At 41.0% G+C, this 72,089-nt stretch overlaps 2 protein-coding genes and 1 long non-coding RNA gene across 3 annotated transcripts in view; all 3 read left to right on the plus strand.

The window, feature by feature from the left end:
• Positions 1-4,861: 4,861 nt before the first annotated feature.
• Positions 4,862-56,636, plus strand: plcb1 (phospholipase C beta 1). Its single transcript, XM_015945044.3, has 32 exons — positions 4,862-5,092; positions 7,576-7,653; positions 12,362-12,430; positions 13,332-13,472; positions 13,559-13,638; positions 15,382-15,435; positions 15,919-15,994; positions 18,167-18,267; positions 18,631-18,794; positions 22,811-22,957; positions 30,910-31,067; positions 31,379-31,461; positions 31,538-31,622; positions 31,704-31,869; positions 35,630-35,685; positions 41,140-41,236; positions 42,536-42,620; positions 46,673-46,797; positions 46,879-47,033; positions 47,216-47,383; positions 47,451-47,550; positions 47,907-48,011; positions 48,480-48,592; positions 48,675-48,825; positions 48,903-48,956; positions 49,032-49,209; positions 49,322-49,454; positions 49,532-49,608; positions 50,893-50,982; positions 51,115-51,172; positions 51,242-51,328; positions 56,316-56,636. The coding sequence occupies exons 1-32, from the start codon at positions 4,994-4,996 to the stop codon at positions 56,466-56,468; spliced, it is 3,486 nt and encodes a 1,161-aa protein (XP_015800530.1). The 5' UTR covers positions 4,862-4,993; the 3' UTR covers positions 56,469-56,636.
• On the plus strand, positions 38,163-38,902 carry LOC129166859 (uncharacterized). The gene is made up of 3 exons (XR_008565757.2): positions 38,163-38,297; positions 38,596-38,696; positions 38,812-38,902. It is a non-coding gene; the product is annotated as an uncharacterized lncRNA (long non-coding RNA).
• A 5,531-nt stretch (positions 56,637-62,167) lies between the features above and the next one.
• Positions 62,168-72,089, plus strand: part of napba (N-ethylmaleimide-sensitive factor attachment protein, beta a) — a 14,235-nt gene continuing 4,313 nt past the window's right edge. The window contains exons 1-7 of the mRNA XM_015945045.3: positions 62,168-62,393; positions 69,270-69,349; positions 69,728-69,844; positions 71,045-71,091; positions 71,287-71,364; positions 71,443-71,498; positions 71,820-71,904. Of these exons, the coding sequence (XP_015800531.1) occupies positions 62,296-62,393; positions 69,270-69,349; positions 69,728-69,844; positions 71,045-71,091; positions 71,287-71,364; positions 71,443-71,498; positions 71,820-71,904 (561 nt within the window). The 5' untranslated portion in view covers positions 62,168-62,295. The remainder of the gene's footprint in view (positions 62,394-69,269; positions 69,350-69,727; positions 69,845-71,044; positions 71,092-71,286; positions 71,365-71,442; positions 71,499-71,819; positions 71,905-72,089) is intronic.

A 72,089-nucleotide genomic window follows, 5' to 3' on the forward strand; every position in this document is an offset into this window, starting at 1 on the left:
TACAGGGACCTAACAGCACATATCAGAGGGCCTGGTACCCCATACTCCTGGAGTACCCCCCACACGAGGCCCCCCGAGGGACACGGTCAAACGCCTTCTCTAAATCCACGAAACACATGTAGACTGGTTGGGTAAATTCCCACGCACCCTCCAGGATCCCCCTAAGGGTATAGAGCTGGTCCAGTGTTCCACGGCCAGGACGAAAACCACATTGCTCCTCCTGAATCTGAGGTTCAACAATCCGACGGACCCTCCTCTCCAGAACCCCTGAATAGACCTTACCAGGAAGGCTCAGGAGTGTGATCCCCTGCAGTTGCAACACACCCTCCCTTAATTACGTGATGTTAATTTTGTTTTGGCCAAAATCTGTTCATTATTATAATTTTAGCAAAGCGACTGCTTCCTCAGCAAAACGTGTTGCAGAATCTTTTAATCTGAAAGTTTAATGACTTTAATGTTGAAGGCTGTGAAAAACTGCAATCACAGATCTGCTGCTCCACCTGTGGATCGTCTGTGCAGAAAAAAACTGGTAAAATCTGGAGCTTGTTCGTGTTTCTGCTCCGAGTGAAACTGTTGAATTCACTAAAAATGCAGATTCTGAATGAAGCTGCAGCAACATAATTAACTGTTTCAACTGTTAGCTTGTGCAATCCCATGAGAGCCTTGCAGGCACACACTGTGTGGAGAGCATCACTCCACTCTCAGATATTTTAAATGGACTTTTAAATGTTGCAGGTTGGAAACTGGATGTCATTTAACCACTTTTTAAATATATTTATTTCTTTTGAACAGCTCATTTCTCCTAAAAAAGAGCTAATATAAGATGGCAGCAATATGTTTTTTCTTAGCTGCACTTAGTTCATCAGCCCTAAAGAATGTAAACACTATTTCTCCAAACTGATGCCCGTCAGAAAGCTCGCTGGAGCAAATAAATAGGAATTATTTATTATGTTTATACTGAGGCACACTTTAAATTGTTTTGGGGGGATTATTGTGCATGGGTCAATGGTTCTAGCTCCATATTCGGGTCATGTATGTTTATATTTTATACTCTTTTCATTGTTCCTTTTGCACCTTTAAATAATAAGTGATCTCAGCTCCTCGCTTGAAGGTAAGTGTTTTTGCTCATGTCTGCTTATTGGCCTGACTTTAATGTTAAAGATTTGGTCATGTTCTAATTTTACCAAAACTATGCTAATTCTGGATATTTTCTAATAAATCTGTTTCTGGCAGAAAGTATTGGCTCTCAGTGTCATGGCAACACGCGTTTCTGCACGTGTCTTTTTGTGCAGTAAAGTGAGTGTGTAGGAGGCGGCAGGCTGGTAAAGTGCCTTTCTGGATCAGTTTATCACGCAGGATCCGTAGTTTTGAGATCAATAAATATCATTTCAGGATTATTAAGTTTAAATTTGGCATGTTTTTTTTCTCCACATACTGAATCCTTATCTAGCTGTTTAACCACACAGACTATAATGATTATTATTATTATTATTATTATTATTATTATTATTATTATTATTATTATTATTATTATTATTATCATAATCATTAAGTAATTCTTTACCTATGACTTGAAATTTCTGTCGTTTAATTCAACAAATAAGTCTATTTTACATGAAATAGATTATTTCTCCTGCTGCTCTGGGATTAAGTAATTCCTGTTCATGTTAGTCTGGATGGTTTATTATTCTCATTAGGAGCAGTTAGCCTCTGAATCCTTCTGTTTTAGAGCTGGACTCCACACACGCACGCAGACAAGGCTGTGTCCTTAAACGTCCTGTTGCAGCTCTCCTTCCTGTCAATCATCGCTCACACTCCAGCAGAAGCCACTTGTTTCACATCCAGAGGAACAAGCATGTTGTTTTTCTCTGACTTTACATCATTTCCTCTCTCGATTACTTAAAGTTGACCACCTCGCCCACTCTACTGCATCCTCGGCTAGAGTTACTTTGTTTGTAAATATGAACATATGACGCCATTCTGGCTATCAGCAGCATGTCAGCTTTCCTGTGAGGCTGCTTTAGTGAAAAGTAAATAATTTGTAATACGCCATTTTTAGATGTTGTTGCTTTAAGCAGCATTTTCTCCTTTAGAATACAAGTTTTATCTATTTAATTAGGAAAATGTAAACATCATCAATAAAAACTTACATTTTTACTGTTTTTTTCAGTGTATATTTTTGGCTTGTTCTTGGTGGAAACATTCATTTTTCTCAATTTGTTTTTGTATCTTGATATTGTTGAATAAGTGGCGTTTTATCAAATGTTCATGTGTTTTTTATGGTTTCAGAAATGTTATTTTTGTCTTTTAACATATGCATTATTTATTTATTTATTTGAATGAAAGAGAGCCACTGAAAAGAGAAGAAAAAGAGTTCTGACTTTTTTTTCTTTCTTTTTTTTCTTTCTGACTTTAATCTCAGAATTTTGACTTTTTTTCCTCAGGATTATTAAAGTCAGAATTCTGGGGGGGAAAAAAGTCAGAATTCTAAGATTATAGTCAGAATTATATGGAAGAGGATTAGGGCCACTGAAAAGAAAAAAAAGAAATGAAAGATAATTCAGACTATTTTCTCAGAATTCTGACTTTAATCTTAGAACTCTAACTTTAATAATCCTGAGAAAAAAAGTCAGAATTCTGAGAAAAATCTGAATGAGATCAAAGTCAGAATTCTGATATTAAAGTCAGATATATCTTTTTTTTTCAGTGACCCTATTTTTTCCATAATAATCTGACTATAATCTCAGAATTTTAACAAGAGTTTTATTAGTTTATTCTTGTATCTTCTGAAATTATTATTTTGTGTGTGTGTGTGTGTGTGTGGGGGGGGGGGGGGGGTTGACAAAAGTAATTTTAAAGATAAAGGAAAGATTAAATCTTTTAGTGTTTTCTGTTTCTTAGTTATGTTGTTGACATTAATCACGTTTCCATGAATAACTTGTTTGCTCTAAATCCGAGACCATGGTCTTGAGTCAGGAAATAGAATGTCTTCTTCAGGTCAGGGACGAGGCCTTGCCCCAAGTGGAGGAGTTTAAGCATCTTGGGGTCTTGTTCACAAGTGAGGGAAAGATGATGGATAGATGGATTGATGCTGCGTCTGCAGTGATGCGGGCGTTGTACTGATCTGTCGTGGTGAAGAAAGAGCTGAGCCAGAAGGCGAAGCTCTCAATTTATCAATCGATCTACGTTCCTACCCTACTCTATGGCCATGAGCTTTCGGTAGTAACCATAATTATTGGATCAAGGATACAAGCGGCCAAAAATATTTTTTCAGCAGGGTGTCTGGGCTCTCCCTCAGAGATAGGTGAGAAGCTAGGTCATCTGGGAGGGGCTTGGAGTAGACCTGCTGCTCCTTCACATCAAGAGGAGCTAGTTGAGGTGGCTCGGGTATTTGGTTAAGATGCCTCCTGGATGCCTGGTGAAAATTTCTGAGCACATCCAACCAAGAGAAGACCTAAAAGTAGACCCAGGGCACGCTGGAGGAACTACGTCTCTCGGCTGGCCAGGGAACACCTGGGGATTCCCCCACTGCAGCTGGCCCAAGTAGCTGGGGAGAGGGAAGTCTGGGCTTCCCTGGTTAGGCTGCTGTCCCTGCAACCCGACCCCGGATAAGTGGAAGATAATGGATGGATGGATATGTTTGCATCCTCTAACGTGTTTTGTATCGTCCCTTTGGTTGCTTTGATGTTTGTGTTTTATTTTACTGGTTAAGGATTTTTGATTTTCACATCATTTTTTTCCTGTGGTTTCTGAAGCATTGCCTTTACAACTGTGTTATAGGCTGCATGGTGGTGCAGTATCCGCAAGAAGGTTGCCGGTTCCATCCCCAGCTGCAGCCTTTCTGCTAGACTTAGCAAGTTTAGATGTTTGTCTGGGTGTCCGGTTTCTGTTTAGTGTGTGATTGTGACCCTGTGTTGGACCAGAGACCTGTCCAGTATGCCCCCCGCCTCACTCCTGATGACTGTCCCTGTGACCCTAAAGGAGATGAAGTGGTGAACATGAGTGAGTTAGTAGATCATGATGATTTTATTTTATTTCTGTTTTCTGACCTTTTTCACAACCTTTGAAATGTTTTTGTTTTTCTTTAATATTTAAAGTTTGCGTTGATGAAACCGGTTTAACTGCACAGACCTACAGAGACAGAAACAGCACCGCTGTTTTAAAGATGCTTCACTTTCTGCTTTTGTGTCACACATCATTTTAAAATCAATCACCTACACTCAAAGTAAGTCTTAGTCTGAATCTTCAGCAACACAGTGTGACATTCAGCCCATGTTTTGTAACATCAGTGACACAGCTCATTAATGTTTCCCAGGAATAAAATCCCTGCAGCCTGGTTTTAAAACATGATGGACAGCTTTCCCGAAGGAGCGAAGGCAGTCACAGCACCAGATTAAAGCCCAGAGTAAGCACATATGTCTGCAGACTTCAGAACACTGACTGTAGGGTGAATTCAAAAGTAGATCCTGCCTTTTCCCTTCCCCTCTTTTCTCCTCTGCTTCCGCTCCTCCTTTCTATCCTCCAAACGTCTTCTTTTCTTCTATCTTCCTGTCGCTCTTGCTCTTTTTCTCTTATCCCTCCCCCATCTGTGGGAAGCTGCCATTGTGCGCATGTCGCAGATGAGTCAATTTGTGGAGGCAGGGCATGCACGCGCGCACACACACACACACACACACACACATCCTGTCTCCCACGAAGGCATCTGTTTCAGTCTGTCTCTCTGTGAGATGCAGCCCCAACAGAGGAGAGAAGGGGAGACAAGTGGTGGGAGGGAGGGACAAGAAAAGGGGAGAGGTATGAGGCAGGAGAGCAGAAAGACAGGAGCTTTTTTGAAAGTCATCAGACAGATTCAGAGGAGGAGAGGGTGCTGCTGCAGCCAAGCTTCTGACTTCTGAGGAGTTTGAGCTCAGACATGACTGAGATGCAGCATCCTGGTTTCTGAGCATCTCCAGTTTGTGTGTGCGTGTGTGTGTTTTAATGCGAGCGTGGAACCATGGCGAGTGCTCAGCCGGGGGTCCATGCTTTGAAACTCCAGCCTCCCTCCGTCTCACACACCCTGAGGAACGGAAGCAACTTCATTAAATGGGACGAGGTAAGGTTGTTTCTGGGAAGCCTTTCCCTTTCCTTTTACTGGTTTGTTTAGAAATGAGAAAGCAGCACAGTAAAGTGGTGGTCAGTTTCACTGTGAGGAAGTGTGAGATGGTGATGAGGATGATGATGATGAAGAGGAGGAAACATGCCATGTGGTCAGATGTGTTTACTGTTAATTTGTTGATTGAGCTTTGGCAACAAGTACCTGTGGAGCTGGCGCCAGGAACACTGTATGTGTGTGTGTGTGTATGTGTGTGTTTGTGTGTGTGTTGCCAGTTTCTGCTTTGCCACCTGTTGGTGCAGAATCCATCAACATGTCTTTGCTGTGTGTGTTTGAGTGTGAATAAAAAACATAAACTCTTTTTACAGCTTTCATGGGCACATTCAAACACACATTTTCAGAGCATTGCATCCGTGTGTGTGTGTTTGTGTGTGTGTGTGTGTGTGTGTGCGTGAGCATGCGAGTGCGCGTGTATTGGTATTCTGAAATATATAGCCTTGACAATGAGAAACGTGCAGTCCGGTCGCTATGGTAACTGGCATGGTTACCAGCACCTAAACAGATCGGATGCGTGCATGACAAACATCAGATGTTTGTGTGTAAATGTGTGTATTAAGATGCTTAATGTCACATTAGATCTAGAAAAGTGAGTGTGTGAAGCCAAAAGTCAAAAGCTTAGAAATGTTAATATAAAAAGAATCAGTTTGTTTCCACAGCAACGGGCGACCACCAGGTTTTCAGTCTGCTCCTGGATGTTTATCTTTCTGGATCCACATTGTGATGTTATGAAGGACAAGCTGTCTCAAACATTTACATGGCACCAAAACGGTTTCATTTATAACTTTACTATGATAATAATTTTAAAGCTCCTAATGACTCAGTGTCATTCTTAAAGCTCGACTTACATCTGGTCATTTCTGCCTCCCCCCCCCCCCCCCGATACATTTAATTTCTCCAAAGTTGCAAACTAAACAGTTTAAGAATCATGCTGCTGCCAGGTTCTTGACGGGTACACACCGACGTAGCCACATTACCCCTGTCCTGGCACATCTTCACTGGCTCCCTGTCATTTTCAGAGTGCAGTTTAAGTTACTGACTTTTGTTTTTAAAGCGCTCAGTGACCTGGCACCTTCCTACCTCTCTGCCCTTCTCACTCCATATGTGCCCACCCGCTCGTTGAGGTCGGCTGACCTATTGCTGCTGCACACGCCGCGGATGAGGCTCAAATCGCGGGGTGAACGAGCATTTGTCCATGCTGCCCCAAAGCTATGGAACTCATTGCCCATTGGAGTTCGGCAGGCTCCATCTCTGGCGGTTTTTAAATCTCGTTTAAAGACCCACTTTTACACTTTGGCTTTTAGACAGTGACTCGTTTTAGTGTTTTATTGTGTCATTGTTTTAATGTGTTCTTATTATTCATGTTTTCTCTGCTTTTAATTGAGATTTTATCCTTAGTTTTAGCTCCTTGTAATGGGTGTGTTTTGTTTTAGCCTGTGCAGCACTTTGGGCAGCTCCCATGCTGCATTTTAAATGTGCTATATAAATAAACTATGCTATGCTATGCTATGCTATGCTATGCAAAAACTACATTGATAAACATCTTAGGAAAGAAACAAACTATAATGATTGTTGATATATCCATTTTCATATTTTATTTTATTTTTTTAAACACAGGAAACAGGTTTTGGTTTTATTATAAATGTAAAATCAAATTAGAAAAAGGGAACATGGACAGAAAACTGAAACCAGTATTTTAATGGAATTACCGTATTGACCCGAATATAGGACCACCCTAATTATAAGACGACCTCACATTTTAAAATTATTTTCTATGAAACAAAACCTCATCCTATATTTGGGTCAATACGGTAAATCAAACAGATTTATATGGTGTAACTGGTGGATGGTACAAAGACCACCATGTGGTCCCAGAGCCACAGGTTGTAGATCTCATGTTAAGGATAAAAGAAGAACATTTGTCTTTTTTCATCATTTCTATAAAAACTTAGATTTTTTTTGTTAGTTCATTGTCATAACTTCAATCGTCATTGCATCTCTCTTAGATATGGCAGCATCTAACAATGACCCCCTTAAAGTTTGCTCCATTTGAAATGTACATACATATCTAAACTAACATTAAGGTATCATTCCAAATGTAGATAAACACACATTTTTCCTAATATTTGTGTAAAATATTTTGTTTAATTCTGCTGGCAGTACTGGTTTGTTTCTGACTAATTGCCTTTAATTTTCACTGTGTGTGTGTGTGTGCACGCGCGTGTGTGTGCGCGCGCATGTGTGTCTGAAACTAGGAACAACTGAGCATTTATTTTGCCTCAAAATGTAGTGAAATGTTTAATCACAAGTGTATTGTAGTTTCAATGTCGTTACAGTTATGATTCATCTTCAGCTGAGACACATTAAGTTCATTTACTGTTGTTTTCTGTGTATTTGTACACATGGAACTACCTGCTTTCCCCTAGGATTTGTCAACTGTCAGTCCAGTCACTCTGTTTGTGGACCCACATGGATTTTATCTCTACTGGACCGACCAAAACAAGGTAATCACACAAAAACAGACTAAATGTTCTCAGTCATCAACTTCATGCATCATTCATTTAATTTCTCAACATTGGAGTCATAAAAAACATCAAAATAGAAATGTTATCCTAGAAAGTAATAAAGAATACTGTATATTACTTTGTAACCCCAATAGGTAAAGTTTATGCACAAAAGTTTTTTTATCACCAATTCTGAGCTCAATATCTGACAAACTAACTGAATTACAGCTGTTTGGAGGTCTCCTAAGTATCTTGTTGTGGCGGCCATCTTTAATTGAGTTGGCTTCAAAAGTTAATCATTTGTTGATGAACATCCTCTTATTCATTTCTGAGAGTTTTATTAAAATCTGTCCAAATGAGAAATTTTACTAACATGTAAAAACTTAAAGATCAGACACTGAGAAACCATTTTTTACTTGTTATTTTTCAAATATGATCGGTCACTCCGAGTTTCACAAGCGGGCTGAATGTGAAAATAGTCTTCACTCCTATTTCCCGCATCTTCCGCTCTACGTAGCACCGTCACTTAACGTCCATGGAATCACCAGTCTTGACCCATGGCTGTTGATGCTTTAGTATCCAGGAAACAGAGAACATCACTGCTAGTAGAAGCTAACCGTTAGCATTAGCAACCTCTTCAGGCTTGTGTTGTTTGTGGAGCTACGACATTAACATTGCAGAGCAAATGGAGTCAGTGGTAGTCGTGTTGCTGTTAGCCAATCAGAGGGGAGTTGTCCCAAAATCAGGTAGTAAGACTAAATCCTGCTGTTTTCTGCCCGCCTGCGGCTAACTTCTACTTCCTGAAACAGGAGCATCAGAACTTTTTTCCCTGGACAGACAACTCACAAGAAATTTATTACTAGACCTCTAAAAGTGTATTGAAATAATGAGTGAATGAGAGCTTTGACAATCCGTGCATACCTGAACGGTCTAAAGGCCAGTGTTGGTTTTAAAATGGGAAATCAAGATTTTTACGAAGAACTGGGCCTGCAAGTAGATTCTGGATTAGTAGGAGGTCTGGTGGGTTGAAGGTGGACAAGTGGAGGTCTTACTGTGCTGCTGGGGAGATGGTAGATGGGGAGGTTGGTTAGGTCTGAGGTGGCGGGATCCAAGTGTCCAGTGGGGTTGAGATAAGGGTTCCAGAGAGGGATTGATGAGCGGTTGAACGGGACTGTGGGAAGGAAGATGCAGGCTGAAGTGAGGTCCAGGAGTATGGCTGAAGGTGTGAAGTTAACAGGATCTGAGTAAAAACAAGGAGCAAATGTCAGGTAGAGTAATCAATGATATAACTAGACTAGAGTTTCCTGCGTGGCAGGAGAATATCCAACTGGATACCCATGTGGAGTAATCAACCAGCGTTGAGCAGTGGTCTCCCTCCTGCTTTTAAGCCAGCAGTGGCTGATGGTGAATCTGCAGCAGCTGGTTCCGTTCAGACACCGCTCACCTGGAATGAATGCTAGAGGCTGATTAGAAGATGAGCTCACCTCAGACCATGACATCGCAAGTTTTTTGTGAGATCTGGAGCCACAAATAACCATTTTTATCCACGTGAAAAACATTTATCCTGTTTATGTTTCTTCACCGCTAATAAAACCTGTAATGTTTCATCATGATGCGTCTTCAACATTTGTCTTCTCCACACATGAGCGCTGGAAATGCTTCAGGAAAACCACGGTGTGACGTTTCGGCAGTTGTTCTCACAACAAGAACACTGGCAGCTTTTCTGTGTTTTGTTTACAGAACACGAGAAAAGGGAGAAAAATGAAGCAACTTGATAATCATTTTCATCTTAGAAAATAAAACCACTTATGATTGAATGAACAAATGGAAACCAACATACCGGTGAGCAGGAAATCTACAGAATCGATCAGTTGGTTGATTGATCAATTAACTGTTCATCTGCATGTTCGGCTCTCTTTATGTCGATTGTTGAATTCACTCCTTCAATCAATCATTTTTCCTGCAGCAACAATTACTCAAAATATTTTTGGAAAGGTGCAAAAAAGGCAGAGCATGATTTAGAATTAGAAATAAAGGAGTGCAAAAATGATTTAAACAGCAAAATAAACAAATGAAGATACAGAAACAATATTTTCTGGAATTTCAAATCTTTCAACTGAATGATCAAATCCTTGTGTTTGCATTTATGCATGTATTTATATTTAGATGTGTGTATTTCCCTGTTTTTGTAAATCCAACATTTTGAATAGGAATGGGTTATTTGCTGGGATGCTTGGTTTGGTTTCTAGCTAGCCTGATGCTTTTGGTGATTTTAAATGGAAGCTAAAGACTAAACAAGCTGACCCAAGTTACACAATGCAACAGATTTGAACACTTTCTTTCTTTACAAGGGTGACAAACACTTAAAAATACACTTTGAAACATTTTGATAAATAAAACAAGCTCTACATTGTCCTCCCTGCAGGCTCTGATCCCTAACCTCAAAGGTTAAGGATGTCAATTCCTTAAACTAGATTAGATTCGAAACACAAATGATGTGGTGAAAGGCTGAAAAAATAACTGAATGCACGCGCGTGTGTGCGCGCGCACACACACACACACACACACACACACACATTTATACTTGTGTGGACCTCCATTGACTTCATTTTAGTGACTCCACTAACCCTAACCATTGTCCACTGGATTTCTTTTCCTAACCTAGAATAGAGTAGACTTTATTTATCCCACAGTGGGGAAATTCACTTGTTACAGCAGCACAAACACTTGAGAGAATAATTTAAAGAAAAATTATAACAAAGGTACACACATATATACAAATAGGCAGTAAGCTAGTATTGTAACCTACGACCGCTAAAACCACAAATAAAAATGAAAAACTTGGATTCCAGCATTATGAAGCTTACTGTAAAACAACACAGACATGCTAGATGAAAGACCTATGGTAGCGTTCTGTTTTAAATCTAGGATGTCTCAGTCTGCCTCTGAAGGAGCTGTCCATGGTCTCCACAGTGGAATGCAGCAGGCAGGGAGGGGGGAGTTGTAAGATGGAGGTCATCTTCCCCAGCATCCTCCTTTCACACGTCTCCTCAACTGAATCCAGTGGGCAGCTCAGAATCGAGCTAGCTTTGTGAACTAGCTTGTTCAGCCTCTTCCTGTCTCGGTCAGAGCTGCCTGCACCCAACAGACCACAGCAGAGTGGATAACAGAGCCAACAACAGAGTGATAAAAGGATTTTAGCAGCTGGGAATTAACTCCAAAGGACCTCAGCCTCCTCAGGAGGTGGCTTTGGCCTTCTTATACAGAGCATCTGTTTTGTTGGACCAGTTCAGTTTACTGTTGAGGTGAACACCCAGGTACTTAAAGGATATCCATCACCTCAGTGTCTGCTCCCTGGATGTTTACTGGTGAGAGAGGAGGAGTGTTTCTCTGGAAGTCAGTCACCATTTCCTTCATCTTACTGGTTTTCAAGCGAAGGTGGTTACGCTCACACCAGTCCACAGAGTCTGTGATGACTGACCTGTACTCCTGGTCATTCCCCTCAGACACACAGTAGACAACCTAACCTAAACTAATCTAAATCAAAAGTTCATTCACGCCATTAATTCTCTTAAACATAGTTTTAGCATAGCATTTTAAGTAAGTACATTTTATTTATATAGCCCTCATCACAGACGGAAAATCACAAAGTGCTTCACATAAATGTTGTAAAATCATAACGATAAAAAAAAAATCATAAAATGATAAATTATCATAAAACAAATGAAAGATGATTACAAATTTTTGTTAGAAATAAGAAAATAAAAGATTTAGGTCAAAGCAACTTTAAATAAAGGGTCTTCAGCTGGATGAGAATCAGCTCCTCTAAATCTGAAACCATGGTCTTGATTCGGAAAAGGGTAGAATGCCTACTCCAGGTCAGGGATGAGGTCCCGCCCCAAGTGGAGGAGTTTAAGTGTGTCGGAGTTTGGTTCATGAGTGAGGGAAAGATGATCGACAGTCGGATTGGTGCTGCATCTGCAGTGATGCGGGCGTTGTACCGGTCTGCTGTGGTGAAGAGAGAGCTGAGCCCGAAGGCAAAGCCCTCAATTTATTGATCGTTCTACGTTCCTACCCTCACCTATGGTCATGAGCTTTGGGTGGTGACCGCAAGAGCGAGATCAACGATAAGAGGCTGAAATGAGTTTTCTCCGCAGAGTGGCTGAGCTCTCCCTTAGAGATAGGGTGAGAAGCTCGGTCATCCGGGAGGGGCTCGGAGTAGATCTGCTGCTCCTCCGCACCAAGAGGAGCCAGTTGAGGTGGCTCGGGCATCTGGTCTGGATGCCTCCTGGACGCCTTCCTGGTGAGGTTTTCTGGGCACGTCCAACTGGGAGGAGACCCAAGGGAAGACCCAGGACATGCTGGAGGGACTATGTCTCTCGGCTGGCCAGGGAACATCTTGGGATTCCCTCAGAGGAGCTGGCCCAAGTAGCTGAGGAGAGGGAAGTCTGGGCCTCTCAGCTTAGGCTGCTGCCCCCACAACCCGACTCAGAATAAGCAGCTGAAAATGGATGGATGGGTCTTCAGCTGTTTTTTTTAAAGTGGACCAGCAGAATGTCACCACAATGTGGAAATGGCCACACTACAGGTTAAAGTTAAGATGTGTCTACTTAAGCATTTAAAAGTACGTACACACACACACACACACACACACACACATACAGCCGTTTACTGAAATCCCCTGACCTCTTGTGTGTTTTATCAACAGGACACAGAACTGTTGGACCTAACGTATGTAAAAGATGTCAGAACCGGCAGAAGCACCAAAACAGCCAAGGTACCACCACAAAGCAGCTCATGTTTAAACTGTCTTATTTTATATTCACATAGCTCTCCGTGCCCCAGTGGTGACCCTCCCTCAGTTGATTCTCATCTAATGTAGATAAAAATGAGATTTTATTCAGCAGTTTTCTTGTTTGTTGTTTTCGGTGGAAGTTCATGAGAAACTGCGTTATTCTTACCAACTACAGTGTATCATTTGTTTTGTTGTAGATTTTTATGTTTACATTCCTTTAAAATACTTTTTTCATTCATTTAATAAAATGTCTAGATTCTTTCAATAATTCAATTAATAAATCGGATGTAGAATTTTTAAACCAATCCAGATGAATTAACAAAATTATTTGGGTAACACTTTACAATAAGTGTCTCTTTATTAACAATGATTGGTGCATTATTAAGTGTTCATAAACAAAGCATCCCTTTATTAACAATCCAGATCTTGTTAACTATTAGATGTACTTAAGGAACCCAAAAAGGACAAGGGGGGGGGGGGGGGGGTGAGAGGGCTGCTTAGTAATGCATTCCCTAATATTAGCATTAATATTAAACAGTTGTTAATAGTTCATTGATGCTTATTGTTGCACTAAGTAGCATTGATAAATGAATCCTTATTGTAACGTGTTGCTCTTATTTGGAGTATTTTACTGAATTTGTGAATTTGCAAGAGAACAAAGGGTAACTAAAAATAACTAATTAAAAGAAGGATGTTTAGTCCACATTATTACATTTTGTCTGGAATTTAATGTCACACATTTTCATTAAATAATGCTTTACTGGTCAGATGTTGAGGCTGATGATTTTTAATAATTTTCCTGGTAAACTCATCAAGATCACCTCCACCTTCATGCATCAAAGTCTAAAATCTGCCTCAGCCTTCCTTTTGTGGGTTCCAACAGGAGGCCAAGCTTCGGGAGCTGCTCGACGTCGGAAACCTTGTGGGTCGCTTGGAGAACCGCATGGTTACCGTGATTACAGCATCAGACCTCGTAAATGTCACCCAACTCATTTTTATTGCCTCTCAAGAGGACGAGGCCAAGGTAAGGAGCTTGTTGGTGCCGCAAGTGGCGAGGAGACCATCGCTCTGTTGATGAAGTTGAGGATGTAGAAGAGTGTGTTTTTGCAGCTGTGGTGTGAGGAGCTGTTTTCTGTGTCTTCCAACCTGCTGGGCCACAATCTCAACAGAGACCATAGTTTGCAGAAAGCGTGAGTCTGCACACACACACACACACACACACACACACACACACACACACACACACACACACACACACACACACACACACACACAATTAGACATAGTTATTTAGTCAATAGGACTACCCAAATTGTCTTTAAAAATGCTGTATAGCAGGTTAAATTTAAGAGTAAAATAGAAAACTGTACACTTTCAGTACAAAGATGCCTCATTTGTTGAACTGATCTACCATTTTTCATCCTTTACAAAAGCCTGTTGAAATCTCAATTACACTCATCTCCACTACAAATAGGAAAAAGAGGCTACAATTTGCACAAGCTCACCAAAATTGGACGTTGAAGACTGGAAAAATGTTGCCTGGTCTGATGAGTCTCGATTTCTGTTGAGACATTCAAATGGTAGAGTCAGAATTTGGTGTAAACAGAATGAGAACATGGATCCATCATGCCTTGTTACCACTGAGCAGGCTGCTGGTGGTGGTGGTGTAATGGCGTGGGGATGTTTACTTGGCACACTTTAGGCCCCTTAGTCCCAACTGGGCATGGTTTAAATGCCACCGGCTACCTGAGCATTGTTTCTGACCATGTCCATCCCTTCATGACCTCCATGTACCCATCCTCTGGTGGATACTTCCAGCAGGATAATGCACCATGTCATGAAGCTCCAATCATTTCAAATTGGTTTCTTGAACATGACGATGAGTTCACTGTACTATACTGGCCCCCACAGTCACCAGATCTCAACCCGATAGAGCATCTTTGGGATGTGGTGGAACAGGAGCTTCGTGCCCTGGATGTGCATCCCACAAATCTCCATCAACTGCAAGATGCTATCCTATCAATATGGGCCAACATTTCTAAAGAACGCTTTCAACACCTTGTTGAATCAATGCCACGTAGAATTAAGGCAGCTCTGAAGGAAAAAGGGGGTCACACACTGTATTAGTATGGTGTTCCTAATAATCCTTTAGGTGAGTGTATAGGCTTCAGCTGTTTATTGGGTGGTGGACTCTTATTGTGAAGGACTGTAGTTGTGGGAGTACGGATGGTAAGAAAATACTTTCTTTTTTATTTCTCAGCTTTACTCTGGGAATATTTTCATTTATCTTGTTTTAATGTTTAATCTGTTTCCTTTATCTTTTTTCTAAATTTTGCTGTTTTCCGTCACATTTTGTCTTTAATGTAAAAAGAAAACAAAAAACTATTTCTTTACTGTTGTAGTGTGTTTTAGTGTGGGAGTGTGTTGTCCCAATAAGGCAACTTTTGAATATTTGGTTCAGACTGTTTTGAAACCTCTAAATTCTTATCAGATCCAAAACGCTGGCATTTAAAAAACTGTTCTTCATTAGAGAAAAAAAAAACATTTCTTTTTTAACATTCTGTTATAATTTCTCACATTTGAGTTTTGGGATTGATTTAATTCCATTTTCAGATGGTGAGAAAGTTCAGTTCACCTTTGAACCTTAGTAATAAATTTAAAAACATTCTTATGACATCAACCGAAGGTTCTTCCTGTCTAAAATACTTTATCAAACACAGATTTCTAATGTTCACTCAGTATTTTATTTACTTCTTTTATTTCCCAGAAAGGCAAAAAGATGTGAAAAATAATATTTTCACTTATTTTGTTTTGTTAAATAAATTAAATTCACAAAAAATACATTGACTGTATTAGTTTTTCATTTATTTGTGGAGCTTTTATTGAAAATATTAAAAGTTATGTAAAGTTCACAGATTCTCCTTCTGTTTCAGGTACGTCAGGCTGACTCTTCAACCAAATGCAGAGGGAAGAATCCCAGTCAAAAAGTGAGCTCCTGATGACGATTCCCCCCGTGGTCCTCAGGCAGGGCTTCTGTCTGAGCTCAGTGTTTGAGGAGCGTTAAAGCAGATGTGTTCAAACTGCAAAAATAGCTCGACAAAGTCTGCAGAGACGTTTACAAACTTAAACTTTGCACTTTCCTGTCCCTTGCTTCCAAAAATAAAGTTAATTCCATGTGCACTTGGGGGAGCAAAAACAGGGACATGATTCATGAAGGTGCCTAATTCAGCTCTGACCTGGTAATCAACCAGCACCAGAGCATGAGGTGGATTATACATTTATGAAGCAAAGCTGTGTTTTAGAAGCAGACTGGAAGCAGAATTAAGGTCAGGAGATATCTTGGAATTTGAGGGAGGAGGCATGAAGTTTGCAGCATCAAAAGAAAACACCTCAGAAATATGCATGTTGTTATAGAACCTGTCCGTTTTAGACAGTAGGATGAGCTGATGTGATGTCTTGGCTTGTTGCAGCATTGTTCGACAGTTTTCGTCCGACAGAAAGAAAGTGGAGAATGCCCTGGAGAGCTGCAAACTGCCGTATGGACGGGTAAACACAAGTTTCTATTAACGAGAGTGACAGTAAATACACAAATGTTTGTTTGTTTGTTTGTTTGTTTGTTTGTTTGTTTGTTTGGAAAAAAACATCCACTCTGTAGTACAACTCTGTCCAGATAAATGCAGTAAGTACGCACTAGTATCAGTAATAGTCAGACTTATGTGTCCTTTTATCATTAGCCAAGGCATGCTGGTGCAGCTTGGACACCTCATCAGTAACACATTCAGTCATGTGATGTTTCAGATTTGAAATCATCTACCTTAAATGACCTGAAGAGACAGGTCCTACATTTTGAGCAGGTTTTGTGAATTACCATGTCACTATTCTTGAGTCTGAGCCACCACAGAGCTACAGCTCCATCAATGCTTTTGTTGGACAGAGTAACTCAATGTACATACATCTAGTAGTGTCCCAGGAGCAGCATGATGTGCTTCCAGTTCCAACTTGACTGTTTCTACTGAGCTGAGACTGTTGGAGCCTATATTTAGACATAACTGCTGGAAAATGTGTGAATTTTCATCTGCAAACACACGAAAGTCTTACATGCAAACAACAACAATAAAGAGTTGCTATAGGCTTGTTGACACCTGACATCAGATGCCCAAGCTCCCGCTTCTGCAGCAGCTGGCCATAGGGCAAAAAGACAGGACACCCCTGCTGACCACCGTTGTAATTAGCTGTCAGTAAATTACGCAAAAGAGCGGCAAAATAGTAGCCTGGCAAGCCATCCTATATGTGAGTATATAGTCTGGGCACGATCCAGTCGTGGGGCGAGATCTACGGTTGTCTTTCAAACTGTCTCTGCATGCTATTGGACAACAAACAACGTGACGTACTCATAGCTTCGGTAGTCAGTCAACAGGAAGTCTGCCATTACATAGTGAAAGAAGATGAAAATAGTCCACTAATTAGTCCAAATTTGATGCCAAAGCTCTAGGTGATATAACACACAGAAGGCAGTTATTACGTCACTGTATCTAGATTCCTGCAAATACTCTTTAGCATTCATGAGACAAAATGAGAAGAAACATTTTGCAACCTTTTGGAAAATCTCGTCACAGCAAAGAGAGACTTGGGCTTTAAACATTTTCTAATTGCAATCTAGTCAATCATCCGTTTCAGCTAATTTTATTCTTTTGCATTTTATCCATGCACTTGATCACATTCATCATTCCCTCAATTGCAACCAGTCGTCCTGTCCCTGCAGCTGAAAAACACCCCCACAGCATGATGCTGCCACCGCCATGCTTCACTGTGGGCACTGTATTGAACAAGAGTTGAGCATTGCTTGGTTTTCTCCACACACACTACTTAGAATTAAGGCCAAGAATATTTAGGACCATGTAATATTTCAGTTTGTCTTTAATAACTGCAGAAATGTTTAAAATTCTGTGTTTTTCTGACACTGTGGGGTTCTGTGTGTACATTAATGAGGAAATAATGAGTGAAAACTTGACGGGGGTCTGAAAAGTTTCTGAACCCACTGTAAATCTATTGTAAATATTTTGAATACAGGCTGTGCAGTAGCGCAGTGGTTAGAGCTGTTGCCTTGCAGCGAGAGGGTCCTGGGTTCAATTCCCGGCCTGTGATCTTTCTGCATGGAGTTTGCATGTTCTCCCTGTGTATGTGTGGGTTCTCTCCGGGTACTCCGGCTTCCTTCCACCGTCCAAAAACATGACTGTTAGGTTAATTGGTCTCCGTGTTGCCCTGCGATGGACTGGCTCTCTGTCCTGGGTGTACCCCGCCTACCTGCCCGTTGACTGCCCCCCCACCCCCCCACCCCCGCGACCCTGCGTGGACAAAGCGGGTTCAGAAGATGGATGGATGAGATTTTGAATACATTCAGAATAAAGCTTTAATCTTGTATGTGTGTGTGTGTGTGTGTGTGTGTGTGTGTGTGTTATGACTAAGTGTATTTTATTTGTTTCTATCATGTTATTTTGCACTTTTTGTCCACAATGGTGCATAGAAGCGTAAAACAAACTCAAACATTTGAGTCATCAAACTTTTCAAGCAAACAAAAAGTAGCAGCAGAAAATCTGCTCACATAAATTTGTCACGCTTCAGAAAATTGTTGCTTTCCTTTGAATTTTACAAAAAAAGAACTGCTGTTCAGCCAAACATTTGACACATCTTATTCGTCTGGTTTCTTGATTTTCTCAGGGTGATGGCATCAAACTGGAGGACTTCACTCTTGACGTATACCGGAACTTCCTGGACAGTCTGTGTCCTCGTCCTGAGCTTAGCAGCATCTTCAAACTGCAGTAAGAAACTCCTAAAGCAAAAAGTAGAAATCTGAGCTGTTTACAAGTCTCTGTTTGCTTTAGGCAAATGACTTTGATATCAAAGCTATGAATAAGGATTCATCTGTTGCTTGCTCCTGATCAAAGAAGCTATTTCAATCAAGTTTATAACCCCGGTCAGTTTCCAAGTAATTATTGTTGGTGTTTTACTTTTTAAATCCTAATTAATGGGTCTGACTGTTTTGCCTAAATAACTGTTAAACTGGTCACTATTTGTAAACTTTGTCTCATTGTTTCGTAAAAAAAATCTATTTTAATCAAGAAATACTGTCAGGTTCCATATTTTTGTCATTTTTTCTGAGCTGTCCTATTTCACCTCTACAGGGGAGGCGACGGCGGGACAATGTCAGTGGATCAAATGACAGAGTTCATCAATAACAAGCAGAGAGACCCAAGACTTAATGAAATCCTCTACCCTCCCCTTCGCCCTGCGCAGACGCTCAGCGTGATGGAGAGGTACCAGCAGGACCCATCACAACTGAAGCAAGGTGCTCACAAACACACACACACATTAGTGCTGTCACACACACAATACTGATAAAACGATCATATTACCAATTATAGATTATTTAATGTAATTGTAATGCCACTGTCATTTTCTCTTTTACTTTAAAGGAGTTCAACAACTTTTCTTTCCATAGTAAATAGTTGTTTGAGCCTCTTCAAACAGGTAAAACTCGAAAACTATGGTGCAAAAGTTCACTTTTTACAGTACTTCTTAGACAGAGAGACCATCTAAAGGCTCAGAAACTCTGCAGGTGTACTGGATTCATTAGCTGATTAGAGTGTGACACTTTGAGTTTTGAAAACTGAACCTTTTCCCATTAATATAATTGTGAGATTTTTAATGTGGGGTTTTCATAAACTGTAAGCTATAATCATCATAATTATAACAAATGAAGGCTTAAAATATCTGGCTTTGCTTCTAATCAGTCCATTTCATATGTTAGTTTCACCTTTTAGTATAACTGACTTTTGCATCATATTCTAATTTTTTGAGTTTCACATGTAGATTATGAAACTTTGTTGAGGCACAAAATGGACCAGGAGCTCTGATAAATGATCAAATGCAACCCTATCATAAAGTCTTAAAATAAAAGACTGGTTGTCCCCACTCACTCGGCCAGGGCATGAATATTAAATGAGCTGTGTGCTTATTGGTCGGTTTACGCAGATAGTTCTATAACTGTCTGAAGCTAGTAAGTGTGTATACACACATACAATATCCAGATAATGCAATAGGTAAGCTATGGGTCAATCTGGCATTTACTCAAAGCTTGGATTTTCACAGTACATCCTGTAAGGTGATTGTTTCGACATTTTTGTTTTTTTTTTTTTCCTCTCACAATACACAAGAACCTGACCAGTAAGTTGGGCTGGCTTTTTTCTGTGCTTAGCATTAACACCACCAACATTTATATTGCCAACATTAAAGAGGGGTTGAGACATGCTAATTTAACTGATTCACTGCCAGCCGTTTCCTGATCAGTAAATCCCCTGGCTGCCAGCGTTTTTGAGAATTTCTACGGTTTTTGAAGTGTCACAGAACATGCTCTATGATGATGTAAACACCAAAACTACCAAATGAAAGAGTAGACTCACTTCTTACACCAGAAAGAATCAGCTAGTTTCTAGCAATACATGTTCTTTCATAATCCGTTGTCGAATTGTGAGCTTCAGAAGCTTTTCCGGTTCACGCCTCACTTTTTTCACAGCAGCGGCCCAAAACGATCTCCTAATACATGGATTTTCTGCTTCCTGATCACGTGACGTTTGACCATCGACATATATACTGGACAATTTATGTCCATAGGCTCGAATTACAAGATTTTGTTCCCAAATGGGAGGTTCCCACCACCGCCATTTTGACCGTGTCACAGGTCCCGTCATGCCCAGACAATCCAAATATGGGAAAAGAGGTGGAGCTAAGGGTGGGGCTGTTACATTTGGAACAGGGTTTGAATAAATTCACCAGTGTAGCTACTAGCTAACTTAGCTAACCCAAGAAACTAAGAAGGGCTCCTTGGACCGGGGTGTCCCGCCCGCATGGCAGACTGGCTCCCGTGTGAGGCTGTAGTCATGCTAGTTGCCTGTGGAGATCTAATATGGACTGGGACTGTTAAATTACAAGCAGAGCCTCAGACCGGTGCAATCATAGCCAGGCTCCGTAGCCTATTACATTAGCTCTTGCTCTACGGTCGGAGAGAAGCAGGACATTAGCTACATGCTAACCCAAAGCTAATGGAGTTTTCCGGCCGTTTTCGGCAAGAAACGCAGTAGAGCAACTCCAAAGTGAAGGCACCTCCAGCCTGCTTAGTAACGAAATCATAACTAGGTAAGCTGACCAAGGATATTGAGGTTTGTTGGTCCACCGCAGTGAAACATTTGTGTGTCCACCACTGTAGATTGTCCCTTCTCCGGAAGCCGGCGGTCATCGGGACATTAGCTACATACTAACCTGAAGCTAACAGAGTTTTTGCGGGTGTTTTCAGTGAGAAAAATGAGGTTGAGCGACTCAAAAGTAAAGCAGCTGCAGTGTTTCTGTGGTCTCCCGCAGAGGTCCACCATTGACCGCATGATGACAACCTCGCTTTGGAGCCGGCCCAGCTGCCCCGGGAAATGGGAGCAGCTAGCCACCTGCTATTCTCAAGCGGGAGACAGGAGAAGCTGAGTACCCGCTCAAGGTTCCAATGCAGCCCCAGTAACATGTTTGACCAAGCAGTTAAATGATACAGCATTTCCTCCCATTCAACCAGTAAAATAAAGTACAGACTTTAGTCATCAATGGCAGGAAATTAGTTAAGGGGTGTCTAAGCTTATTACATAATAAACCAGCTTTTCTCAGAACTAACTAGCTTACAAATCTAAACAAACCGTAGCAGTAGAAAAAAGACATTGCTCTGCATATTGTTCAAGCTACGCTGTATTGTAGGTTTGCCATTGGCCCAACCAATTTTAGGTCTGGCCAGTCACAGCTCTCTATTTGTACAGAGGCACATTGGACCGGCTTAGCATCAAAGCTGTGAATAAGAAAAACTACAACAATGGCGTGGACTCAGGAACGGTGCCGGTTTGAAACGGACTTGGTATCAAATTCATATGTTTAGACTTGAGCTTTTCTTTTAGACATGATCAGGCTGAAGTTCTTTATTTATAAAAAGGCATATTTGCTCCTTCTTCTTTAACGGCGTATGGCAGCCCCCTCGCCTACTGTTTTCTGTAGCTATGACTGAGTCACTTTGCTCATTGCTCCTAGCATTGTCCAATAGCATGCAGAGACAGTTTGAAAGACAACCGTGGATTTCATCCCACAACTGAGCTTTGTCAATGGGTCATGGCTAGACTATATATTTACATATAGAGAATTACTGAGAACGAACATTACAACATTACTAATTCACATAGGTAAGGTGTCTGGTATGGAACATTTGACACCCCAAGATACATTTAGTCAACAACAAGGTAAACATGGTTTTAAATTCTAGAAGAGCTAGAAGAGCTTTAATAAATAATATCCAATTTTATACAATTAAATGACGCTATTTAGTTGTCGTTTTCAGTTCCCACCACTGGGGCTCACTGTGTCCTGCTGTCACGATGAGAGCAGGAGGTTAGGACCCAAAATGCAGAACACCAGATCACTCGAGGCAGGAGAAGTTGTTGAAAGTAAAATCCTTTATTTAGGATGATGGGTGAATATCCCACGGGGCAGGAAGCCAAAACCGAAAGTCGGGGAAAAACAACTAAACTACAAAAGAAAGCTCATTCTTGAGCAAGACCCTGGAGTTCCTGGGGGGAACAGAACAATGCTGACAAAGACAATGGACCAACAAACACTGAGGGACAAGACAGGGTTTTTAAACAGAGGGAAGCAATCAGAGGAACAGGTGACAGGTGTGAGGAGTGAGGTCTAGAGGGGAGACAGGCACCATCAATAAACTAAATGGGGAAAGAAAAGCAGGGGGGAAAATAAACCATAACCTATAAAACACTAAATAACTAAACCTAAAGACTAAGGGCAAAGATAAACAACCAATGACTAGATGGATGAGGAGGACTAATACAAAACCAATAGGGAATACCAGGGAGTGACTAGGAGGAAACATGAGGAAAGTCTAGAGAGAGCTGGGGAACACAAGGAGACACATGAGGAGAACCTGGAGTGAGAACAGGAGGGGGCTGGGGACCAAAGAGGCACAGAACATGACACCTGCTCTTTAGATTTTAAGCCAATCAACAGTCAGTGAGCAGAATAGACTGGAGAAGAGTAATAATCATGTAGGATGTAATACTTTGTCTGTGCAACATGTTGTAACGGGACAAAGGTTATTTGGTGAATGACCTGAGTTACTGGTTTTTAGTTTTATAGGTAAATACATCTGAATGTCTTATGCAAAGATATGGAACTGGAAATCTTATTTTCTAAGAATGTGCATCAAACAGAGATGTGATTTTTATTTGTCAGATGTTGATTATATGATTGTTGTATCCATGTTCTCTCCAGGCTTCATTTCTTTCCAGGCTTTTTCCAGTTATCTGTCCAGTGACGAGAATGGAGTCATTCCACCTGAGAAACTGGATCAGTCTGAAGACATGAACTTCCCTCTGTCCCACTACTTTATTAACTCTTCACATAACACGTACCTCACAGGTACGCAGACGCAACCCAAGATTATAAACCTATATATATATATATATATATATATATATATATATATATATATATATATATATATATATATATATATATATATATATGTATATATATATATACATATACATATATATATGTATATATATATATATGTATATATATATGTATATATATACACATATGTATATATATATATATATATATATATATATATATATATATATATGTGTGTGTGTGTGTGTGTGTGTGTGTGTGTGTGTGCATATGTATATGTGTGTGTATATATATATATATATATATATATATATATATATATATATATATATATATATATATATATATATATACATATATATATATATATATATATATATATATGTATATACACTGACTTATTTTATTGAGTATAAAAAAATTTACTGTAGGGCTTGGAGATTAAATGACTTGGTTGATAGCTGCTACAATCATTGTGCATTGTAATTAAGAGTATTCTAGTTTGCATTTCAGTGTCTAGCTCATCCAAATCTATTGAACACACTGACTTTATAATTCAGTGAAAAATGTAGCCAGGGAAGCTTGCAGCTCTGCTCAGTGAAACATTTTATTTTCACATAGCAACTCTGAGCTTGACTCAGAAAAACATTTTGATTACATCTGCAGCAGCAACAAAAGGACTCTAATGGGCTTTAATTTATTATTTGACCTCCAAGCACAGCAAGGCTCCAGTCCTTCAAGGAGTGGTGGCCTCATTTTTATCCATAAAACTGCCTGAATAAATAGCTTGACCAGCGTATTTTTCTGTTTAGCAACATATTTTTGTTCTAATAGCAAGTTGAACACCAGTTAAATTAAAATAAGCCATGATTCAATATGAACAGGGAATATAAATGTGATGTGATATATGAGCTTAAATAGATGAGGTGACATAGGATAGGAAAGGTGAAAAAAATAGGGTACAAGATGACTTGAGAAAAATGAGATTAGATTTTTAAAAAGGCATTATGGTGGAAATGAGAAAGAATAAGAAACAATAAGATACGATGAGACAAAGCAATACAAGACCAGAACAGAAAGGGTGGTGATGAAGGTCACACCAAAACCTGAGCAAGTGAGTTTTCAGCTGCTTTTAAACGAGACCACTGAGTCCACTGATCTCAGGCTCAGGGGGAGAGAGGTCCAGAGTCTGGGGGCCACAGCAGCAAATGATCTGTCACCTTTGGTCTTTAGCCTGGTGCGCTGCACAACCAGTAGGCTTTGATTACTGGACCTCAGGGACCTGCTGGGGGTGTAGGGACTAAGAAGATCACCAATGTAAGATGGTGCTTGTCCATGTAAGGCCCTATAGACCAGAACCAGGATCTTGAAATGAACCCTGAAGTTGACTGGCAGCCAGTGAAGCTGGAGGAGAAGCGGGGTGATGTGGGTGTGTTTGGAGGACTTGGTCAGAAGCCGAGCACAGGCATTCTGAACCACCTGTAGACGGTTCAGGGAGGTTCTGCTCAGACACGTGAAAAGAGAGTTACAGTAGTCTAAGCGTGAGGAGATGAAGGTGTGGAGAACTGTCTCAAGTCCAGAGCGGGACTGAATGGGACTCAGCTTAGCAATGTTCCTGAGATGGAAGAAGGTAGAGCGAACAAGAGAACTGACATGAGAATCCAGGGTGAGAGCTGGGTCAAAGGTCACACCAAGATTCCTGACGGAAGGTTTGGTGTGAGAAGCAAGCTGAACATGAGAGTCTCTGTGCCCAGACAAGCTGGTTCCCAAAGTCAGAAACGAGACGAGACCTATCAAAACCGGAGATGGAAAGGTGAGATCAGAGAAATGAGAAGATTAGGATACAAGAAGAGTAAGGAAGAATCAATGAAAGATAATGTGAGATAAACAAGGTCGGGTGAGTTAGAAAAAACAAGTTCATGTTATAAAGATCAGGATACAATAGAATGAGAAAAAACCAATACAGGAAAGGATGAGAACAATGAAAAGAGTGATTGAATGACATATACTGTATTAGATATAGGCAAGGTAAGGCAGGTTTAGTTGTAAAGCACCTTACAATGGCATTAAACTGACCAAAGTGCTTCACAGAAATTGAAACATTAAAAAAACAATACACAACATAAAAATGCATAACAACTACAGCTTAAGAACTTACACTAAGAAGACTAAAAAGACTCTCATGCTGAGTTAAAAGCCAAATCATAAAAATAGTTTTTCAAAAGAGATTTAAAACCTGACAGTGAAGAGGCTGACCTAACGCTCAACGGCAGAACAATCCAGAGCCTAGGAGCCGCTACAGAGAAAGCCCTTTCACCTCTGAGCTTACGTCTTGTTTTTGGGACTTCCGAGAGTATCCTGTCAGCCAACCCCAGAGACCATGCCGGTGTCACAACCTGTCCTTTCTCAACATTCTGTTCAGTCCTGTGTCCATGTTAATTGCTCCCTGGCAGTGCATTCCCACCAGGCAGCATTGCGCCGCGGTTTCTCCGTCCAAGTTTTTTAAGGTCGGTTTATCCTCATTCCTCAGTGGTTTCTCCTCCTGTTCCCTCCATAAGTGGTTTTTTTATAAACACCGTGGATCTAACCCTGCTAATTTACATGCACCAACTTCAGCTGTTTCTGTAGTTTCTGATTCCTCCACCTTACTCAGCATGGCTCTATTAAATACCCGCTCTGTTAACAATGAGTCCTTCCTGCTCAATGATTAAATTCTCTCTATAAACCTGGATTTTCTGTTTCTGACTGAAGTTTGGCAGCAAACTTCTGATTGTTCTGGTCTGATTGAACTCTGCCCGAGTGGTTATTCTTTTCTTAGCCAGCCTCGGGGTTCTGGTCGTGGTGGAGGTCTAGCTGTTGTTTTCAGAGACCATCTTCCATGTAGCTCTACAACCTCTGGTCACTTTGCTTCCTTAGAATTGCAGCTGATTAAAGTCAGGCGTAAGGACCCGTTCTACTGTGCTGTGGTTTATTGTCTACCGGGTCCAAACGGTTCTTTTCTTCAGGACTTTAGTGACTTTCTATCCTCCACTGTGAAGCTGTCCAGACTGGTGATTGTTGGTGACTTTAGCATCCACGTTGATGATCCCTCTGACCACTTTGCTATGAATTTCTCCAGCCTTATGGACTCCTTCAGCTTTACCCAGCATGTTTCTGGCCCCACACACACCAGGGGGCACACTCTAGACCTTGTTTTTACCCTGAGTCTAAATGCTGATAGTGTTTGTCCTGAGGATGTTTATATTTCAGATCACCATTGCATTTTCTTTAACTTGTCAGTTTCTGCGTCCCCCCCCCCCCTCCTGCTCGCCGTATGGTTAGTTCTTGTTTTCTTAATGAGAGCACAGCTACCAATTTTTCACCGTTCTTCTGATAACGACCCAGATTCCTTAACTTCTCAGTTTAACGAGCACTGCCTCTCCATTCTGGACAACATCTGTCCTGTCAGAACCAGATCAGTTCCTGCAGTGAACCCTACTCCCTGGTTTAATGACAGCATTCGCAGCCTGAAGCGCCAATGCAGAAAAATTGAGTGCTTGTGGAAGAAAACCCATCTCCACGTCCATCTGCTGCACCTAAAGGATCTTCTGTCATCCTTTAACTCTGCAGTCAGAGACGCCAGGGTTTCCTATTTTTTCAACCCGGTGTCCCAGAGCAAAGGGAACCCCAAGGTGCTGTTTAACACCATCAGCAGCATTGTCTCCCCTGCCTCTCCTACAGCCTCCATCCACTCGGTTGCAGACTGTGAGAACTTTCTGTCTTTCTTTGTGGACAAAGTCAATAAGGTTAGATCTAGCATCTCTCCTTCAGCCTTATCGCTGCCTCTCCCGACTCCAACCAGGCCCATCATCCTAGATAGCTTTGCTCCTGTTTCTTTGCCTGAGTTAACCAAACTAGTTAACTCTATGAAGACCTCTGCATGCCCCCTCGACATCTTACCCTCATCTTTGTTTAAAAGTGCTTTTCAGTCCATCGGTCCCTGCGTGCTCTCTATAATTAATGCTTCTCTGGTTTCTGATCAGGTCCCTGCTTACTTTAAGAACGCTGTAATCCACCCGCTTCTTAAAAAACCCTCTCTCCATAGCAGCTTGAGACCCATCTCTAAACTTCCGTTCATCTCCAAGATCTTGGAAAAGGTTTTGGCTAAACAACTCACAGCTGCTCTTGATGAACATAACATCTATGATAGCTTCCAGTCAGGTTTTCGTACAGCTCATTCTACTGAAACAGCTCTTCTTAGGGTCTCTAATGACCTTCTGACTCACAGTGATGCAGGGGACTGTTCTGGTCCTGCTGGACCTGACTGCAGCCTTTGACACTGTTGACCATCACCTGCTACTGGAGAGGCTGAGAGACTGGGTAGGCCTATCAGGATCTGCTCTGGAGTGGTTCTCCTCTTATCTTTCTGAGCGCTCCTTTTCTGTGGCCGTCTCCAAGTTTAGGTCCTCCACCACCTCTCTTACCCATGGTGTCCCACAAGGTTCTGTGCTGGGGCCTCTGCTCTTCCTCCTCTATCTGCTTCCTCTTCAGCACATCCTGAGCTCCTTCAAAGGAATCTCCTACCATCTTTATGCAGATGACATCCAACTGTACATCTCCTTTAAGCCCCATGAGATGTCTAAGCTGCAGCTGTTACACACCTGCTTAGACTCTATCAAAACCTGGATGGCTGGGAGCTTTCTTCAGCTGAATGAAGATAAGACTGAGATCCTCATCTGTGCCCCAGACAAGCTGGTTCCCAAAGTCAGAGACTCTCTTGGTCAGCTTGCTTCTCACACCAAACCTTCTCTCAGGAATCTTGGCGTGACCTTTGACCCAGCTCTCACCCTGGATTCTCATGTAAGTTATTTTGTTCGCTCTTCCTTATTCCATCTCAGGAACAGTGCTAAGCTGAGTCCCATTCTGTCCCGCTCTGAACTTGAGACAGTTCTCCACACCTTCATCTCCTCACGCTTAGACTACTGTAACTCTCTTTTCACGTGTCTGAGCAGAACCTCCCTGAACCGTCTACAGGTGGTTCAGAATGCCTGTGCTCGGCTTCAGACCAAGTCCTCCAAACACACCCACATCACCCCGCTTCTCCTCCAGCTTCACTGGCTGCCAGTCAACTTCAGGGTTCATTTCAAGATCCTGGTTCTGGTCTATAGGGCCTTACATGGACAAGCACCATCTTACATTGGTGATCTTCTTAGTCTCTACACCCCCAGCAGGTCCCTGAGGTCCAGTGATCAAAGCCTACTGGTTGTGCAGCACCAGGCTAAAGACCAAAGGTGACAGATAATTTGCTGCTGTGGCCCCCAGACTCTGGAACTCTCTCCCCCTGAGCCTGAGATCAGTGGACTCAGTGGTCTCCTTCAAAAAGCAGCTGAAGACTCACTTGTTCAAGCTGGCTTTTGTATGACCTTCTTCACCACTCTCTCTTTATTCTTCTCTCCCCACCTATTCCACCTTCCTCAGGATCCACTGATTTCCCTCTTTCCTATTAACTCTCTCTCTTTCTTTACATTTTTTAATCACAATTGTCTATTTTTTACTCATTTAAAATATATTTTAACCATTTTCTAAATTAATTTTTTTATATTTTTACATTTTTTGCTTTTGTGAAGCGCCTCGTGATTTTTATCTTGAGAGGCACTATGACATTTTCTTCTTCTTCTTCTTCTTCTTCTTCTTCTTCTTCTTCTTCTTCTTCTTCTTCTTCTTCTTCTTCTTCCCACCTGCCTCTCTTCTCCCAATCACTCAAGGTCCCCGCTCCTCATGTATTCAAACCCTCCCAGTTCTGTGTTCCTTGTCTGTCCATTGTTTCAGTGTCAGCGTGTTCTTTATTAAACCTTCTTCAAACGTTGTCACCAGCCTGCCTGTCTCATTCACCTGCGTGTGGGTCCTCACTTCAGTCACTCTACTCACCTTCATGTGACAGCAGGCGAGTAAAAAACCAGTAGCTTAGAGAGGTATATAGGATATAGCGCTTTCTAGAGTCATGGAACCCCTCACCATCACTCATTCATCCATTTACACACACATTCACACCCTGCTGATTATGAGCTTCATTGTAGCCACAGCTGCCTTAGAGCTCACTGACAGAGGTGAGTCTGACATACACAGCCGCCACCATTCCCTCCGAACACCACCAGCAGGCAAGGTGGGTTATGTGTTTTGCCCAAGGACACAACAACAGCGACAGCCTGAGCAGGGCTCGTACCTGCAACCTTCCAATTACAGGGCGAGCACTTCTCCTCTTTCGTATGAGACGACAGAGGAGAAAGGTGAGATAGATTAAGATAGAATAAAATGAGAAAAAACAAAGCAAGAAAACATGACAAGAGGGAAGAGAAAACTATGATGAGATGGAAGGCTTGCAGTGGGATGTGAAAGTTTGGGCAACCTTATTAATCTTCATGATTTTCCTTTATAAATCGCTGGTTGTTATGATGTGTTATTTTTCCTCCATGCATAACGCCCCTTGTTATGCCCAAATAACTCAACTGAAGTTTCATCAGTCCACAGCACCTTATTCTAAATTAAGCTGGCTTGTCCAAATGTGCTTTAGCAAACCTCAAGCTCTGTTTGTGCTGTGGTTGGAAAAAAGGCTTCCTCTGCATCTCTCTCACATGCAGCATCTCCTTGTGGAAAGTGCACTAAATAGTTGAACGACGCACAGCGACTCCATCTGCAGCAAGATGATGTTGTAGGTCTTTGGTGCTGCACTGTGGGTTGACCTCTGACTGTTCTCACCATGCTTCACTTCTGTTTATCCCAGATTGTTCTTGGTCTGCCACTTCTTTAACTTGAACTGTGCCTGTGGTCTTCCACTTCCTCAATATGTTCCTAACTGTGGAAACAGACAGCTGAGATCTCTGAGACAGCTTTCTGTATCCTTCCCCTAAACCATGATGGTGAACAATCTTTGTTTTCATGTCAAGTGAGAGTTGTTCTGAGACCACATGTTGCTGCTCTTCAGAGAATTTGCAAAGAGTAGGGAAACTTAAAACTGCCCCCCTTAACCCTTTGATGCATTAATTATTAAATCTTTAACCATGAGTTTTTAAACAATTTTTTTCATTCATCTTTAGGTGTGAATGAAACAAATTTCATATTTACATATTTTTTGTAACATTTAATTTACACATAGTTTATTACATGTCCACCTCAGTGGACAGCGTGCATTCTGAACATGAAATATGTTGGCTTGACTTACTGAAGTCCAAATGGAGGGGCTCAAATGCAATAAAGACTTCAACAGCTGTGCTTAATAGCAAAAATAAATAAATAACAATTTTGAGTACCTGTCCACTGTAGTGACCATTATGCATCAAAGGGTTAAATACTCTTTCTTGTAATTGATGCACCTGTGTGTGGAGGTCAAAGGTCACTGAGCTTACCAAACCAATTTTGAGTTCCAATAATTTGTTCTAAAGGTTTTGGAATCAGTAAAATGACAACAGAGCCCACATACATGGAACCATGTTCAGTGCTTTGGGCTTCCTGACAGGGTTGCGGAAGGCGCTTTATAAATAAAGCTTTGATTGATTGATTGACCTGCCGAATTTTGTTAAAACAACTATTGCACACTTTCTGTAAATCCTATAAACTTATTTTCATTTCTCAAATATCACTGTGTGTGTCTCCTATATGAGATTTTTAACTGGAATTTTGTATAGTAACAACCAACGATTTATAAAGGAAAATCATGGAGATTAACGAGGCTGCCCAAATGTTCGCATCCCACTGCATGAGAGATGCAGTGGCATGAGAAGACGAAAGACAAGATCAGAAACAAAAGATTGAAAAAAGATGAGCTAAACTAGGAAGCTAGATAAGACAAGAAAGAATGAAATGAGATCAATAAAATGAGCTGTTTGGATTATCCAACTCAAATGATCAAACGAATATCTACTTAGGAATCCCTAAAGAATATTTTTGTTTCATTTTAGTTTCCTCTTCATGTGTTTCAGCTGGCCAGCTGGCAGGCAGCTCCTCGGTGGAGATGTACAGGCAGGTTTTGCTGGCGGGGTGTCGTTGTGTGGAATTAGACGTGTGGAAAGGACGAACCGCTGAGGAGGAACCGGTCATAACCCACGGATTCACCATGACGTCAGAAATCTCTTTTAAGGTGTGCCCAGCTTTTTCCAGTGATTCAACTCAGTCGTTAGCGCGGGCTTTTGGTGGTGATCTGCTTTCATAAAATACAAAAAAGGATGTCATGTTTTCTTCTTGGAAACTATTAGTTCACACGTTTAAATGATGTTTTACTGTAAAAATATGATTTCACAGCTGAAAGTATTTGTTCCTCTGGTTATTTACAAAGATATAAACAGACGAAACAAAAAGGAAAATAATTTTCAGGGGAAAACAATCCTCAACACCTGGAAATCACTTTGTGCTTACTCACTGAGCAACGAGCATTTTTGTTTTATTTTCTAGGAGGTGATTGAAGCCATTGCAGAATGCGCCTTTAAGACCTCCCCTTTCCCTGTCATCCTCTCGTTTGAAAACCACGTAGACTCGTGAGACCTTTTAAACTTACGTTTACATTTTTTTATCAATACATGCAATCGGATTATTCATGAATTTGTCTTTCAGTTTGAAGCAGCAAGCTAAAATGGCTGAATACTGTCGAACTATATTTGGAGACGCACTTCTAATTGATCCTCTGGACAAATATCCTGTAAGAAGCAGAAACCCGCTGGATCGTTCCTCTGCGCGATGAAGATGACCTGAAGTTAATGCTGTGATTGTGTGTTTGCAGCTGGAGGCTGGCGTCCCCCTGCCCAGTCCTCAGGAGCTGATGGGCAAAATTCTCATCAAGAACAAGAAATCTCACAAACCCTCCAACAACACAGACACCAAGAGACTAATTGACCAACCTGCCAATCAGAGCAACGAACCGGCGTCTCCTAGCAACAACACGGGAGGTATGACACAAAGACAAAGAAATGTGTTCAGCTGCAACAATCAAAAGACAAAATGGACATTCATTTATTTTGCTGTTTGTCAGACAGCTGCAGGAAGCTGGAAAATGTCAAGTCAAGGAGCAGTGAGGGTTTAAATCAAACTGTTTTATTCTTTTTTTTTTTACATTCTTAAAATGTTTTTCATTCAGCAAACGTGTGTCCTCCTCACAAACATGAGTCACTGCTCATTTAAAGGAGGTAAATACAGTGGCTTGTCCCTCAACTTGATACCTGAGCTTGAATGAAATTAGAAGATTTTCTTTAAAAAAACGAAGCTGAAGATAAACTTGCACAGTTCAGGTCAACTTTATGTTAACGTAAGCCAAAGTGACACTTCGATGTCTCCACAATTATTCTGCATCTCATCAGGGATGCTTCAGTAATGAGCTGGACATCCCAAATGACATCAAAAGCTCTAAATACCAATTACACTGAAGCGTGCTGGGAAATTAAGCAGTCATATTGACATGTTTGGCGTGCAGATCCTGAGAACAGGTCTGGGACTGGAGATTCCAGACCTGTTAGGAGATCAGACTCTGTACTTAGATGTGACTTTAGGGCATTAATGTAGAGGCTTGTTTACAGATCTGAAGGGTTTTTTCTACATGTTACTGAGCCAACATTCATGAACTTTCAGTAACCACTATGCCTCTCCTTTCACGGCGTTTAACTCAGAACTTTATGCTTCCACTCGTTGAATGTTCTTGTCTAACCTGGAGGAGGCCACGGCATTGTCAGTTTGTAGAATCTGGGTAAATAAGACACTGTCTATAACTTTTCCTGCAGGTGGGAGAAAAGTTCAATCAAATATTTTTACACCTTTGTATGAGAAACGTATCATTTTGATTTTCCTAATATGAATAGCATCCTTGCTAACTGTGTTGAAAGTATAATAAGGTAACGGCTAAAATAAAATAATAAATAAATGTAGCTGGTAAAATACCCGACTGCTAATCATCTGGTTCCTCAAAAAAGCATTGAATTTTGGTATCTTAGGTGTGTTCTTGCTGTGTCGTGGTTCTAATTCCACGCTTTCGTTCTTTTTAAACACAGAAACAGTTTTGTTTACCTGTTTTGTAGCTACAGTTTCGCCGACGGCTGCCGGCTTCTGTAACTACAAAACAGGTAAACAAAACTGTTTCTGTGTTTAAAAAGAACGAAAGCATGGAATTGAGTTTTGGTGCTAACCCTCCCACTGTCTTATTGGGTGTGACCCCGCAAGGAAAGTTGACCATTGAGCAGGGTTGATGGTTTATCCCTTGAGGTCCACGTGGCAGGGGTGAGGAGTGAGCACCACCTCACCCCTGCCACGTGGACCTCAAGGGATAAACCATCAATCCTGCTCAGTGGTCAACTTTCCTTGCGGGGTCACCCAAAAAGGGTTAACACACTGTACAACTCAAAGTTAAAAATTATTAAAAGCTAGCGAAGGAGTATGTCTCCTGGTTTTAATTAAGTATTAAAATACCAGATTAAGTGTTCAGTTGAGCTCAATTGAATGAAAATTCCTCATGATCTGAACTCTGAACAGCATCCACAAGTACATTTACAATGTCTTAAACCAATTGTAAACATTATTTATTGACTGGTGTTTTCACCCAAAATAATTTGAGTGCCCTCTTGAACACACCTCAATTTGGTTTCTGAGTCAAAAAAATAAGAAAGATGTAAGACTGCTTTCAGAGGGGTTGGTGAACAAGTCATGGAGAAGCCTTGTCATAATTAAAGTGCAAGTCATCCCTGACCAGAGTTTAAAGCCTAGTTAATGCTTCTGCGTCAGCTCCACAAGGGAGAGACGCCAGAGGTGTGGACTCGAGTCACATGACTTTGACTCGAGTCAGACTCGAGTCATTATTTTAATAACTTCTGACTTGACTTGATGAAATCTATAAAGACTTACAATTTGACTCGGAGTTGAACGCCAATGACTTGCAAATTGAATCGACTTGCATCTGTTGACTTGATGATGACTTGAGCATATTTGATATTTTAGCACAAAAATGGCCCGACATGGACAAAAATCATGAATCATTCTTGGTTCTGGGTTTGATCTTGTTCTGCTAAACGCAGCAGCACTTTGTTTATAATCAGTTTCAGTTGCACTTCCTGCTTGTTTGAGCCAATCAATGAAGCTTTAAGAAGCTTTATTTCTGGAATTTATTTATTGTCATTGTCATTAAATTGAATTTTGACAGATGACTTGATTATGACGAAAATTCAAATTAAGGACTTGGACTTGACTTGGACTTCCACATCCTTGACTTTGGACTTGACTTGAATTTGTTTGTCTTTGACTTGGACTTGACTTGAGACTTGACTAGAAAGACTTGTGACTTACTTGTGACTTGCAAAGCAGTGACATGGTCACACCTCTGAGAGATGCACATGGACTGACAGAGGCCTTTTGCCTTTGGACTTCTCCGTCTCCTGGGGAGGTTTGAAAAGCAATTTCCCAACAGGACAACAAAGGGCGTATTGCTTTTCTGGGGTATCCGCTAATGTGTCCGGTCCAAGATAGAGCATTTACTATTGTGTATATATTGTGTTTTTGTATTTTAGAGAATTTTTAACACGGACGAATTTGTCCCTCCTTCTGGTCCACCTCTTCACGCGATCGCCACCTCTAAACCCGTGTTTCCCATCATTTCTGTCTGCAAATAAAACGCTTCCTGTGCATCTTTACTCCTCCTGTTAAGGGTGAATTATCGTTCATATTTTCAGAGTTGTTTCACAAGGTATTTTTCAAGCGGATCTGTGTCTGCTACTAGATATCTTCAGTTCTCTTTTATTTTTAGGACGTAATGGCGGGGCTGTTGACACATTTAAAGGAAGCTGCATCCTGGCCAATCACAAGCTTGTATACTGCGTTTGACTCGATGTCCGTCCTTGAGTGCCTTTTAGAGAGCCCTCACAATGGCAGATAGTTGTGTTGCATGTCTCCACACTGATGGAGACAGAGAAGCATAAATTAGGCTTTACTCCACCCAAACTTCCTGTTTAGGTTAGGGTTAGAGAAACGCTCCAAAAAAGACTCCAAAAGGAGGCGTCGCCTGGTGAACCAAGAGAAGTTGTGACCATTAGACGGCCATTTGTTTATTGATCCAAAACTTTGATTTGGGGGTAACTAGCTCTTTAAGATGAAGATAAATATTTTTATTTAAAATAGCAAGCAGATTTTGAACTTGATGCAAAAGTCTTATACGCCCCTATTTAGTGTGTAAATGTATGCAGTTTCTCTCAAATTTGTGTTTCTAACTAGTCACCAGCACAGAAAGCGATACGGTCTTTAAATTGTCAACAATGTGTGAGGAAAGTGAGACAGGGTTGGTTACCTAGGAAACTACCTTGTGACTAATTGGAGACCAAAAAGAAAAAAATCCAGGAGCAACATAACTGGAAATAAAATATGGATCATTTGCAAAGAAAATGTAAAATTAAGGAGCTTTGTGATGATATTGGAATTGTTACACAAGATTAAAATATCATAATTAATTTACAGCTTTGACATGTGCAAATACTAATAAATATTTTAAGCCTACACCTGTACTAATTCCAGATCACTTCTGAATTTTGACCAAGGAGAGGAGACGCCACAAAATGCATTTTAAATAAAAATCCATTTAAAATACAGTCATTCATTTCCATCATCACAGTCAGATGATTGTTTATTTATATAAATGTACAGACATCCAGATGATGGGGATGTATTTAATTTTAACAGAGATGGAGGCTGAGAGTGAGGAAGATGATGATGATGAAGATGATGATGGTAAAAAGGTCAGTGGTGATATTATCCGAAGCTGACAGAGAGTCACCCTCGCTGATGTCGGTCTTTGTTATCGTTCACACGTGTTGTGTGCCTTCACAGCTTTGCTGGTTTATCCTGCGTGCCGTTGTCACTGTCTGTCTCGTTGTAACATTTGTTGTTTTTGGCTGTGAACTGTACTTCATGTTTGATTTTTTATTTAGTTGTTTTTTATTCATCATTCTCCTGCTATTTCATGTATTTCTTTAGCTATGTTTTATTTGTTGTGATCCTTCCTTTTTCGCATCAAAGTTGAAATTCCAATCCAGAAGCTCTTGAATTCCCGAGCATGCATTTGTCACGATACCGCTCCACCACAGATTTATTTTGTAGGTTTTATTTGATGTTTTCAGCTGTGATGTTACTCCAGTTTGAGATGAAACTCGAGCTCCAGAGGTCTGTTGTGCTGTAGTACTTTGAGGTTTCCAACCTGAAGACATAAACAATTCAAGCTTTCAGAGAAATCACCAAAGGACATTGAGTAGACTTCATGTATCTGTCTCGAGATATAAAATATTTCATATAATAGTGTTTAAAATATGTATATAAATAAATCCTCTAGGATGTAACATAGATGTTCTTCTTCACTCCAGCTGAGTATGGCTCTAGAGTAATTACCTATTACAAATCATTTAAATAGAATAGAATAGCCATTGTAATCCCATAGTGGGGAAATTCACTCATGCATGCAGTACATACACTTAGCAAATAGAGAAAAAATTATACTGTTGCATTATGTAAGAATTTTCCAGTAAAATAATCACAAACCAATCTGATGTCTCATTCATGTTGAAAGGAAGGTTACACTGAAACAAATTTCATTCTCAGCCAAATGGAGAGTTTTCTTTTTCTAAAAAGGCAGACGAGGGATGTAGGTTCAGTCAGAGCTGTAGAGAGAGTTGCGACACTCCAATAGAGCTCCGGGAGTTGACGTCACTTCTCTCGGCATGCAACAGTTCAAATCGAAACGGCGCCATCTTGGCAGGTAGAAGCCGGCAGCTGGACTATTTGTTACTGTCAGAAAACGCAATCAGACAGGAAATATGGTAGATTCCTGTTGTGCCCCAGGATGCAGAACAGACACGGACGACATAAGGAATGAGCCATCTACAGGATTCCCCAAGATCCGGAGTGCCGCAAACGTTGGATCATTGTAGAAAAACGCGCTAGTGACCGGGCTAAAATGAAACTGTGGGATCCCGAGAGTAAAGGTTTTCGCTTATGCAGCGACCACTTCATATCAGGTACTTAAACCAACGTTTCCTCAACTGTGTATGGTGTTTATTTTAAATGCTTTTATTACAATTCTTAGTGGGCTTCCTAAACTAATTTTGGCGTGGCTTTTTCTGTCTTATTACTCATAGCAACAAGTAAACATCACGTAAAACGTTGCCTCGTGAGTTCTGCGTGCTGCCGTTTAGGTGTTTTATGATCACAGCAATTAACCGGCTAAGCTGTATTTAATTTTTAAGCAATGGTTGATCAATTGTCAGATCACACATAAAAAGCACTTTGGATTGCTATTATCTGTCTCACCGAGACAGATCTCAGACAGATCCTGAGACGCTCCTGCCTGACATATTTATTTTATTCACGGAAAAAACAATCAAACTAGTGATTTCTCTTGGCGTTCAGTTTATACATTTAAACAGCACAGCACTCTATTTAAACTACTTTCATGTAAATCTGTTATTTGTCCATTCATCCATCCATTTTCATCCGCGTATCCGGAGTCGGGTTGCGGGGGCAGTAGCGTTGAGAGGCCCAGACTTCCCTCTCTCCAGGGGTTCCCCGGCCAGGTCCGGTAAGAAGTCCGCTCCGACAGCTTCTGGCGTTTTTACAAAGCATCCCAGGGGCACGGTAAGGGTCGGAGATGTTTAGTCTATTTAATTTCTGACTATATAAAACAATTTCTTCAGTTTTAAAGAGTGAAGTGTTTGTTTAGATTCTTTTACCTGCCAATATGGCGTCTACTAACTGAGAGTCACGTGGGGTCTGGAGCTCTATTGACTTCTATGGAAAGAATGGAATGCAGAAGTCACGTGGTTCACGTAGCTTCGAATAGTTCCAAACAGCCCCGCTGCTGCATTGACTGCAGTTCATTTTCGGCGTTTCGGAAGCATTTTCTCCGGTAAGTTGATGACATCTCATCATTTTGTTGCATTGTGAAGCGTTAGCTAAGTTAACCGCTTCGTACCAAAATAAGCCAACAATGATATTTTATGTTGCCAGTTTTAGCTAGATAACCTTTAATGAGCTAACTGTGTGCAGCTTGTTGATTGTGAGAAGGGGGACGAGCTGTAGACGGGTTTCTTTCAGCTTGTTTGATTCTACGTTTTAAAAATATTCCCCACAGTTTGACATAGTTTATAAACTTTTTACATTATTAGTTTTATTTGGGATTTTTGTACAACATGTTGCTGGTTGCTGTATCAACACGAACATGCATGAGAAATGGAAGCACAAATGGAGACCAATAATAAAGAAAATGTGATTGTGAAGACAAGTAATTATTTAATATTTTTCAGGTAATAACACTGACTGCAACGAACTGCTGAAGCATGAGACAAACAGCATTATGAACGTAAGAAGATATGTTGTTCTGTTTTGTGGACTCAAGTAATAAGAATAGAATTACAATATTTCAAGAACAGTTGTCAAACAATTACTTTTAAAAATGAGACATTTTCCATAAAACTGCTCATTTCCACTTGCTTTATAATATTAGCATTTGCAATTTTGTTATTAAGGAATGACAAGAAATAAGAATTAACAATAACATAACTATCAATAAATAAATGTCAAAGAGTTACTAAAACAAAAATCTTATGTAACCATTAAAGGTTAAACTGTGTTGTGTGTCCATCTTCATGTTTTCGTAGTGGCTGAGCGGAGAGCTGACCAGGAACAACGGTGGTGGCAAAACCCAGTTGGGTCTGTGATGGAGTGATGCACGCCTGAAGTGATTGCCATCTCATCCACAGTAAGCACACACTCTCTTTCCATCTCTGTCAGATTTTTAACCTTCAAACTGAGCATGTCACACACCTCTCCTAACACACCTGGTTCCAGTTAATGGGCTGCATTTGTCTGTGCAGGGTTCCAACATCAGGCAGAGGGATACTCGTGTCCTGAAGAAACCTGTAGCCTGTTGAACCCACTGAAAAACAGAGTTGTACAGCCTATTTGATTGTCTGTTTACTCCATTTAATGCCTCTTGTGTTTGTCATGACAATTGCCTTCAATTGATCTTTAGTAAAAAATTGGCCTATTTTTTTTCCATGTTGAAAACTTTCTTTCACCGGACTGAATTAATTTTTGTCTGTGTTTTACGTGCCCCTTCCAAGCTCCTAATGTGTTCTTTTTGACTTTCTGTTTCCTCCCTTAGGTTTTCCAGCTGGGTTCCCTGGTTGCATAGCCTTTTCCTTTCTCCTCCTGGCCCTGACGCCGGCTCCTCATGGCTTCCTGGGATGTCCCTCTCTCCTGATACCATCTCATGTCTCTCCTCACTTTCCCTCACCTCATTTGCCGCACTGCTGCTGCTTTCCTCATTCTCTGTAATTATAATGACACTGTTAGAATAGAAATTTTTAAAAATAAAATAAAGACAAATGAAAGATTCGTATTACAGTTAACTTGAGTACAATATGTGTGGTTGCTGGTCAGTGGATCAACATGCAGTGGTTCTGCTGTGCTTCACTGCAGGATCCGTCCTCCTCCTTGGTTCAGGGCGATGAACAAACACAGCATCAGCCCTGAGTCTCACCTTGCCTTGTCTAAGCTTAGTAAACTGTCCCTCCTCAAAATATGCCTATAGAGTGGTGTATTAGTTTATTTCCTGCCACATTTAACAGTTTAATTGCAGCCTTGTGCAGTTGAGAGCAAAACATGCAGAGCCTTGATAGAAAACATTGGAGAGTGCACATTAAACTCACTGCACACAGCTTTTTGTTATTGTGATCTCTGGTCATGGTGAGGTTGCTCCTGCTGACTTAAGCTAACCATTTTGTCTCTGCATCTTTGGGTAAGCCATAATTCTGATTCCTCCCTCAGACCTATTGCTACATCCATATGCAGTGCAGCCAACCATGTAAGATAATCAACCGATAAATGTATTATTAAAATATAGAAATATTGAACAAAGCCAAAAATATAGAGATGTAAAATTACATTTTAAAATTTTATCCAACCATAAAATTTGTAATTTCAAATTTTAACCCTCAGACAAATTTTATGTTAATAATTATCTAAATAAAGTTATTCACAAGAGTTTCATTAGGTCTTGAGTACACTGCTCATAATTAATGATTCAGCTTATTTGCACATATGTAATGACCAAACGTAATGTGGTTTGTAGAAAATGTTTGTGTTGCCTAGCAACAGCCTTGTCTGAGTCTCCATTTCGTGTTGGGACTATTTGTGTTGGCGGAGCCTGATAAATGATTAAATAAATGAACAAATCATAATATGTTGTTGCTTATTGTTGTTATAAAAATAAAATGAGCAGGTAGAACTGTTGTATAAAAGCAATATCACACTCGATGTCATGCGTTGTTGCTGAATATCAGCACTGGTTGTGATTATCTACGGCACGAGGCCGTAGGCCGAGTGCCTACGACCGAGTCACACCAGTGCTGATATTCAGCAACAACGCACTCCCTCTCGTGTGATATTGCTTAATTAGATCGAAAATGTCCTGTATTTGATGTAGCACTTTCTAGGGTTCTTCAACCCCCCAAGGCACTTTACAACACAATCAGTCATTCACCCACACACACACACAATCATACTGTGGTGGTGATGAGCTACATCATCGCCACAGCTGCCCTGGAGCACAGTGGCAGAGGCGAGGCTGTCGAACACTGGTGCCACCGATCCCACCGACCACCACCAGCATGCGAGGAGTGTTAAGTGTCTTGCCCAAGAACACGACTGCGACAGATGGGGCTTTAACCTACAACCCTCTGGTTTCAGGGCGGGCCTCTGCTTCTGTCTCTTAGATGTTGAAATGTGACTCCTTTGCTACTTCTACACAAACATTTAGCTCAGTGTCTGTTTCAAAAACTTTCTTTAGATGTGGCAGCCATCTTGAATTGGATTGATTTTCAACATGAACCAGTAGACCACATAAAACTCAGACAAAAACAGTTTTGCCCACCTTCCACCTTTTGATGGTTCGTTATCCACAGAGGAATGATGCAGTTTGAGTTGTGTCCATGTGTTTGTTTTCTGAAGTCTACCAAGTTGTCTTCCAGTTCAACTGTGTTCATGCTGTTTTTGAGTCAGGAACAAAACATAAATTTCTTCCCCATGTGTTGTTTTATATGTGAGTTTCTGTCAGCTCAGAGCATGTTTTTATGTTTGTAAAGATGTGTTTTTGAAAGACCTTTAGCTGGTATGTAAAGCACATTTTCTGTTTATTTAAGGGCTCTGCAGAGCGGGAGGCAGTGGCTACAGAGGAAATGTCAACTCTGGTAAACTACGTCCAGCCAACCAAGTTCAACTCCTTCGAAGCGTCAAAAAGTAAGACCAGAACTTCAGGAATCTGCTGCCTTGTTGTGGTCCTCACTGATGCTGTTTGAGATCTCCATCTTTGTACACTGCCCAGCCAAAAAAACATTGCCACTAAAGAAAAGTCACACAATCTAATATTTTGTTGGACAGCCTTTAGCTTAGATTACAGCACACACTTCTGTAGTGTCACAAGACTTCTTTTCATCCTGTAGTGCATTAATGTTTCACAAAGATCTTGCATTGATGATGGTAGGGTCTGATCGCTGCACAAAGCCTTCTCCAGCACATCCCAAATATTCTCATTGGGGTTAAGGTCTGGACTTTGCGGTGGCCAATCCATGTGTGAAAATGATGACTCATGCTCCCTGAACCACTCTTTCACTATCTGAGCCCGATGAATTCTGGCATTCTCATCTTGGAACATACCCGTGCCATCAGGGAAGATGGAATAACCTGGTCATTCAATATATTCTGGTAGTCAGCTGACCTCATTCTTGAAGCACATCCTGTTGCTGAACCTAGACCTGACCAACTACAGCAACCCCAGATCATAGCACTGCCCCCACAGGCATTTGGCACTAGGCATGATGGGTGCATCATGTCATCTGCCTCTCTTCTTACCCTGATGCACCATCACTCTGGAACAGGGTCCATCTGGACTCATCAGACCAGTTTTTAATAATGCGTTGGACAGTTCTTAACCCAAGTTTAGTCGTTTCTGCATCTCCTTAGATGTTTTCTCTGCTTGACCCTTCTCTAACAGACTAACATCTTTTCCACAACCACCCGATGTGTCTTTTCACATGGTTGCTTAAGAAATGAGAAGCACCTCATTGCACCAGTTGAGGTTAAATAACTTTTTGCAGCTGAAAGAGAATCACTCATGCAGTAATTATCCAATAGGAAGCTCCTACCTGTTTGCTTAGTTAAATCCAGGCAGTGACTTATTTTTTTTTTGACCGGGCAGTGTATATCTATCTCTGCTATTGTGCCATGACTCCATGTTATGCCTCAAAGCTTTGCCGAGTCTGGTCCAATTTAATCAGATCTGCTAATCTCTACACAAGATGAGAGATTATTTGAGGCCCTGTTTTTAGTCTAAAGCTGGGATGTGATGTAACCAAATAATTGCTCAGAAATGTGCGTGTGTGTGTGTGTGTGTGTGTGTGTGTGTGTTTGTGTGTGTGTGTGTGTGTGTGTGTGTGTGTGTGTGTGTGTGTGTGTGTGTGTGTGTGTGTGTGTGTGTGTGTGTGTGTGTGTGTGTGTGTGTGTGTGTGTGTGTGTGTGTGTGTGTGTGTGTGTGTGTAGAGGCAGCCCGCTGTTACCACATGTCGTCTTTTGTGGAGACCAAAGCTTTGGAGCACCTCACAAAGTCACCAGTGGAGTTTGTCGAGTATCCTTGGCAACAGATACTACAGATGCAGAATGCCATGGCAACCACTTCTATACTCTGTGTTCCTCTTCCTCTGAATGCCTCTTTTTTGTTTAAATGTCAGAAATCTGTGTGAGTCACCGAGCAACTTTGAAATCAATTTCTGTTGGGGAAGTCTGGGTATTGGGAAGTCTGGGTACTGGTAAGTCTGGGTATTGGTAAGTCTGGGTATTTGTGTCGGTCCGCTCTGAAGGCATTTTAAAGGCCCTGGGTCCACAGCTGAAAGGTTTCCATGAGGCTGTTCAAAAACAGGCTGACTGATTAGTCAAGGCATTTGTAATAGTACAGTTAATTTATAGTTCTATACTTCCTGGAGGAGAGAAGCCAAAGTGGTCTTGTTTTGATTTAGAAAAGCAGAAGCTCTGGATGTTTTGTCTCAAAACACATTTCAAGAGATGTTGGTCCATATTTACGGTGCCCGTCTGGTGACATTGAGGGGAAAAAAAGTAACTTGGGGCCACAATATACTTAATGCGTGCCCATGAGTTACTTTTTTCCCCCCTCAAACTCACCAGACAGGCACCCTACATATTGACATGATAGCATCACACAGTTGCTGCAGATTTGTCGGCTGCACATCCATGATGCTGTAACTTCCAAAAGGGTCAATTTTCACCTATATATTGACCAACATAGTGACCTTTCATCTACAGCATAAATCCACTTTCTGTTTGGCCTTCTAAATCCAGAAGGTTCTGTTCAGTGTGTGTAGCTGACATTCCATGAAGACAAAACATTCAAGCAAACATTCTCTCCCAAGGTTCTTGCACTCACTGAGTGTACGGCAGATGTCAACATTATTCACTCTGAATAAGAGAAGACTCCACGATTTTATAGTTATAAGTTGAATAATCGTGATGTATGAACAAGATGTTTAAATCAAATGTTTGAATAATCTGTGCTTAAATCAATGAATTTGAAATGATAATTGTTCTTACAATGATCCATTTATATCACAAATCACTATATGTTTGATTTAACAAGTTAATCATTGTTTACACTCATATACATTGCAATAAGATACATTTCAAGGTTAAAAACATTTTTGTATCTGAAGGAAGGCGTGGCTTTCTGAGGGATGTTGGTGAATTCTCAGAAACGTGTCGAATTCTGATTTGCCAAACTTGGCTAGAAATCATAACAAAGTAGTTTAATAAAACGAGAATTACTTCCCGAGTTATTCAGTTTCCAGCTGACTCCCCAATTCGGCTAAATTGGGAAAGAAGCATTTTTGAAACAATCTCCTTTGACCTTAAGTCAAAACCTTTCTGCAACGCTGCAAGTGATTACAGACACAACAGCTCTTTTCAGAGCTACTTCAACCCTCAGACATCCACCTTGGACACCTAACCTGCAGACCCTGGGTTGCATCTCATGGCCGGGGAAGCTGAACTCAGAGGAAGCTACTAATCTCTGAGTATTGTGGTTTCGACATCCGGTGACCTCACCACCCTGAGCAACTCATACAAGGGTATCGTAAGCCTGCATACTGGTGTCTGATGAGGGTTTTATCAATAACTAACTCTCTAATTTAAAACAAACAACAAATTCTTTTACACCTAGATTTCACAATTTCTCTCAGATACAAAGAACTTTTGTACTTTTGTACTTTGTACTTTTGTTTTCTGCTTGTGTGTAACTCTGATCAGAGGAAACTCTGGCGTCGCTCAGAGCTAAACTCATAACCCAGTCTGATCACCTGCGGTTGAAAATTGCCCAAAGCAAATATCAGGCACAAAATAGCCATTTTTGGTTAATATTCCAGACGTAACAAGTCTGAAGATGTGATTGTAGTCTGTGGACACGTCACAGAAGCGCACATTTACTATTCCCATCATTGTTAAGCTTACGATAGCTTTCCAAATCCGTAAGGAATAGCGGTCACAACGTAAATTCCGTGAAACTATTGCCATACTGACAATTACGAGAGCCTATGAAAAGGAATGCCGTATGTCGAAGGGTTAATTTTCCTAGTGAATTTCAGCCGATGTTCTGGTACCATCCAGATCCAGCCAACGTTCCGAGGCTAAATAGTATTGCTAACGTTGAGCACAGAAGATAACACTATTGAAGCTCCTTCGGGGGGGAAGGTGGTTGACAAGGAATTTAAATTGAGCCCACAGTTTCTAAGTTAAACACATCTCTTTTAACAATGATAGTTTCTGCATCTTTACTGTTCCCCTGCTTCAGCCCCATAGACTGTAAATACGTTCAGCCCTCTCCCCCCTCCCCCGTGCAGCGGCAAACTCACTGATGCGCCTGCAGCCTCTCAGAGTTCCTGCTGCTTTAAACATTAAAATAATTATTTAATTTTCTGTTCCTCACTTCTGATTACCTTCAATGGTGTCTGTTTGTTGCAACCACCAGGTACAAAAACTAACTTGTTTTTATTTGACTATTTTTCTGTCCTGTCTGTTTATTATCTTCCTGCATCTCCTCTCAATCCTAAAGAAAAACTGCTACCTGGCTTCATATATATTCACCTTATGAGTTACCTTTGAACTGCAGTTCAAAAAGATCTACCGACCGCAAAAATAGCAGAGTGTGTGCCGCGCGCTGACCGCACCAGTGTGGTGAAGTCACCGGAGGACGAAACAGGTGATGCTCTCTGCAGCAGCAGCAAAACGCATCAGGCACAAATAAAAGACAGAAAGCATAAAAGGATATGAGCCGACATAAACAATCGTGTGTTAAGTTTGTTTTTGAGGTGGCGACACTTTGATAATGTTACTGTGGCCATGCTCAGGACGCATCTGTCTGGAGCGCGTCAACGATCAGAGCTCTGCGCCTCTCAGCTCAAAATAATCCCCAGAGAGTCCACATAGATAATGTAATATAAGTAGAACCAGGATCGTTTTTGGACTCCCCCTGGGTGTGTTGAGAGCTTCCAGGAGCTCCCTTTAGCTCACCTGTAATTCAAATCCTGCGTATAGCACAAGTTTGTCATGTGAGTTGCCGGACCCTATCAGATAGTTGCCGGAATGGTCCTTTAAAAAAATTGTTCCCGGATCTTGTTCTGGCAAGATCAGGCTCAAAATAAGCACTGCCTGACTCTGTCTGGATTAATACGAAGTGTGTTTATGGTCCCTGAATAAGCAAAGAACCCTAGAATCTTCTGATTAAACATTCAAAGATCAATCAGATTGATATTTCATATTTATATGGAATATCACATCTTATTGGTCATAATTAATACGAATGCAAATCTCCCGTTCCACCACATCCCAAAGGTGCTCTACTGGTTTGAGATCTGGTGGATGGGGAGGCCATTTGAGTACAGTGAACTCATTTTCATGTTCATAAACTAGTCTGAGATGACTGGAGCTTTATGACATGGCGCATTATCCTGCTGGAAGTAGCCACCAGAAGATTGGTACACCGTGGTCATAAAGGGATGGACATGGTCAGCAACACCACTCAGGTAGGCTGTGGAGTTGCAACGATCATCAGTTAGTACTGAGGTGCCCAAAGTGTCGAGAAAATGTCCCCCACACCATCACACCACCACCACCAGCCTGAACCGTTATCACAAGGCAGGATGGCTTTCATGTTGTTGGCCCCAAATTCTGACCCTACCATCCAAACCATACCACCCTACCTCCTGACCTCTAGCATCAATAAGGCTTTTTCGCCCACAGAACTGTCACTCACTGGATGTTTTCCCCTTTTTCAGACCCTTCTCTGTAAACCCTAGAGATGGTTGTGCGTGACAATCCCAGAAGAACAGCAGTTTCTGAAGTACTCGGACCAGCCCATCCGGCACCAAGAACCATGCCACATTCAAAGTCACTTAAATCTCCTTTCCTCTCCATTCTGAAGCCGGTTTGAACTGTAGCGGATCGTCTTGACCATGTCAACATTCCTAAATGCATTGAGTTGCCACCATGTGATTGGCTGGTTAGCCGTTTCCATTAGCAAGCAGTTGGACAGGTGTAACCAATAAAGTGGCCAGTGAGTGTATGTCTTCAGGAGCATAAGAAAGTCTGTACATATCTTTAACATAATTTTGACAGATATAACAAATCCCAGCTGAGTCGCATTTACCCAAAGGGAACCAGAGTGGACTCATCAAATTTTATGCCTCAACTCTTCTGGAATGCTGGATGTCAACTGGTGGCTCTCAATTACCAAACTATTGGTAAAAATACATAGATGTGTGAGAAAGCAGTGTGGAAACAGAGCAGTCGTGAAAATGTTTGTGCTGAATTTCCTGTTTCAGATTTATCCATGCAGCTGAACCTCTTCATGTTCGAGTACAACGGTCAGAGTGGCTACAGGCTGAAACCAGAGTTCATGAGGCGTCCAGACAAACACTTTGATCCTTTCACAGAAAACACAGTGGACGGCATCGTAGCTAACACTCTGTCTGTGAAGGTGCTTGATTTTAATAAAACTCAGAAAGTAACCATTAGATGGACATCTTCAGCTGATTCACTTTCAGAGTTAATTTGATTTAAGATCACCACCACAGCGAATGAAAATTAACAAATACAAAACATGCAGGACACGGTTGATGGTTAAATGCAATGTTTGGTTTACCTGTTTATTTGTGTTAGGTGATTTCTGGCCAGTTTCTAACTGAACGGAAGGTGGGGGTGTATGTGGAGGTGGAGATGTTTGGACTTCCTGCAGACACCAGGAGGAAGGCTCTGAAAACCAAAACCTCCCAAAACAACAACGCCATCAACCCAGTGTGGGACGAAGAGCCCATCGTCTTCAAGAAGGTGAGAAGGGAAAGTTCTAATTGAACCAGATGTTCCCATCAGTGGGGTGACATCATCTCTCCTGCAGGTAATTCTTCCCACTCTGGCCTGTCTGAGAATTGCTGCATTTGAGGAAGGAGGGAAGTTTATAGGCCATCGAATTATCCCCGTGTCTGCCATCAGACCAGGTAGGCAGCTGATGTATTGTCTCTCTTCGTTGGTTGTCATACCAGAAAATGTCCTACACATAATCTTGGAGGGCGTTCTTTTCCTCTTTTGGTGATGGAGTCTTTAAATCCGCTGATAAATTTAACACATTATTCAGACGATGACAGTCACTTCCTGAGGAACACATCTTGGCTCCCACTGTGTAAAAACCCACTCAGCTTCCAAAGACATGATGTTGTTTTGACAGCTTGAATTGTTGTTGGTTTTTTTTTTGTAATTTGACTCAGAGTTAGAACCATCTGCATCTCTTCCTTGGCAGGTTTATATTATAGAGTTTTCTTCCTAAATAACCAGGTAAGCGGATGTTTTTCTGCAGGTTATCGTTACATCGGTTTGAGGAACGAGAAAAATCAGTGTCTAATTTTGCCGGCGGTTTTTGTCTACATTGAAGTCAAAGACTACGTCCCAGATACCTTTGCAGGTAAAAGCTAATCGGAACGTTAATCTTGGAAATGTTATCACGATAAAAAATTTACTTGTTTGATCGATTTTATTCAACTGAATTGCATTTAAAAAATGATTAACAAAGCCTGGGAGAAATTTGAGATAAGACTGCAAATATTCACGCAAAAGTTATTTATTAATTAAAAGCTTCAGCAACAATGACTTTTTCAAGCGCTTTGATTATTTATCCTGCTGTCATTTTTTTAAATTCTGCACTAGAAATGTACAATTTATTCAAATTCCTACGCACACAAATTCTCTGTGGGTCTTTGGCGCCACCTACAGTAGATTTGTAGAAAACACTACATGATTAGTACATTTTTTATTTTAAAGCAGCTGCACACACTTCTTTTTATTTACATTTTAAGCTTTTTAGTTTCAAACTAATATTTTCAAGCTTGTGCACTACTAGACAAGCTTTCACATGTTTTTTATTTGTATCCAGATGTGATTGAAGCTCTGTCCAACCCGATCCGATATGTGAACTTGCTGGAGCAGAGATCCAAACAGCTGGCAGCTCTGACTCTGGACGACGTGGAGGAGGAGACGCAGACGGAGGTGAGGACCTGCCTCTGATCCCACGGCTTTTAAATTTTAACCCCTTTAACCTGAACAGACAGATGACTGTGCTGACATTCAGGATGAGACTGAAAACGGAGCAGAGAGGAAAAACGATCTCAAACAAGTTCCCCTGGAAAACGGACTCAGTCCCACATCTGGTCCAGCAGGCCACACCCCCGTTGCCACAACACCCAAAGCCTCTGCAGCCAATCAGCAAGCAGCAGCAACAGGTAGCTGCATCACACTCCTCTGCAGCTTCTGTGGATATTTTTATTTTTGCATTAAAATTTATTGTTTCTGGTTTCAGATGTTTCCAAACCAGCAGCGAAGACTGAAGATCTGGTTTTGAGCGTTTTGATTGGTAAATATTTAACTACAAAAAGACTTTAGGTTCACATTCAACTACCCAAAGCTGGAATTTACTGTCTGGTGGCAGATATTCCAGCATGCACCTTGGAGAGCCTGCAGCAGTCCAAGGTTTACCAGAAGGAGCAGAGACGCCAGTTTAAAGAGCTGAAGGAGCTGGTGAGGAGGCACCAGAAGAAAACCTCTGAGCTTCTCCGAGAGTTCAGCAACAAGTACAAGAAGGCAGCGAGGCAGTGCAGCAAGAGCAGGTGTTTCATGTCTCACCGTTTCACTGAGAAGATTACAAAAGGATGTCAACATAAACCCTGGGTCGAACTAGAACAACGGTGGGTTTGATCTCAGGATGTGTGTGTTTGTTAGGGGGTTGTGTTCTGAAAGTGAGAAAGACGAGCGTCTTCAGCAGCTGAAAGATGAGCAGCAGCAGCAGCTTCTGACCCTGAGGCAGGAACAGTACTACAGTCAGAAGTATCTACAGAGAGAACACATTAAAACGGTAACACGAGGCACATTTAGATCATACACCCACCAAGTTCACTACTGATTATGTTGGCTGTTCTTTGTTTCCATCAGCTGACTGAGAGACTGACTACTCTGGCTGAGGAGAGTCACAACGCTCAGATGAAGAAACTCAAAGACATCTGTGACAAGTAAGGGCCAGGATTGGGGCACCCCTGGTCTAGACACTCTCCATTGTAACCTCAGCAGGTCTAACACTGGTGCTAACAATTTTAGATTGAGCCAATCACAGCATCATATATTTGTAAAGCGATGTAGGGCAGGCTTAGCACCAGAGCTGCAACGAATAAAAACTGCAAAGATGGCGGCGGCTCAGAAACGGCGCTCGTTTGATACAGTTTTGGCATCAACTTTGGAAGATTTACACTTGGGCTTTTCTTTGAGAAATGAGCAGATAAATGTACCCAAGTCATTTATTTAAAAAAAAAAAGGTTGTTTTGCTGCTTCTTTGACAGTGGACTGTCCCACTGACTGATTTTTGTAGAGAGCAGTACGTCACGTTGTTCATTGCTCTGACTGGTCCTCGTGATGTTGGTTTGCATGCAGTGACAGTTTGAGAGATAACCGTAACTAACTGATCTGTCTATGGGTTGTGGCCAGATTATACGTTTACATCCGTAGGGTGGCTGCCTGGCTAACACATTCTAAAGAGTTTCAAGAACACATAAACATGGCCCTTGCAGGCCTCACTTGGTTAAGGTCAGAGGTCATGATTCAACAGTGAGGGTAAACCTACTGACAAATACGCGTCTCACGGTTCACAAAACACATCTTGTTGATGTTACTGGCCTCTGCGTGAATATTCTGTAGACCAACAGATTAAATGTGTAACTTGGAAGGCGTTCCCTGTGTTTCATCAGGAGTAAAACTAATACTAAAACATCACATCAACAGTCAAACATGGTGGTGGTATTGTGATGGTTTGAGGCTGCTCTGCTGGACCACTTTCTATAATCAATGGAAGCATAAATTCTGCTCTCTAGCAGAACATCCTGAAGGCGATCATCTGATCTTTGACCTTATGCAGGCTCTCCAGTGTGTCTTGATGTAAACAATTCTGTAAAGGAGGATGGAACAGAAAATCCTCCACAGTGACATGAGCGACTCAGAACCAGGTATTGTAAAGCTTTGCTGCAGTTGTCTCTAGGACGGCACAAGCAGTGATCAGTTACTTTTTCATACAAGACCAGGATGGTTTGGACAAGTTCATTCCCTTAATAAATTCACAGTTCTAGTAACTGAATTTTGTGTTTACTTCTGTGTCTGATAACCTTGCATTGAAAGGTCTTCGCTGATCGGAAACATTTGTGTGTGACCAAAAAGTAAAACAATTGTGATGAGTCAAATGCTTTTTCGCAGCAACAGATTTTCATCCAAGTTAACCATTTTTAGCTTTTTTTCTCCTGGTGCTGCAGAGAGAAAAAGGAGCTGAAGAGGCTAATGGATCGAAGAAGAACTGAGAAGATCAACCAGGCAAAGACTAAAGAGAAACATCTGGCTGAAGAGTAAAATCAACAGACACACATGCACCGCTTTTACTTCACCCCAAACATGTTCTGCTGCATATTAGTTTACTTCATGTTCCATTCAGTTAATCATGTCAGAAGGAAATGCGTGTTTATTTTTCTGTGTCCCAGAGAGAAGAATGAGATCAACAAATCCTACGTCAATGAAGTGGTTCAGAACATTAAACGGGTGAGCAGCAGGCTTGGCATCCAGATTTTAGGTGTTGATTTTTTTCTCTGAACATAAAACTGTCTTCAGCTGGAGGAGACTCAGACGAAACGCCACGATCAGCTGGCAGAGCAGCACAACGAGCTCCTGCAGGAGATACAGGACCAGAAACCAAAGGTGAATTACAGTGATCCTTGTTTATCACGGGGCTTACTTTCTAAAAAAAATGACGGGTACCTGCAAAAGTCGCCAGCTGTATTTTTTTTTAAACACTTATTATGAATGTTTAAGGCTGTAAAACCCCTCACTACACATTTTATACACTTTTCTCAGACAGGCACTTCTCTTGTTTAAACACTCTTAGTGCCTTAATCATCACACAGAGCACAATGTGCTGTAAATTTTAAAAAAAGGATAGAAAATTCTGGTAAATGTAAGAATTTTTTTCAGATGTATTCACTAGTTTTCCCTCAACTAATTAAATGAAGTGAGCTGCCTGAATGTTTTTCCTCACAAAAACACAGCTAGATCACTGACCACTGATTATTACAGCTGCAGCAGCACCACAACAACAAAACAACCAGATCTGGGTCCGGCATTCCACTCCTCTCCTGCCCCTGCGCTGCTAGCACTGTAACACTGAAAACCAGGACAGACCTTGGATGTGTACTCACCAAGCAAAGACTTTTCAGATGGTCACATTTAACGCTTTTCCTCTCAGCCGCGGACATTTTCTTGTTTCAGACATAAAAACTTCAACTATTACCGTCATACATGGTTACTGCTAGCTTGTTCAAACAGCCCCCTGTCCTGTTGCTCATCTGTCTTTTGCACAATGATCAGATTGTGTGTGGATGTGATTCCAAGTCCAAACTCTAGTTGTGATAATGAGCCAAATAATATTTTCCAGAGTGAAATGTTGAGCGCGCATGTTGGACTAAGGCCTAATACATACTTCTCCATCCGCATTGGCAGGGAGCTGTACATATCGGTATGTGTCGATGGTAGGGAGATACGCAACGCCATTATTGGTAATGGCTCACTGATCTGTGTGATGGAGTGATGAGTGTTTTTAATCCAAGCATTAGGCTCATTTTAATGGCTTTTACCATCTTTTAAACCATTTCCACTGTACACTTTTATATCTTTAGTGTTGAATGTTTTATTGTGACTAGTGTGGTACATGATACTAGTTCTGCAGTTTAGTTTATATTATTTCTGTTTTGCCCTCCTCTGGCCGCCCACGCTCTCCCCAAAACTGGTTGCCACTCACCTGTAGTTAACTAGCTCTAGTTTGGGCAGTTTTTTCCATAATCCCTGCCCACCACTAGTCACCTGCCACTTAGTTTATTGTAATTCTGTTGGTTTTCTAGCTTTAGTATTTCATGTTTAATTGGAATCCTGTTGTTCGTTTTTTATTTTTGTTTTGTCTGTGAACCACTTTGTGTGTCTGTGAAACACAAGTCATTCCAACAGTCTGATTAATTCAAAATGATTAACAAGTTGAAATTTGACAATTTTTAATGTTCTTTTAAAAAAGTAACTAAAACTAGTATGCTGCAGAACAGGACAGCATGACTAATATAGCACAAAGTTGGCATTTTCTTCACAAAACTCCTCAAAAAGCTGCTCACTTAGTGACAGGAGGACTGCCTGCACTTAGCTAGGTAAGATGGTTTGCTGCTACATCAATCAAACTTTATTTATATAGCACTTAATCATGCAATACATGCAACTCAAAGTGCTTAACAAATTCAAAAGGCCCTGCAGACCCACATTTTCTCCCATCCCCAGAATTTTAAAAACAGTCTGACAATAAAAACCCTTCACAACACTCCTCCTCCAGCACACGCACACATGTGCCACTGCATACAGTAAACAACTAAAGAGAGTAAATAAAACAGCATTACAACTAGTGGTGGAGTGGGACTGAAGTAACCAGTTTGGGGAAGGCGTAAGTGGCCAGAGGGGCTAAACAGAAATAGTATAAACCAAAAACAAACAGAAATGTAGTACTTGAGTAGGTAGAAAGGCCAAGAATGAGTTACTAAGTGTGTCACGATGTGTGGCTGGAGATGGTGGACCATGTGTGTTGGTGGGTTCCGGAGGCAGAAGAGCAGGCACGGAGAACGTAAAAACGAATTTAATTACAGAACGGGAACGGCAGGAACAAACACAACGGTGACAACAAACAACAATGATCTGACGAAGGACAGAAGCAAAACATGTGGTATAAATACACGAGGCTGATTGGGAACACATGGGCAGGTTAACGCGGGACAGGTGAAAACAATATGGACTAATCGTGGCAGGAGAGAGACACAGTCAAGAGGGAAGGGGCAGAACGTGACAGTACCCCCCCCCCCTCAAGGGGCGGATACCAGACGCCCACAAGGCCACACAACACTCGGGACTCGAAGACTTGACTGGGGACTCGAAGACTTGACTGGGGACTCGAAGACTTGACTGGGGACTCGAATACACTCGGACTCGGGACACTTGGACTCGGAGGACTCGGGGAACTGGGACACGTGGAATCGGGACACAGGAACACTTGACTTGGGGCTGACTGGAACACGGGGCACAGGAACACTTGACTCGGGACACGTAGACTCAGGAACTCGGACACTCGGATACTGGAAACTCGAGCACTGGGTCGGCAGAGCAGGGGCCTCTGATATAGGCGGCACAACTCTGGCTTCTGAGGGCTCTTTGAGTTCAGTCCTGGATGGCAGAGCAGGGGCCTCTGAATTAGGCGGCACAACTCTGGTCCTTGTGAGTTCATGAGTTCTGGTTTGGGCTGCAGTAGCAGGATGCTGAAAAAGGCTGCAGCCAGAAGGACCTGCAGGCGTAGGCCCCGCAGGCGTGGACCAGGAAGTGGGTGGGACTGCAGGAGCGACGTGAGGAAGCCCAGCTCGGCGGCAGGTACTCGACATCTGGTCGGAGCAGGTGCACTTCCCGATTTGCTGGGTCATCGGCGGAGGCTCGGGTGAAGGGAAGCAGGAAAAGAGCAGGAAGACCAGCCCTACCACTCCGAAGAACGCTGGCGTGCACAGGGGTGTTTGTCTCACCAAAACTCCAGGATCCGCAGCTTCCGTGGGAAAAAACAGGACGGGGCGAAACAGCAGGAGAGGAGAAATAATTCCGACCACCCCGAAACAGCTAGGATGCGCCAGAATCACCCAGAGGGCTCGACCACCCCGAGAACAGGTAGGATGCGCCGAGATACACAACTCCAGGCCGGAATCTCCCTCCGCTGAAAAAGAGAAAAAGAAAAAATAATCCTCCAAAAAACAGATGGTAGCTCACCACAGGTCCAGGTTGGTCAGATCATTCTGTCACAATGTGTGGCTGGAGATGGTGGACCATGTGTGGTGGTGGGATCCGGAGGCAGAAGAGCAGGCACGGAGAACGTAAAAACGAATCTAATTACAGAACGGGAACGGCAGGAACAAACACAACGGTGACAACAAACAACAATGATCTGACGAAGGAACTGGAGCAAAACATGTGGTATAAATACACGAGGCTGATTGGGAACACATGGGCAGGTTAACGCGGGACAGGTGAAAACAATATGGACTAATCGGGGCAGGAGAGAGACACAGTCAAGAGGGAAAGGGCAGATCGTGACAAAGTGTATGAGGCATTGAGTAAATAACAAAGTGGTCAGCCTGGTAATACTGAATATGTGGAAGCATTGTTTAAACTAAAGGGTACAATAAACAAGACATTAAATAAATCAGCATTACAAAAAACTACCAATACTAGTGGTGATCTGGGATTATAGAAAATCAATAAACTGCACATGGAAGGGATTATGGGAAAGACAGCCAAAACTAGAGCTAGGAGACTGAAGGTTAGTTGTAACCAGTTTGGGGAGGGCGTAGGTGTCTAGAGGGGGCGAAACAGAAACAATAGAAACCAAACAGCAACATTTGTGTAGTAAAGCACTGGGTAGAGGACTAAATGTGGGCAGTCCGGGATTTCTAAGTAGTGAAAGCCATGATCAGGCTAATGGTAGAAAATGACCAAACTGAGGTGGTAAAAGCTGGTATATTACTGACTAAGTAGGTGGAGAGCCATTTTAGCCAATCAGAGGCGAGAAAGGCAGGACATTCCTTGGACATCTTACTTTTCCAATATTTGCAGGGTGCATACATGACTGTAACCCCAAAATTCCACTACCTCCGCTCCGGCACGAACTCCGCAGCTAAATCGGTCCCGTTGTAATCAATCAGAGCTGTTCCACTACTGCGGCCGTGCGGCGCAGTGCGCCGCCCGCCATTCCGCCATCCAGCAAAAATAGGATCGATTCTATTTTTGCCGGACGCCGGAGCATCTCCGCAGTCAATGGACAGAAATCACAACGGCCCAACAGGAAAAGGAGCAAGCACAACTTCCGTTATTTCACAATAAATCAATAAACAAAAAGCGTTTTTTGTTTCATATGCACAGGTTTAACAACTTTTAACAACTATCAATGGCGGCTGAACGTTAAATGCACAAAAATAAGTCATAAATACAGTTTCCACTATCAAAGTAGACACACTTTGTTGATCCAAACACTGCTGATCTCTCAACACAAATGATAGGCAGATTAAACAGTTCATTTCGATGCTTCTCCCACACAACGGGTGTTTGGATCTAACTTCCGCGTTTATTGCTCGGACTGTATCGCAAGATCTCGAAAATCCCGTGCAAGCCTGTTTGTGCACCTCAGGTCTCCGCACCGGAGCGGAGACGTTGTAGAGCGGGTACCAGTAAAAATTGAGTTCGGAAGCAAGCGGAAGGCGGGGGCGGAGCGGAGGTAGTGGAATTTTGGGGTAACAGTGCCAGGATATCCCAGAAAAGCTCTATGCCCTCTGTTGTCCTGATGAGAAATTGCTTTGCAACACTCCCCAGGCAACGGACAAGTCCAAAGGGAAAATGTCTCCGTCAGTGTGTGGGACTCTAAACCTGAGCTGACAGAGGCTAATAAACCAGGCTTAATATTTGTGGTCCCCTGATGGCCCTGTACTCAGAAAAATCCTAAATGTGCCACTGGTGAAATGCAACATCCAAACATGGAGCATTAAGAATGATGCAACATCAGTTAGAGTAGCTCTGTGTGGCAGTTATGCCTGACAGGTCAGAATTCTGATGGGTGCAAATGGTTCTCCAGCTGCAGGCGGCTGTGGAGGCCGAGTTTCAGGAGAAGTTCCAGCGTTTGCCCGGAGAGATCCGAGACTTCCTGCAGGACAGGAAGATGGAGGGTAGATCCAACAGCAAGTCCAGACCATCGACTCCACATGAAACTCTGTCAGAAGAAGACTAAGCAGGAAACAGACGAGGAAATAATCCAGAGTATGAAGACTGTTAGATTTTTAATGGGAAACAATGACGTTTTTATTTTGTGTGATTTAAGCATGAACTTTGTTACAGTTACTCACACATCATTTAGTCTTTTGTTCTACCATCAGAGAGCTGTTTTTACTGCATGACATCTATCTATCTACCATAAAACAATAAATTTGTTAATAATTATTAGTGAGTTTTCATTTCTGATCGTTTTTTTTTTCTCTGACAGTAAGACACATTTTGACAGCTGTTGGGTAAAATGCTTTTTGTTTATGTCAGTTGTTTTACTTGAATCCGGTCACCTAAATCAAACCCTTTTCTGCCTTGTTCCACTTGGTTGAAGTAACTTTTAGTTCATCATAAAATCAGACCCTTGGAAATTTTTTTGTTTTTAAACATGAGACGTGGAGTTTTCTGGTGAGCTGTTGAACGTGACTGTTAATTTAAGCCATTTATTGACGTCTGTGATGTCTGAGGACAAACAATGAGCTGCTAAAGACTAAAGTAGAAGTTTTGTCCCATTTTTGTTGCCATAGCTTCCCTGAAGCAGTGATCTTCTCAGAACTGCCCTGATGGAAGTTTAAAGTGAAGAAGCCTCAAATGTTTGCTGCCACCGCATGACCTGTTTTAATGTGAAATTTATTCATAATCAGCTTTTTGACGATGGATTGATTTATTCAGTATTATTTCATGATAATTAAACAAACTTCTGAGACAGTTTACCAGTTTCTTTGTAAAAATGTAAGATTTCTACATCTTGATCTTTGTACTGTGATGATCCTGAACTGAATCTGCTGCAACATTTTCCATGTTTTTTTGTCTGAGTTTATAAATCTAAAGCCTTGCTGCGTAACACAACCACTTTTCTCTGTGAATCATTTCTGAAGGTTTGAGCCACCGATAAACGCGTTTGAGTTTGTAAGTTAAGATTCATCCAGAAATCTTGTTGAACGCAGCTCTGCTTTAGCAATGATACTGAGCATGCTTTGTTGTCCTTAATTCCTCCACCAGTTGAACTATTTCTTGGGTTTTATTGGATGCTGTTTGAAGACAATTGCAAAAGATTAAATTATTTGAATAAAAAAATTGTCCTTTTTTATTTATTAGCTTTCAGCGTTCACAGAGATGAACTGTTGAGTTCGTTCTGCCCTCAAGGGTTCAAGAATCTCATATTACATTCATGTGCTGCCAAATCAAACAGGCCTATTTGGAAAAAAGCACAAGATGGTGAAATTAATATTTCTGCAGGGAGCAAAAGAATGATTACAAATAACAATAAATGCAGACTGTTTTAAAATGGACATTTAATAAGTAAATTTGGCATAATTGATTGGACAATCACCCACATGACTCATTCAAAGTGTGGTTATTATTATAGATTAACAGTCTGGACACTTTCAAAAAACAGCTAAAGACCCTCTGGAGGCAGGCGTTGCAGATTTGCAACATTAAAACCTACCTACCTGGTTACTCCACATACGTATTTCATGAGCATGTTTTAACTCAGAAGTACCCCTGAAGGACTTAGTTGTTCATCCTTTTATCAAAACTTATTTTGAGCCTGAGAGAGTTAAAGCTGCTTTTACCTAAATCTTTTGTTTTCCTATTTTTAACTCAAATTTATACTCATCTTTCATTTGTTTTACTTTATTTTTTTCTGATGTTAATCTATTTCTGTTTTGAGATCATTATGTTTTATTTTGTTTTGATTTATGTGAAGCACTTTGTGGTAGTAAAAAATGCTATATAAATAAACTGTACTTACTTAAATTTTGATTTACTTAAATTTTTACTTACATACTACATAATTCGGTTATAGGTCATAACTAGGTTATTCATTTTATTTTATTAGAAAAAGGCTAAATTACGGAGCAAGAAGACTAAACAGTAAAATGCATGCTAACAAGTGAATTCCTCTGATACAAGGAGGGATATGCAATATTTCATGGGTCTTAAATATCATGTTTCCCCCTGCTAACTTTGACAAATCAAGAGAAAATGTTTCTAGATTCACAGGACATGATGTCCATGATGGTAGGACTATACAACCCCAAATTTTTTATAAATATAATTGAAAGAGCTAAAGGTAAAATTATCTGGCAACACTTAAATAAATTACTTGGCCGTCATTCAAACAATAGTAAAAATACAATTGAACTTTATGTAAATAACTCTCTTGTTAGAGAGCCTCTAGCTATTGCCAGTAACCTAAACACTTTCTTTATTTCATCTGTTAAAGGGACTTTACGGAGTTTTGAATTTTTATGCTCGCGATTGCCCCCTCAGGCCAAAAGCGTAACGGCAGCTTCAATAGTAGGCTCGTGCACGAGGCGCGCATGCGTGCACACTCCTTAACGAAAATAACAGCTGAAACAGTCCCGTGTGTGTGTGTGTGTGTGTGTGTGTGTGTGTGTGTGTGTGTGTGTGTGTGTGTGTGTGTGTGTGTGTGTGTGTGTGTGTGTGTGTGTGTGTGTGTGTGTGTGTGGCCCGGAGGACAGAAGAATGCGCAGCTAATTAATTAAATAATTTGGTTCTGTACCTTTCTCTTCAGCACAGCCTAAAAAGGTTTAAGATGGGTCAGTCCTCCCACATGCTCTTGACAAAATTGTTCCAAAATGAAAGTTGAACCCACATCTTTTTTATCTGTGAATTCAATGCCGTTCGGCGAGTCTAAAAAAAATTGGGCATCTTACTGTTAAAAAAAATATACCATTAATGTAAAAAAGAAACTCTAAATAAACTAAGTTCACATCCAGAATTGAACCCAGGTCTTTTGCACGAAAGTCCATTGTCTTACTAGGCAAGCTAACGCGCCAGTGACATCACTTGTATCTGTAACATTTAAGAATGGTTCGGAGGGCTATGCCTGAGCGTGAACGCGCATGAAGCAGCCTGCTCGACCCGAGCAGCTCTCTTTTTCTGTGATTTTACAGAAAAACAGGCAATCAGTAAAAATGCCAGGGCTCATTCTACAGGACCAGGGCATTGCAGGAGAATGTATGAAGAAGAAATTTACGCATGGATTTGCTTGTACGTCCAACCACTCATGTTTTGATTATGTCTTTCGAACACTCCATTGTTCCAACAGATTGGAAAATTGCGGCAGTTACACCAATTTTCAAAGCAGGTCTGAAGACTTACATGGCTAATTATCGCCCCATAAGCATACTCCCGGTCGTATCTAAAATAGCTGAGAAGTAGGTGGTTAAACTCCTCACTGCTCACCTAGAAAACACCCAACCCTCATTACATCCTGCATGGTGGTGCATTGGTTAGCACTGTTGCCTCGCAGCACGAAGGTCGCAGGTTCAAAACTCGCCTTTCTGCGTGGAGTTGCGTGTTCTCCCCATGCATGCGTGGGTTTCCTTCGGGTGCTCCGGTTTCCCCCGCAGATCACAACATGCCCTATAGGTTATAAAAAAAAATTGTACGTCGCTTTGGATAAAAGCATCTGCAAAATGAATAAACATAAATAAACATAAACATACATCCATTACAGTTTGGCTTTCGGGCACATCATTCCACAGTTACTGCCCTGTGTATGTTAGTGGAGAACTTGAAGAGCTTGCTGGATAAGAGTCGCTGTGTTGGAGCTGTATTTTTAGATCTGAAGAAGGCTTTCAACTCTGTAAACCATCAGATATTGTTGTCCAGATTGATTCAGTTTAACATCTCCAATCAGGCATTTCAGTGGTTTGCCTCATATCTCTCACACAGGAACAGTGTGTGGTGTGGGATGGGGTTAAATCTCCATATTTAGACTGTGATACAGGAGATCCTCAAGGATCTGTTCTTGGGCCTTTATTGTTCTCTCTTTTTATTAACAACTTACCTGAAGTCTGTCCAAATATATTTGCTCAAATGTATGCGGATGATGCAGTTATATATACGCAAGCAAGTCCAGCAGGTGGCAAAAGATCTTACAGCTGCTTTAGCATTAATGCTTAGCTGGCTGGAGGACTCGTGCCTAATGTTGAACACCTCAAAAACTGTCTGTATGCATTTTTCAAAACGCCCCTTAAACTTGAAGCAGTCAAATATATTCCTGGATGGAGCAGAGCTTGATCTAGTACCAGAATTTAAATACCTTGGGGTCATTCTAGACCCAACATTATCCTTCAAGAGTCATATAAATAAAGTGTCCCAGGTACTTAAATTTAATAGTCAAAATTGTATTCATATACGTAATAATCTAAATATGAATTTTGCAAAAACTTATTTTTACTCAATGATCATCTCTCATATGGACTATTGTTTGACATCCTGGTCACTTGCTTGTCCAACAACACTTAAAACTATTGAAAACATTCATGAAAGTAGTTTAAAATTACTTGACAAAAAAACCGACTTCCCACCACCATTGTCATGTGTTAAAAAAACATAAATTACTGAACTTCAATAACTTAATGAAACTTAAAAGAGTCTGTTTAATATATAAAGTCTTACACTCCCTTGCTCCACCACCACTAAAGCAGTTCATTAGGCATAAAGAAAGCTCAAACAGGACTACACGAGCTACAATTCGAGGAGAATTGTTTGTCCCACATAGACGGACAGCATTTGGGCAGAACGTCCTCTCTGTCAAGGGTGGCCATCTGTGGAACAGTCTTCCTCAACGCATTAGAGAATGCTCGACTTTCAATTTGTTTAAGGCAAAGGTTAAAAACTGGTTATGGAAAAATCAAGTGTGTGATCATGTATGAGTTGTATAGTTTTAATGTTTTATTTGTGAATAGAATGGTGTGTATGTGTAAGTTTGGTGATGGAGTTTTTATTATGAATGAATGATGAATTTTTATGAATTATTATGTCTTTTTATGTCTAAGGACAACAGATGGAAATTAGCCTTTGGCTATAATCTGGCATGTTTACATTCGTGTAAGCTGCTTTTACATTTATGTTCATTAACATGCACTGTCCTCAATAAATAAATGAAATAAAAGAGGATTGTTAATCCCTGTCCCACAGGGTAATAAAAAGTCTCAGCAAGTCGCAGGTAGAAATTTTTCTGTTCCATTTGATGTTCTTATAAATATTTTTTCTCCTTTTATGAGGAAATGTGTTCTCATGTGTCACAGGGAACCTTTGTAGGAATATTTAAACTGTTTAAAAATTACTTCTGCCCGCTCTGATTGTTTTAGACACATAACATCAATAACAGGCATTTACAATCACTAACTTGCTTCATGAACAATCTCTTATTAGTCCATTAATAAGTAAGTAAGTAGCCTTTATTGCAAACAGTCCAAAGAATACAAAGAAAATTATACAAAGGTGACATTAAAAAGAAAACAACAATAATGTGTCAGATGTGATATTAAAACGCGTTTTAATCATGAAATACCTACTGGGCCACAGTCTTATTTTTTTAGAAAGCCGAATTGAGCAAGATTACATCATTTTACATAACTATCAAACATGGAATAAGATGGAACACAATTTCTTACAAGACTGATGCGTACCAGCCAACTTAAAGTACTGCCTCTGTGTGATATGACTATTTCTGTGAAGAGATTGTAATGTTTTTGACACGTTTTTATTGTATTAGAATTTATTTTTGAGGCCCTTTCTTCAGAGATAGCCCACTGGTTCTTTTTTTTAGCTCTTTAGATTGCACCAGCTCGTAGCCTTCCCGTTTCTATCCACCAGGTGGCGACATTGCTTCATAAACACCCTGCGTATGTGTCTAGCCGTAGAAGAAGCGCTTTTATCCTCCTCAGCATCAGCACCAGCAGCGACGTCTTCTCCCCTCTCACGGTTATTCTCTCCTCCTCTGCGGAACTCCGGCCTGTTTTCTGCGCATCATGGACAACTCCGGCAAAGAGAAGGAGGCCATGCAGCTGATGGCTGAAGCCGACAAGAAGGTCAAAGCGTCCGGATCGTTCCTCGGAGGGATGTTCGGGTAAAGATGTTCTCTTTCTGTTTACCGCTGTCGCGCAGTTTGGGATGGGGGAGGGATTCCTGCACGCAGGATCCCGTCAGTCCCTGTCAAATAGGTTTTATTAGCGGATAAATAATGTTTACATGCCTAAATAAAACATCAGAAACCTATTTGTAGCGCTAGCAGCGGGTGTCCGTTTCTCTGAGCTAAATCGGTCGGCTTCATCATCCTGTTCAATCGTCATGAATGATTCTCTCTGCAGAAGGTGGCGACTAACTGCGTGAGACCAACATCTGAGATTTCATAGATGTTTTAACCTTCGGTTCGAAATACTCGGAGACACAGTCTGGGGTAACTGCTGCAGCTGCGGGGGCGAATGGGAGCGGGAGGCCTGGCTGAGGGTGCAGGGAGGCGGTGAGAGCAGCGGAGAAAAGCCGCTGTCGACTGCGGAGGATGGATCTCTTCCTTTGGTTTGTGTGTGTTGGGACAGGAGGGGGCCTTCATTACTGTGGGAGGGGAGGACGTTTGCAACATAAAATGGAAAAACGCAATATAAATACTACATGAGTTCATTAGGTGGTTTATTGCATGGTTGATGGATGGTTAATGCTCTGGGAGCTCTGATTTAGATTTTCCAGAGTAACCATTTGCATCATGTGGATTAATAAGATGCAAAGAAAATCTTTAACATGATTTTTTCAATCATGTTTTATTGTGTTCCATTTTTAGTTTCAGGACTTGAATGAACACAGATAAAAAAAGACTAGGATGTTCTGAAAGATCGCCCCTAAAAAGGCCCCAGAATAAAAACAAATAAAACAGGCAACATCCTAAAGTTGTGAAATGGGTCACATCTGTGTTCCCCATCCCAGCAGCAGCATGTTTATTTAATGAGCTTCTGCCCTGAGTTTAGACACTGTGGACTCTTTATAGATCTGTGATTCCCCTGCTCGATAAAACATACAAGAGCTGCTTTTCTTTCTCTGAGTGTGAATATCTTTAACTGCTACAGACTGGAATGTTTCCTTCACACCGGGACGACCAGGCCTCCGATCACAGGTTAAAGAGAAACAAATCTGGGAGTTGTGAAACTTTTGTCAACGAGACTAATTTCCTGTCTGAGCAGACATACTAGATGTTTCTGTGCAGATTGACCTCCTCAATGTTTTTCCTTAAAATCTTTTAAAACTCTTTCTTTATTGTTGTAAAATGCATTGTAATAAACACCAAATTGAAGCATATCAATCAGTTTTATATGATCAAGAAAAGGACAGACAGATTGGGGGGGGGAATGAAAACGAGCAAAAATTTGTACTTTTTTATATTTAAATTGAAACAAGCAAGTGAGGACAGGCGAGGTATATGTGTGTGACAAAAGTCTGATGTTCACTTATCTTTTTTATTTTATATTTGTTTTTGCAGCAGTAAATGTCAGATTAAATCAATGACTGGATTTTACAGTGTTTGATATCCCACACTGTCCACTGCAGTGACGTCTGTCTGCTAAAAGACCTGCAGGAGATCATTTTATACCTCATTCAGGATAGTTTAAAACATAAAGTCTGGACAGTTTTGTTTCAAATAAGTCACCACCATCTTAATTGTTCTGCTCCGTTGCATCATCCCGCCCTCCAGACCTCATAGAGCACTGATTGGCAAAACACGAAACTGATCAGGCCAACAATGGACCTGCTGAAGCTCCAGTGGAGCGTGGCTAGACCAGGGCTGTACTGACCATCGAGCAAGGCAGGCATTTGCCCTGCAAGGTCTGCTCTAAAGGGGGGCAAAAGGGGACATTGCCCCCTCAAATAAAGTTCATGCCCACTCAAACAGATTTGGCTCTAAACTTGAATTTGCACGTAAGAGCTGATTATTGACGTAAGTGTCATCAGTTGTTGACTAGTTCTACACCAGCTCTTCTATGAGAACGAGTTTTATTACCACCTCCACCTTCCGCATTATGGTGCCAGGCCTCCCACTAAATATGTCATGGATAACTTTCTGGCCTGTTTGCTTTTGTTGATTCAACAATGATAATGTTCCATTTGCTGCCAGCAAAAATGAATGAAAACTCATTTATTGTATTTTATTTTCAACACATGTGCGTGTGAACACCTGTACCTGTGTTCACTCTTGTATCAGACTGGCTTTGATCATTTACTGATGAAAGTGTGAAATACAAACCACTGATGAGATCTAGAAGGCCGACTCAAGTTTATACTTAATTATTAGGAAAGCTGTAGACAGAGACTCATCTTACTCTGTAAATATTCCCTGTAATTATTCTGAAAAAGAGTTGTGTAGACACACACACACACACACACGCGACTATGCAACTGCACTTAATGACCTACATGGTAACTTGGCGCTCTGACAGATGTTATATTCTTTGCTGATGTTTCTTTATATTTGACTTTAACAAGCAGCTGCATATTAGCGTGTTTTCTTTTCCTGTTGATGCTGTTATGTTGTTTGCAGAAACAAAGATTATTATTTCAAACTTTCAACAAAATAGGCACATGTATGAGTATGACAAATGGTAACCTAAAAACATGTATATCTGCATGTTTTGGAGTTCCTAAAACCTGATAAAGGAAATTTTATTTATTTATCTTTCAGTTTCCCCCTGAACCATTGCCACCTTATTGTGTTCTGGGGGTTTACATGCCTCAGTGAGCCTAGGAGCTGCACCAGCAGAAGCCCAGCCTTCAGGTGGTACACCGTGGTAGGACAGGTCTAGGGTCATGATATAGAATAATAATACCTTTTTTTTCATAACAAGCTTTTCTAGACACTCTGAGATGCTGTAAAAAGTCTAGATAAAACAGGCAGATTATCCAACAGTAACAATCTTTTTTAGAGTTGTTAAGGTGGAGAGGTCAGAGGGGTTGTGGGAGGGTAGGTGCAGCAATGGACAAAGCTGAGTCTCCCCGAGTTCAGAGCTTGGTCCTGTGGGGGAGGAAGAGGAGGGAGAGAGATGGGGCAGACTTATGGAGGACTTTGAATGTGATGTACTGAGGAAGAGGAAGCCAATGGAGGTCATGAAGAGACAAGAGTGATGAGGACACAGGAGAGGGTGTTGTTTAGAAAAGACGCAGCAGAATTCTGGATGTGTTGACGTCTGGTGAGAGTTTTGGATGGGGTACCATAAAAGATGTTATTGATGTAGTCCCGTGGTTTTCCATTTTTTTCTTTGAGGACCCCCCTTGCTTGTGTCCGTGACAAGTCAGGACTTCCAACCCCAAATCCTACACGCATACACACATTAAATGTGACCGTTTACCATTTTTATGCAGACCTACAGTGATGACTTATGCTGTAGGGCGTGTTATTGGGACATAAATGTAAATTTTTACAAATAAAATCTTGCTTACTTCACAACCTCAACAAAGACAAAATTGTAGGGACCCCCTTGGGAGTCCCAACCCCCAGTAGGGAACCCATGCTGTAACTGATTTACGATGTGATGAACACCTTTCAGGGACAGACTAGAAAAGGGGAGGTCAGTGTTCAACAAATCCAATCACATGAGAAAAACACCCAGAGCCCCTCCACCACCAACACATGCTTTTTCCTCTTCCCTCGCCACAGACTGCCCCCTTTACTATTTATTTATTTAGACATTTATTTAAAGAGGAGGAGCCTCATGAGATGTGCCATCTCATTTTCACCAAGGTCCTCAAATACAGAACAAGAAAGCGGCAGAAGGCAGTCAAAAGCATATACAATTATTAAAAAAGAAAAATATTTAAATAATCATACTAATAATAATAATAAATGAATAAATAATCACCCAAAAACAATTACAAACCACCAAACACACACATACACACACTGGGACCAGCTCACAATGTTCACAACTCAAATTTGCCAGTCTAGAACTGGCCCTGTTGCCCATTGGGCCTGAATGTATATTATTAGTAATTTATTAAATTATTTAGAGCCGGATCATCTATTTCTGGGCCGGCCCTTTTATTTATTTTTTGTTTTATTTTCAGTCCAAAAATAAATGGGCTGGCCCAGTCTATTATCGTTGATGGGCTTATCTGACATATTTGCTAATGAGCTAAACACAAACAGGAAGAATCAGTGGTTTCAACAATACATCTTAAAATGCTGCATTTCTATCACACTGCAACCATGAACCTGCCTGATCTTTATATTGGCCAACTCCATCTCAGTCATGGAGCAGCTCGCCATCAAACTGAAGCTAGTTTATAAATGTCATCCTTTAACTTTCTTCAGTATTTGCATTTCTCATTTCAGTAATGATGATTTTACATTTGCTGCCAGTAAAAATGAATCTTCATTTATTTTATTGTTGACATTTACAAAAGCAAAGCATGCTGTTTATCCAATCATTTTCATCATAGACGTCATCACTGACAAACCAACTGCTATTAATCAGCTGATTATGAGGTTAAAGGCCGCTACACGTGCACGTGTGCGCATTAGGGATCTGAATCACTGATTCCACCATTGAGACTGATGTGATTTGTATCGTAATGCATTAACAGCGATGTGATACATTAACGCAGTGGTTCCTAACCTGGGGGTCCCGACCCCCACAAGGGGGCGCCAAAGCCTCTCAGTGGGTCGCCAGGACCTCTCCACTTTAAGGGGTTAAAACTTCCTTTATTACTTGTTTATAGCCTACATTTTGCTCATATTTTTTTCATGAGTGAAAAGTTTACTGATATTAAGACATGAAATAATTAGTACAGAAAAAGTAACACACTTTTAAGAACATTTTGCTCAGCTCAACGTTTTATTTTCAAGTGTCAAAAGTTCATTAAAGATAGGACTGGTTGATTAATCACAGCGTTTACAGTAAATTATCTAGTATAAACAGTAATATACACATTTAAGTACATTTTGCTCAGTGTATTTTTTTATGTGTCAAACGTTTATTGAAAGGAATGATAGATTTATCAGTGTTTACAAGAAACAATGTGTTCAGAAAAGTAATACAAACTGTCAAGCACATTATGCTCTGTTTGGTTTTGTTAATGACTTTGTTCTGTACTGGAGTCTACTATTACTGTTATCTATTGAATCAAAGCATATTAAAATGTGCTTGAACAATTTTATCATTTCTTAATAATGTTTGTACTGGAAGAGAGAATGGGAGGGGGTTGTCAAAAATTTGACTGGTAACAAAGGGGTCCCTTGGGAAAAAGGTTGGGAACCACTGAATTAACGGAACGGTGAAGCCTTTTGCCGATACGATTCATCCCTGGTCACAATTCGTTAATGACATGAAAACGTATATATATATATATATATAAATATATATATATATATATATATATATATATATATATATATATATATATTCACCCATCCATCCATTTTCATCCGCTTATCCGGAGTCGGGTCGCGGGGGCAGTAGCCTAAGGCGAGAGCCCCAGACTTCCCTCTCCCCAGCCATTTGGGCCAGCTCCTCCGGGGGAATCCCAAGGCGTTCCCTGGCCAGGTGAGAGACATAGTCCCTCCACCTTTAGGCCTCCTCCTGGTTGGACGTGCCCGGAAAACCTTACCAGAGAGGCGTCCAGGAGGCATCCTGACCAGATGCCCGAGCCACCTCAACTGGCTCCTCTCGATATATATGTGTGTGTGTGTGTGTGTGTGTGTGTGTGTGTGTGTGTGTGTGTGTGTGTGTGTGTGTGTGTGTGTGTGTGTGTGTGTGTGTGTGTGTGTGTGTGTGTGTGTGCGTGCGTGCGTGCGTGTGTGTGCGTGCGTGCGTGCGTGCGTGTGTAAATATATACATACACATGCATATACATATATATACATTTGTTGTGTTGTGCAACTTTTTTCATGTTGTGCAACCTTTATGTAACAGTCAATGCACGCAGCTCATCTGTATGCAGCAGCAAAGCAGACCGAGGCAGATCAGAATGAGAGAGAGCTATATGTCACACGTGCGATGCAAAAGACTCAATGTGAATCTATTTTTAGACATAGCACTCCTGTGACATCTTTTCAAGTTACCTTTTTACCCCAGAACTTTATTGCACAAAGGTAAGTTGCTCGTTATTATGTAAGGAAGATGCTTTATACTGGCCCACAATGTGCTAATCTAGCTGCTGTGAGGGAAAACAGAGAAAACAACCAGATAGAAAGGCAGAAACAGTCCAAAGTTTGGTATCAAATGTGCACCAATGGGCAGATTAGCTAATGCTAGCCGGTAACAGGCTCACAAACAAGTGGGATTTAGAAAAAACATGATGCTTGTGAAACTAAGATTATCTTAACTCTACAAGCAGAAGAAAGATCCCCACCATCCTGTTTATTCTTAGCTGTCCGCTGCACAATGGAGCAGAACCGCTGCAGTCAGGTTGCTGCTTCGAGTCTGCTCTGCTCAACACTGCTGTAGGATTAAGGCAAGCCACTGTAGCATGCAATTCACAAACGTGTCTCTTTGAACATATTTTAATTGGATTACTCCTAACCTGTACGTAATAGATATGTCACTATTACATTTTTAGTAGGGATGTGCATTGGTGAAATTATGGTGATACGATACGTATCACGATACAGGGGAGACAATATATCACGATTTATTGTGATACATTCAGTCAGCTGATATTAGCAATTTTTTAAGACTGAAATTATTGTAGGAAAAGTTAATAAACAGTCTAAACTGATACTTAATAGTTTTGTGCAGATTCTGTTTATAATCATGACACACTATTCCTGACTGTACTGAACATTTTAGTGTATAATTTGCTCTTTTGGGGGTTTTTAAGCTCTAAGGCTCAAAACAGAAAAAAAAAACAAAAAAAATAGAAAAAGGCAGAAAAGAAGAGACTTTACTTTTTTTCATCAAACATCAAGAATGAAATAAACAAATTCATTGATGGTCGGTTGATCTCCACACTGTGTGTGTTACAGAGGGAACCATAAGGTGGAGGATGCCTGTGAAATGTACGCTCGAGCAGCCAACATGTTCAAGATGGCAAAGAACTGGAGTGGTGAGTGATGTGCACATGTCTCTCTCTCTCTCTCTCTCTCTCTCTCTCTCTCTCTCTCTCTCTCTCTCTCTCTCTCTCTCTCTCTCTCTCACACACACACACACACACACACACACACACACACACTTTTAACTGAATGCTTCCACATTCCAACCACTGAGGAATTGCTCAACATCCTGCAGAGGTTAACAGCAAATTAAAGAACAAATAAATGAGTCTGTTGGGTCTGCAGAGAGCAGCGTGTGCTCCAGATAAAGCAGCTGTGCTAATAGCTCACTTTACAACTGTTTGGATGTGTGTTTTAATCAGAAGACATTTTTATTTTTAGAGGAAACCTTACCAGAGCGTTAGTATTTATTTTCAGTGGTGTGTTTTCAGCTGCGGGGAACGCGTTCTGTCAGGCCGCTCGGCTCCACATGCAGCTTCAAAACAAACTGGACTCTGCCACCAGCTTTGTTGACGCGGGAAACGCCTACAAGAAGGCTGATCCCCAGGGTGAGCTGCTGCTGTCTCTAAAACACACACACTTTATTCAATGCTCCTGATGATCATTAGAGTTTCAGTTTGTCATCAGACCATGATGAAAGTCTGTCAGGAAGTCAAACCCAGGATTTATTTAATCTGAGAGATTAAATGTGACTGTGCATTGTGTTGGCTGGAGGATAGTTTGACACTTAATTCCCTCCTGTAAGATTTATGTTTCTTTAAAATGCTCAATTTGAATTAGAAATTTTAATTTGAGCTGTTTCCTGATCAATATTAATGACGTTTGTTCCTAAATATGCAAACATAATGAGTTACCGAAGTCCCAGATTGATAAAATCCTCTGAGCTTGCATCCATCACTGTTAAAAGCTGGATTCATGATGATGTTTAGGTGAAATAATTCTGTGCATTGGCAGGTTTGGTGGGACTTTATTTAGGAAAATGTTCACTTTTTTATTTCAACCATGAACTTCTTTATCTCCACTGGCCAGGTAAATATCCATGAAGGATATCTGCAGGTGAACTAGTTTTTTTTCTTTGCAGTTAGCGTCCAGTTTCTTCTTAATGGTTTTTGAATCTGCAATTTGTAGACTTCTGCTCAGATGAACTATTTATTGTTCATGTAAAAACCTGGAGACTCAGTGTGTTGATTTACTTTTTACATTTGGTTCATAAAGCAAATTATTATTATTATTATTATTATTATTATTATTATTATTATTATTATTATTACAATGTTTTATTATTTTATTGATTCTTGAAGTTAAAACTTCCACAGAATTTAACAACTAGTGCTGATTATAATAAAAGACTTTAAACTTCTGCTGCCTAACTTCAGAGGCGAAGGGAGTTTATTTTGTTGAATTAAACAGATCCAGATTTTTTAGAGCAGTCAAATATAAATGATTATATTTGCATATTCTGCCTTTATTACAATGACTGTATCTTTTACAGTTATACCCATCTCTGTTGGAGGGTTTATTACAATGTGTTTCTTGAGGAAAGCTTATATCTGGGTTTTGTTCTGGAGCTCTCCTACTTCCCCATGATGAGCTCTGGTTTGGCAGGTTAGCTGGGATTATTGGGAAACTGGGATTAAAGACTGTTAATTTGATTTAATAGACTCTGAGGGACTTGGCCGGCTCTGTTTCGGTCTAATGTCTTTGTCATGATAGCGTCGCTCCTCACCTTTCCATCGCTCTCTTTCCAGAGGCGATCAACTGTCTAAACCAGTCCATCGACATCTATACCGACATGGTAAGTCCTGTCTGAGCTACCAAAACCCTCTCTGTAGGGATGTTTTCTTTAAATAAAACTCACTGTGTGTGTGTGTGTGTGTGTGTGTGTGTGTGTGTGTGTGTGTGTGTGTGTGTGTGTGTGTGTGTGTGTGTGTGTGTGTGTGTGTGTGTGTGTGTGTGTGTGTGTGTGTGTGTGTGTGTGTGTTCGTTACAGGGTCGGTTTACTATTGCAGCCAAACATCACATCACTATAGCAGAGATTTATGAGTCAGAGCTGGTGGATATTGAAAAGGTAAAGCGAGTTTCTTCCATTTCATGTGATTTGTCTGTTTTCTTCGATTTACTCATTATTTATGTTTGTGGTTTTCAGGCCATTGCTCACTATGAACAGGCAGCAGATTACTACAAAGGAGAGGAATCTAACAGGTAATTTTCACTGGTGGATTGTGTTCTGGATTGCAAGATCATGAAAAAATATTCAAATAACTCTTTATTCTGTATAAGCTTAAAATGAAATCCTTTTTGTCATCTTAAGGAGGAAGTTAAGTTTATATCAACATTTATACTCTGGGGCTTCATTTTACTTGAAAAGTTGCTGCTCTGGAGAACATAAGAGCATAAATAAGTTATGCTGATTTACACTCCCTTACATGGTTGCTCATTTTTGCAGTTGGGTGATGCATCCTCCGACACTCTCATTGGGATTTTATTGTGTTGAGGTAACGGGTGTTTTTATTTGGGTTACAGCTCAGCAAACAAGTGTCTTCTGAAGGTCGGACACTACAGCGCTCAGCTGGAGCAGTACCAGAAAGCAATTGAGATCTATGAACAGGTACTACATGAGCTGTCTTCTGGGAGATTAGCTTTGTTGGTCAGAGTTTATGTATTTAGATACTGTTGGTGCAACCTGGAGCTGGCATTTTCTTTAGTTTTGTTTTCGTTAACATAAAATAATAAAACAAATACTAGATAAAACAAACAGAAATATATATTAAATGACAAAATATGATTCAGAGG

Source organism: Nothobranchius furzeri, chromosome 12 (assembly GCF_043380555.1).
Source record: "Nothobranchius furzeri strain GRZ-AD chromosome 12, NfurGRZ-RIMD1, whole genome shotgun sequence".
NCBI classification, from domain to species: Eukaryota; Metazoa; Chordata; class Actinopteri; order Cyprinodontiformes; family Nothobranchiidae; genus Nothobranchius; species Nothobranchius furzeri.

Bases quoted from the DNA above. Each gene is read 5' to 3' on its own strand.
- plcb1 (XM_015945044.3), top strand. From the start codon at position 4,994: ATGGCGAGTGCTCAGCCGGGGGTCCATGCTTTGAAACTCCAGCCTCCC. The intron at 15,436-15,918 runs GTGAGCTCCTGA...GGCTTGTTGCAG, and splicing joins GGAAGAATCCCAGTCAAAAA to CATTGTTCGACAGTTTTCGT. The intron at 48,957-49,031 runs GTAAATATTTAA...GTCTGGTGGCAG, and splicing joins GGTTTTGAGCGTTTTGATTG to ATATTCCAGCATGCACCTTG.